The sequence below is a fragment of the Apteryx mantelli genome, chromosome 2 (genome assembly GCF_036417845.1).
Source record: "Apteryx mantelli isolate bAptMan1 chromosome 2, bAptMan1.hap1, whole genome shotgun sequence".
In the NCBI taxonomy this organism is placed as follows: Eukaryota; Metazoa; Chordata; class Aves; order Apterygiformes; family Apterygidae; genus Apteryx; species Apteryx mantelli.
Genome location: NC_089979.1, coordinates 100989623 through 101050642, shown reverse-complemented (window position 1 = coordinate 101050642; position 61020 = coordinate 100989623). Strand labels below are relative to the sequence as shown.

The 61020-nt window shown below is 39.5% G+C and overlaps 1 protein-coding gene across 1 annotated transcript; it reads left to right on the top strand.

Annotated features, from left to right (window-relative positions):
• Positions 1-652: 652 nt before the first annotated feature.
• On the top strand, positions 653-35048 carry INO80C (INO80 complex subunit C). Its single transcript, XM_013952824.2, has 5 exons — positions 653-923; positions 21580-21690; positions 25353-25464; positions 27214-27281; positions 32142-35048. Exons 1-5 carry the CDS (start codon positions 789-791, stop codon positions 32271-32273), a joined length of 558 nt encoding a protein of 185 aa, XP_013808278.1. The 5' UTR covers positions 653-788; the 3' UTR covers positions 32274-35048.
• Positions 35049-61020: the final 25972 nt, after the last annotated feature.

Here is a 61020-nt window from a genome sequence, read left to right as displayed (position 1 = left end):
ACTTTATTTCACTTTGGGCAGACTTAAGACAATAACTGCCTGCTAAGATGCAGCCTTGCACTCCAATGCACAAGTTACGCTTGGGCCAGGTTATTCCCCTACCCCAGAACTATAGCTTGCATTAAATCAGGCCTTACACCACCTTTTACTTCAAGATTAAAACACTTCCCAAGCTACTGCACACGGCAGCACTCTAAAGTCTTTGCAATACGTGGGGAACAACTATAGCTTCCTTTCCAACACCGCACACTTAATACTTCCTATGGTTAGCCAACATACAGCTAGCCACATTTTGCAGCCTCCCACTCATAGGGGCCTTCAGCTGAGGTTACAGCAAAGCGAGATACACACTGATGAACTCCCCTCGTGGACCCACTCTCCCTCCACAGCCGCTCCTGAGATAGCACAGACAGCCACGGAGCAGGGAGCAGAGAAAGCAGGCTGCTTCCTGTGAGAGTCACCCCAGCAGCCCCATGCACTCACAGCAGAAACCCCCACAACACACGGCCAAACCACCATAACCTCCCCCCCTTCAAGGCACCCCTAGGGCCTGCCCGCCGCCCGCCCGCGCTCCCTCCTAACGCCCGCGTGGGGGTGGGTCACCGCGCTGCCTACTGCGCATGCCCACTAACGACCCACGGAGGAGCAACGAGACACCCGGCAGCTCCCACGGCGCCACTGCGCACGCGCGGCAGCAGCTTGGGCCCGGGGAGGGGGGGGAAGGGCCCTATCTCCTTGTGCCGCCCCGCCGGCATCCTCAGCCCAGGCACAAAGGGGCCGTGGAGGAGATGGCGAGTCTGATCCCCGCAGCGGCCTCTTCTCCTGCCGGCGCCCCATCCCGTAGCAAGAAGCGCCCAGCGAGCCCTGGCACCGGCAGCGGCCCCACCAAGAAAAAGAAAGTGATGGCGCTGGGCGGCTCTCAGGTAATGGGCTCGGGGAGGCTGGCGCGTATGCGCGGCGGAGCTGTTTCCCCCTCCCCCCGCCGGCGCCGAGTGCCGCGCGCATGCTCGCAGGGAGCGCGCGTGCGCCTGGGGAGGGCGGTTGGGGGCATTAACGGCCCCGTATTTCCCCCCCCCCCCAGTGCCGTGTACTGTCCGGCCTGGTCCCCGACTAGGCTAGAAGCTGTCGTTGCGGAAGCTGCGTGTGCGGGCTCGCCGCTCGGGTACTTGCTCCTGAATCTCGGTCGGCGGACTTACCTTGTGTTTGGCCTGATAGTTTCTTTCGAGGCATTGTGAACGTTTTGTTTCAGGTCTCTTTTTCCATTCTCCTGTAGAGCGGTGGCTGTGTACATAGTTAAAATTATAACATACTTCTCATGCATGCTCCAGGCTTAAGAAGCAAAGCTTACCTTAGATTCAATAAAAGCTGTGTTTAAAATCACTAACAGCTGGTCTTATATGTGTTGACACTTTCTCATCAAACTATATTTGAGTTACCCTTTTCTATGCCTGCTTTTAGTAACTGTATTTGTAACTTATGTTAAATTATGGCGTACCTGAATCCTGTATGTACGCCTACATACACAGACCTCTTAATTTGTACATGATGATGGTTATGATTCAGGGTAGTTGGTCTGTCACAGAGGAGGAACTAGCACAGCTCATCAGCTGGTAGGGCTGTTCTGTGCTGCTCAGATATTACTTTGCATTATGGCCTGCTTCACTTCAGCTAGGTGGACATAAGAGTTAAATGGGAAATGAAGATGAAACCTTGGAGCTTGATTTTTGGGGAACAGGGTCAGGGAGAAGGGGAATTAATGTGAATTTATTCTTACCTCCTACCTCCAGTAGCACTAGCTAGCGCAGCCTTCCTTTCTGCGTTGTGCAACATAACCACGCAGTTTCACAGACCTCATCCCAAACTATGATGACATCTGCCCGTTGATCATGATGTAGCAGCTCATACTCCAAAACTAAGTCCTTAGCAGAGGGGCCAGTGTATCGTATAGCAGAGGTTCCTGAAGTGCTTGTATGACATCTGTATAGACTTTAGATGTGGTATGTTTTGGACTACTTTTAAAAGGATTTTGGTAGCTGAAGTCGTCAAAATTGAATGCTGGAAAAAGTGATTATGTTTTTTTTTCCCCTAGAAATGTTTCTTTTCCACAATTTTTCATGAACTGTAATGGTAGCATAGCTGCATAGTAGGCACTACTGCCAATTAGGCTGCTATTTTCATGTGAGCCATCAGATCTAGAGGAATGTTTCTGCATTTTTCAGCAGACCTTCTTTCTAGACAATGAAAAGCCACTGTGCTCCTGCCAGGGTGCAGACACAGACCCTTCCTCATTCAGAATGATGCTCTTGTAACTCTTGTGTTCTTCACCCTGTGGCGTTTACATAGTTGCTTTTCCTTTTCTGGTGGGCTTATCCCTAGGAGAAGGAAAATGAACCATGGTGATTAATGTAGCTAACAAACTGCACTGCAACAGTGAAAAATTACTGCCTGGCATGATAGCCTTTGACAACTATTTTCAAGGTCTGTTAGGGATAACAGTCTGGATTTCCAGCATGGAATGGACTACTGTATATGTATATATATGTGAGATAGATATATATAGATACACACACACACACATTATATATATATAAAATATACTTCTCCAAACCTTTAAACCGCCAAAACTGTTTTCTGCAATTCATATCAAACTTAAGTCCATGGACAACTTTCAGTATTATTAGACAATTCATGATTTCTTATCATTTTGGTAGTGTGTGGTAAGCAGTTTTTGCATTTCTTCACACAAGTGTTTTCAGTGGAGAAAGAAGCATTCTCAACGTATACATATACATTCTCAACATTAATCAGCATATACATCCATTGTTTTCAGCAGTGCAATTAAAAAAAAAAAAAGGCAGCTCAGAAAATATGTAACCAGAAGACTGGGAGAAGAAACAGCTCATTGATCTAGGTATCACACTCAGTGGCGCTGACTAGCTCTGGAGAAAGCCAGTTTAAACATAAATGAAATGGAGGCTTTGTATTTTTTGAGTTAGAAATATTAATCATTGGGCATGTTCTTCTGCAGTACTTCTTTCAATCTGTAATCTCCAAAAGTCCTTATATAGGCCTTAGCTAATTGCTGAGTAATATACATCTTCTGAATAAGGTAGCCTGTGACACAATGAAATACTGAAATAATTCTAGTCTGCCAACCTATTCAGAATATAGCCAGTCAACAAGGACTTACTGCTCTATTTTATAGTTTATCTAATCTTTAAATGGCTCAGCCAATCAGGAACTAGTTCATCCATAAACTTTTTAATACTTTTTCTGAATATATTATGTACTGACCATCCAATCATTGTGAGAACTTTTTTAAACTCCAGATTAGTAGCACTCTCCATCTGGCAGTCTGATAGGTACATGTACCTTTTATATGTGCCACTTTCAGCACAGGTTTCAAGGTAACACTTGTTACTCTTTTTACTCTTCACTTTCCTAATTAACTTCTTTGATCTTATTTTTTACAGCCTTTCATAAGCCAAATATATCATGCCATAGCTCAAGCATGGAATAGTTTCTGTTTTAAAGAAACTGACATTGTGAAACAGATGAAGAAATAGCTAGTGATTTCTTTGGTTAATTAGCAAGCTAAGGGGAGGGAAGAGGACCTCTTCCAAGAGGTTTACAATTATTTGCAGGTTCAACTGAAGGTTTGGGACCTAGTCTTCTAACATACTGTACCTAGCATACTTTTGGCCATTACATTAACTGATAACTGCTGAGAAGCTCCTCCAAAGTATACTTCATATTGTGCCAACTTTGAACTTTCCCGGATCTGTGATTCCATCACCATGAAATTAAACAAAAAGTTCTTTTGTAACATCCACAAATCACAGTATCCTGTTTTTCTTTTGCATGATTTATTTCACAAATAGCTATTATAGTCCTTGTACTGAAAGGAAGGCTGGTCTGGTAGAACTATAGATTTCAAAGAATCACTAAAAATTTGGGCTTTTTGTATAACAAATTCACTTCAGTGTAGCGATGTAATCGACTAGTTTAAGCCACTGTGTGTATCCTACAAGGCACTCCCAGTATCACACAAGAGACAGATTTTTTTTTAAACCCAATTTTGATTATATTTCAGCAACACATGGTCTAGCAAGTGAACTGCAACTTTAAGATACATTTCAAAAGCATAAAAAAAAAAAAATGTTCTTCATATTTTGTATGAGTTACTGACCCAAAGGTATTGAGTCATGTTTATTTTGGAAGAATATGCCACATACTGCTTGTCAGTCATGTCTACACAAGGAGACACACACTTTTTGGATATAATGCCTGTATTTACCAAATCTAAAAGTGCATTTACAGGAAAGCATGATTGCAGATTGATTACATCACTTTTATTAGCCTTGCACAATTATTCCTCCCATGCTGTTGTGCCACTGAAAAATACTTAAGTCTTGCTGCAGCAAAGGATTTTTAATGTTTAGGATTATTACATATATTATATGGTGACAATGGTGACTTTAACGTGACAAAAACTATGCTGTTTTGTGGATGATACAGCACCATTCAGTTAGCTGTCCTTGCCAGTAGCTGTTTCCCAATAGCTGGTGTGCTGCTTCATCTCCAATCACTGGCAAAAGTAATGTAGGCATGAGTGCAGACCTGTCTCCAGGTCTCATCTTTTTAATTACTATCACATAACCTGGGATAGAATAAGTTGTAGACACAGATCTTAAAATGCCACTAGTTCCTCTACCTTAGTGTTCATATCTTTATTTTTATGAATTGTTACAGCAACAGGAAGCTTTTAAAAAAGTGTATTCTACATCAGGTGTAATTGATAGAACAAAATGCTTGCCCACTAGAGCTAGCAAGCTCAAAAGACAAAATTTGCAGTTTAGATAAGAGAATGATTTGAAAAAAGAAAGTCTGTGATTTTGTCAGAGCACGATTAAAGAGGGAAAAAGTGCTGAATATTATGGTAAGTGCATCTCTTCTTATGTTATTTGTGAAGCAACTTCACACATGAGAGATGAAGTATGAATAAATACCTCATTTGGGGAATGACATCATGGTTTGTCTTACATCGGAATTGATGGAAAACCCAGTAAACTGCAAAAATATAGGGTAAATGCTTTGTTTCCTCTTTCTCCATTCTTGCTGCAGCAGCAGGTCTTGATACAATTTAGAAAATAAAGACTGAATTTCCTCCTCTGCCAATTTTCAATGGTATTTAAGAGTTATTTACTTAAACTATTAAATATATTGATTTTATCTCTAATGGTGAATATTGCAGCAGTACTACTGGTAAACTTCATTTTATATAACTAGCTCCCAGGTGCATAATTGACACTATTTTTTTATTTTTTTACGTTTTATGCTCAAAAGCAGAAGTTATGCAATAGTATTAGAAAATACAAAGGTCAAAATGGTTTAAAGTTATCATCCTCTTAAGAAAGGTCCTCTCACCTGGACCATTCAAATAAAAGGAGCAACTCCAAGATAAGCTTAGAACTTTTTTTTTTTTAATATAACTGAACAAAGATGTTTTACAGTATAATCTGAAGATCATCAGATTAAGGATCTGCTAGACGGCTGTATGCTCAATAACATGACTTTTAAAAATATATATGTATTAAAAATGGTTACTGTTATGTATTCAGAAGCTGTCCACAAAAGACAGAGAGAGCTTACCCTAGCACATAAATGGCATGGAATTGGACTCTAAACCATCACTAAATTTAATCAATTTTTCCGTTCTGCTATTTTCCCAAGCCTTTCACTGTAAGTAGGAAACCATCAAATCAATTTTAAAGTAACTTTGTTTTAAAGAGTCCATTTGATCTGACTCTAATTTCCTGAAAAATGAGGTTAGAAGGAGTTTAACTACAGAATCGGTAAGTACCACTGCAACTACTTAACTGAACTACTGCTTTCACCATGTTTTGGGACAAGCACTTCCTATAGTATGCCATACTATAATAACTTTCTACTCTGAAGTTAATTTTTAGCTGCTCATGAATTCAGACCTTGTTTACAGACTTATTCTAATTAGTATAACACTAAACTTACTCTAATTAATATAACAGTATTCTGTATAAGACTTGCCAGGACACAAAAGCATAATTTTTATTTGCAGTTGGAAATTTAAAAAGCAAATTTTTTTTATGAAAAAGTTGTCGTGTCATTATGCTCTAAACTACTCTTCTACTTTTCTTTTTAAATGTCTCAGCCTTAAGATTATGATAATAACTGAAAATATATGAATTTAACCAGTGAAGCAGTGCCAATCTGAAGCTACTGCTCACCTGAAGCAATATCTTTAAAAGATGTAACATGCTCCCAGGGGATGTTAACTCAAATCTAAATCTATTTAAATGATTGTTTCATTGGATAAAGCATGGATATGACATGGCACAGTAGATTGCTAGTTACTGTTAAGAATTGCTGAGGTGAGCTGTTCTCAAATTCAGCCACTTCCACACTTGTTCATATCACTACCTACAAGTCTTGGCTCTAAAAAGTCTTTAATTCAGCAGTTTAAAGCAACTTGCCGTGTCTTAACTACAGTTTAAAAGGTAGTAGTTAAACTGGGATAGTTAACATAGATGGTTAGCGTATTCTGACATCACACTGCATGTCACGAGGCCACAGAGAAATCCCCCAAATTTGTGATTCTCCATGCAAAGCACTCAAAGGGTCAGTACTTAGATCTCCTAATCCTTTTAAACACACATGAACACAAAGATACCTTCTGAAACAAAGCAGACAGTGAACAGCTGAAGTGTTAAGTACGTCCTCCTCCAGAAGGTTTTTTTTGGACCTTTCCAAAAACCCATTTATTTCCAAGCAGTCTGCTAATGAGAACCAGGATCATTCTGAGATACCAAGTTTTGTGAGTTGCATATTTGAAGTCAAATCTGTTAAAGAACCAGGATCCCTCCAGTCCCTGGTGAGGAAAAAGGGATAATTAGAAAACAATTATCAGATTTTATAGGGAAATCTGGCTAAAGTTATAAAATGAGTCCTTTAAGTTAAAACATTTTGTAAAAGAGGGAATTGTTTTTATATAGCAGTCTAGATTAAAAGGAAGACTGTCAAAACTGAGGACTAAGAATTGACTTTGCCTGACATTTATCACATGCTGAAGGCTTTAGATGATCTGTAATCACAAAAGTATGTGAATTTCCAAATCAGTTGATACCAGTCTCTGAGAACTACCAGCTCCCCAACCAAATGCAATTAGATTTGAGATTTAGAGTAAACACAGATGTGTTATGTTGCAGAGAGAAAGGCAAAAGCATATGTGTATTGACTTTTACTATGGGTGACAGTATGCTGGTGTCATGTTTTTTAGCCTTCTCCCCTTATCCTAGTAGAGAATTTTGATTTTTCCTTTAGCTAATGGAGGGTCTTACTATGATTGCACTTAATTTCAGCATTCATAATAAACACACAAGAAACTTAAGAGAGAGAATAAAAATGGTTGGTTGCTTTTATCATAAGGAGATAAAATAGGATGAACTAAGTTTTGGAAAAGAAACAATGATCTAAAACATTTTATACATCTGCTTTAGCAAGATGTTTTGTCTGAGAGGTAGTACTTCTAAGATGCAATGTCAGAATCCAGTTAGCTCATTAAAAGGTTCAGGTTAATGAAAGAAAACTTGGAATAACTTAACTGTATAGCTATTGCAGATTTTTTATAACTGTCAGACTGTTTTACACATTTTTGTGAAGTATAATGCTTGAGTTAGATAATATTTCAGTCCTTGCTTTAGCAAGGTGTTAGTAATTATATAAATATGTTAATTTTGGATTAGAAAGGCTAATAGAAATGTTAATTTGGTAGCCTACAAGGGTTTTGAACACATTTGTTTAGCATTCCAAGGAAACAGAATAGAGATATTGGCTATTTATTTTGGCTCGAACCGGCAGCAAGCCGGGAAAGTTGTGACATCAAGCACTGTGAAATACACCCAGCCCTCACAGCAGAATTCACATCCATCAACAGCATGTCTTGTCTCACTGTAAAGCACATCTACAGTGTCAAGAGACACAGTTAACCAATCTAGTAGTTTATCACAATGAAAGGTAAGAGTCCTACTCTCCTCCTATCTCCCTTGCTCTTCCCCCCCTCCACAACTCTCAGCTGCGTGCTTCTGTTGCCCGCGTTATTGCCCCCAGCTTTGCTATTCACCAGACCTACCCAGCTGCTGATAGAATTCATCAGTCAGAAAACTCACTTACCAAACCTGAGCACTCTGGCAGAAAACCACAGTCTCCTGCTTCTAGTCTTCCTGGTGCTAGAGCTAGAACAAGGAAGGACCAGGACCATGTGGCAGGCAGAAAACCACTTTTCCACTGCAAATGAGCTATTTCATCAGCTTGGATACTCTTAAACCGCAGGTTTCATTATTTTATCTTAACAAGCTAAATGAAAACTTCAGCAGTTCACAATTTGATTCATTAGCAGATCCAATATCCTGGTCCAGGGAAGATAGGGATGGTAACAGCTTCAGTTGTCGTATTTTAATCCACTACTGTTTGTGTGCCAGTCTCTGAATACCTTAGAACTGAATCTGCAAAACCCAGCAAGCTCTGTGAGATGCCACCAAAATAAGCCAGTAGGAAATCCTAAGGCCTGGTCATAATTCTGCTTCTCCCCACAGACTTAGGTATCTCCTTCCACTTGGGATTCAGAACCATAAACATCTGCCTTTCTGAAAACAACTATTAAATCCTTTCTTTCAAAAACAGAACAGAAGTCTCACTTATGACACTGGTACTTGTTCCCCAGCTGAAGTTAGTTCAGTTCCTGCCTCTGCCTGAGGGGATTCAAACCTACTTTTTCCACAAGCACACCCTAACTGCTAGGCTGGAAGCCAGTCTAGTGGGGTAGGAGAGGAATGTGGAAACATTTTCTTCTCTACAGTTGAGGACCAAAGTTGATCTGTTTGTTCCAAAGAGAATGACTGTGTAGTCTAGTATTGAACACACTTGTCAGAACAGGAGAGTGAAGTTTCTTCCCTTGCGCCAAGGTCTGTTTATATGCTTTGTCTAATGATATTTTAATGCAAAATACGTAGTTATACAAAGAGGGATTCAAAATCCTTTCCTTCTGAAACTCTAGCCAAAATGCTGTATAGTCATGCCATCTAATAATATGTACTTATGTTGTAATAAAAATGGATCACTGTTAAGTCAAGAAACAAATTTGAAATGGATAGAAGGAAATTATTTTCTGAGTAATATATGATTAAACTGTAGCAGAGAGTTCCACAGAGTCTGTCATTCTGGGAGGAGGCAATATGTGTAGTTACATGGTTTGTAATCATCTTGCTTCAGGGCATCACTGCTAGCTGCACTCAGGAAGAAGTTTTGCCCTTGCTCATTATAAGCCCATGCTGTGGATGAGAAGCATTTTGGGGAATTAAAAAAAAAAATCTGTTGTAAAGCACTACAAGCCCTTGGTAGGATTTACCATATGAAGAGAGACTTCCAGTAGCAGATCTGCCTTTTTGCTATTTATTAAATGGAGAAAAAAATGATTTATATATTATACTTCCTTAATTTTCATTAAACAGACAAAATATTGGGCTTCTGTGTGCTTTTCTGATGCCATTTAAAAACAGATACTTTAACAGCTACTTCATTTTGTAAACATCTACAGGCGTAGAGGTGGATCCTTCTACACAGGGCAATTATAAGTAAGGTATGTTTTTTCACTTTTCAGCCTCTACCATGATGGTATGCTTGTAGCATTACTAGCTTTGTGTTCATAAGGATGATATATGTTTATCACATGACAGCCACCTTTTCTGCTTCCTCACATTCACACTTTTCTGAGTTAGTGAGAGAAGGGCAGAAGAGACAGAGATCTATGACAGTTTCTGCATAAATTAGACAAGCTTTACAGGTATGGATAGCGTCATTTACGAAACTAAGCAGTATAGCTGGAAAAATCAATTAGCTGTCAAGCATACAAGTCTTTCTTCAAATCTGAAAACAAAGTGGCAACTTTCAAAGCTAACTACAGTTTGAGAACAACTGTTTAGCATTTAGTTAGATATGTATCAATTAGACCATCTTTGAAAGAAAGGGTAGCGGCATCCCTGAAGTAGAGAGGCTGTTAATCAGGGATGGGAGAGAGTATTATCAAAGTATGTATCATCCAGGAGCAAGGAGAGAGTTAAAAGCCTGTAGAAAACAGTGAAAGAATGGATTATGTGCCATAAAACCAGTCTTTCTGTTGTCAGTGGTGGTTTGGTATGCAGTCCATCCAGAAGCTTATCTTAATTGTCCAGGTACACGGGTGCATTTAATAAAAGATCACTCCTCTGCCTACAAACTCTGTTTCATTTATGCCCTTAAACCATCAGGACTACAGCAAAATAATGCTGAACATGCAGAAATTAGGACAGTAAATAACATGAGTTGTTTGACTGATTATGGCCAAAAGAACTTTTTGTTAATAAAAACAGTATTTTCTATTGTATAGGATATTGACTTCTAGATAGGGAAAGGGAAGGTTGCCAAGAGAATTGTGGAATATTCATCCTCAGAGATTTTCAGTACCTGTCTGGACAAAGCTCTGAGCAGCCAGGTCTAAATTCAGTGTTGACCCTGCTTCGAGCAGAAGGTTGGATTAGAGACATCTTGAGGTCCCTTCTAACCTCAGTGAATCTGTGATTCAGTGTTACTGGGTCTCAGTTCAGACATCTGATTTTTGCGCCTAAAAGACAGATGCATTCTCTCCCTAGATGGGCAGTAGTACACTTCTTTAGGAGGCATTTCAGGGTACCTAAATTAGGTACTTTTCCCTACAGTGTATTAATGAAGTCCAAAACTTGATGACAACATTTAGACATTATTAATTCTCCCTTTACTGTAACAATGTTTACATGTTTTACTAGAACTGCTTTTCCTCATGGAGAACAGCACAATATTCTTACAGCAAAAGTAATTCTTAAAATGAACAAACTGGAATAGGAGAAAACCATTATGCCATGACATACTCGCCTCTTAAGCCTAGTCTAAAGTTGTCAGCTGGGAAAGTTCTTATTCTGTTTTGGTTGCTCTTCTTAAGTTGATTCTCTTCATTTGCCTGGTCCAGAAGTAGTAATGCTCATTTGAGTCTTAAATTCACAATCTCAAATTTTATCCTTAGGTCAGGAAAAGAATAAAGAAACGTGTTTCTGTTAAACCTAATTTGTTTCAGCCAGAATTGCCTTTTGTCTGCCCTTTTTATCCTCCTTCTTTCCATCTGTCCAAAAGGCTTTTTTTGGTTTGCTAAATAATTTATTGTGGAAATCTTCTTAAAATATCCCATTAGACCCCTCACAAAATATTAAATCCATTAAATACTATGTTTCTCTCTCATCTCTAATCACAGATGTGATACCTTCACTCATGGATGTCAAAACTTCACTAATTCTAATGCAGTGGAAAAGTCAAGTCTTTTAACAGTTCTATTTTAAGTCCAGCAAAAAATGCCAGTCAGGATACAAGTTTATATACAAAACATTGAACTGTCTGGCTGTTTTCAGAATGTGCAGCAGTTCCTCAGCTTCAATATACAATATCAAGGTGAAATGTATTGCCATAGAGCTTATACAGTTGAGTAAGCAACCACGTATTTGTATGATTATTTCTGCAGAAATATTTCAGAAATTTGCCTTGAAATTAGCATTACTATACAACCTTTTCCCCCTAAGCGATCTCAATATAGTCTACAGTAGATACTTATATTACCTTATCTTCACCTAAATTAGAATCTGCCTTCTGTCTGTTTTGATATAGTCAACAGGTTTTTTTTCATTAAAGGTAGGTATCTATAGGATAATGCACCTACAATTTTGCCGAGTACAGGAGACCCGGCGTGCTATTAAAGGCAAGAATGGTTGGTGTTGAGTTTGCTAGGTGAAGGAAAGTTGATATAGTTTTCAGGGCATGTGCAGCAAGATTTTTTGTCCCATAATATGGGACAAATAATAAGGGTGACATTTCTAGTCTGAAGGTTTTTAAAAACTAAGATGTAGTTTCCTTTTCGTCCTCTTTTAGCGATCTTTGGAACATCTGATACAATTATTGCTCTTTGATATGGTATACCTTCGATAAGCACTTTTTGAAGTTTTGGTTATTAGTAGAAAAATATTTTTATTTTGAATTGCTTTAAAAGTGAAATATTCCATATGTCGTTGTGCCTAACATTTGCCTTTTTGACATGTTGGTTTGGTATGATAGTCTTAAGCACCTGTATACAAATGAAGAAATCGTCTTCTGAGAATCTTTAGACTGTAATGCTAAGCTTTTGCATTAAGATTGGTTACAATTTCTAATGCATTATGACAGCAGTAGGTATAGCTAGTGGAAATGTAATAGAAATAGAATGTGAATTTTTATCTGCTTAAAGTGACAGTTAAGACAGACAATAGGAAGGGCCAAAGTGTGCAAAAGTAAAATTTTCTTATCCTTACCAGTTTAGCAGTTTACCACAACATCAGGATCTAAAATTAGATTCTTCTAGTTCAGGTATCTGTATTTTTCCTAAGGATAGACTAGAAACTTTGTAAGACAGATATACCTATCATTACTACAAACTAATTAATTGCCTTTCCTTTAAGAGCATACTCAAACTTTGGTTCCTCTAGAAATGGATAATGTTTGGCAGAATAAACTAAAATCAGGAAACTGAGCATTTTTTGCAGAACGGATTTGCTTTCTCATCAGCCACAGGAGTCAGTATCTTTTTGCTTTCCTTATATCTGGTTCAGTCACATGTAGATGAATGGACTTAGATTCTTCTCCTGCCTTGGCTAAAGCCTGTTGTTTGGTAGTGGGATTTTGGTATTGCTCCCTGAACAGTATTACAATATTTACAGCACATGAGCATATTTTAATTCTCCATTCTTTTTCCTGCAATCCTTTGACCTTGACTGTTACATATCAGATGATGTATTTTAACCTTTAGGAAGCAGTCTACCCAAAATCCTTGACTGAACTGAATTTTTCTGTTTGGAGAAAGCTACAGGCAGTTTTTATAAAATTTCAGTTCTGATTTACTCCTTGAATAGTCTTTTTTGCTACTATGCTTCCATTCATTTTCAGTCATAAAACCCATCAATTTATAAGATTTTTTTCTCGTGAGAAATCAAATTCCTCTGTTAATGGGCTCAGTTTTACCCTTAGTATGAACTAACATGTGCTCTTTCATTCCATATATACTGAAATTTTTTGCTCCAGAGCTGCTTCAGCATGCCATTCATCTCCTGAATTTGAGTTACAATTTTCTTAATAAAGAAAACTGTCAAACGTTATAAACAAGGAGTAGTCCCAATCCACCAAATGAAATCTAAAAGTGAGAGATCCTTTGCAATTATTTAAGCCAAAGGGAGCTTTGTGGCAATGCAAATTAAACCAGGCCTTTCTGAGATAGTGTGAAGCTGTTCACAGTTGTGTCCCAATTACATTTTATTTGAGGCTTTTCCCCATAGAAAATAGTATTTTTGTTTCCCCTTAAAATATCTGTAACTTATAAAACTTGGTCTATCATAGTGATTGAAAGTTTTTAAATGGAAAAATATGTTTGGCATCTGAAATCTCTTGAGAAGAGATCAAAGCTTTTATTAAAGATTGTTAGTCTGTTTCTGTATTTGAAATTTTAATAAGTTTGAAGAGAACAAAGTAAAGTAGAGTTTTGCTGGATTTGTTTTCTTTTTAAAGTGAGCTGTACCTGTGGAAAAGGGATTTCTTGTGTAATGAAATTGCTAGGTCTTTTTCCTCCAGGTTTTCAAGAAATGTTTGAGAGGTGGGAATGTAATTAAAATCTTACCCTCCCTTTGGCTGCATTTTTAATTTTGAATTCAAACCCTCATGCAGTATAATAGAGCTTTGCTTTAGGGTGCTTTATACCTCTATCAAAGTAACTAAAGTAATTAGTATTTTATACATTCTGGTAAGTACTTTGTCACTGAAAGCACCAGTGCAGGTGAATGATATTGGTTTGAAGCTCAGGCAGTGACGGGACCCTAAATGAGAATGTCGCCCTTTAATCAAGTCTTGAAGTCTATGGTATTGAAATGCCCTGCAGAGAACATAGCAAAGCCATCCATCACCTTGTGACAGTCCAGTCTTTTAGTGCATGAGTAAAATTTTGTTCAGCCTTTCTAAGGCAGTTAGAATATAAGATGTTTTCAGTCATCTCAAAACATCAGTATAAAAGTTTGAAAGGATAACGTACAGACTGCTTTCTGGAGAATGTATATGCCTTGATTACCTTTATTTATTTAGAGTGTAGTTTAAATATTTTCCATGGCCTGCTTCAAATCCCCCCCCTCTTTTTTTTAATATACCCAACAGACTGGATTATTTCTAAGTTTTAGTCATATGTTTGGAGTTAATTAGCGTAGCTGATTAATTCTGGATGCTCAGTGGATCTGTACAGTTAGTTAGAAGGGAACTGGTATCTTAGAAAGGGCAAACTTTTTGTTATTCATCTTCAAAATTTTTGCAAAAAGATACTTGAATATCAGTGATGAAATTAAAACTTTTCTATACAGGTAAGTAAGCTTTCACCTGCTCCCCACATAAGAGTCTTTCTTCAGATTACTGGTACTTGTTGAAATAGTGTTACTAAGTCGTACCTGTTGACAGCTAAACAATTAGCCAGGTACTAATATAAAACCGTGGCAGCCTCCTTTTAACTCTCACTCAGCAAAGTACTTTGACACATGAGCTGCCAGATTTACTCACCATTCCTCCTCTGGGTAATGGTTAGAAGCAGCTGAAGTAATTTAGTCAAATGTACTTAGAATTATAAACTATTACTATAATAATTTAAAAAATCTCACTTCAAGTTTTATGTTGTTATGTTTGCTTTTAACTGCCCTTCCTTAGCAGCAGCATTTGAGGAAACTGTCATAATTTAAACAAAAATTATTTTTGTTGTCAGGCATTTGGGTTTTACCTTTTATGTCAATGGAGGCAAAAACCTGCCCCTTGAACCTTGTCTTTTCTGTTAGAGGCTGAGTTGGCAACGATGAAACCCCTGTGACTTAAATGGATTTACTCCCAATTTACCCTGTATGCATTGCTGAACATATTGCCCACTCTACCAGCTGGTCGAATCCAAGAACGTTGTTCTGCACTGTGTTTAATATCTGTTTTCGACTGGCTACTACTCAGTTTCTTTGTGTTTAGTAAATTGAGGTTTTTCAGTACCCTCTGGAACAAAATTTGCTGTGGATATGCAAGATTTATTTATTTTTTTCCTTCCTGGCATTTAAACAGTTTCAAGCTGAGATCTTTTTTCTCCTTCCCCAAAATAAGCAGATGAAAACTTTTCATCGTTTTGAAGGGAGAACATTCCTAAAACACTACCATGTACCAGCGTGCTGAAAGAGAAAGGACTGGGGAAATTTATCAGGCTTCAGTTTAGTGTGTGCAAAGAAGGAGGGAAAACCTTTTCCCACCGAATCCAAGAACGAGTAAAATGTAACCAGATGGGGAAGACATGATTATACATGTTACTGAGTAACGCCTTCCAGCAAGCCTTTCCATCACGGAAGTGGAGAGAGTTAATCTCGATGGTCAAGAGAGAATGCGATGTCTTCAGCCCTACTGAGTCTTCAGTGAATTTGCTTTTGGAAATGCATTATTCTCATAATGCTGGTGATGGGAAATTTTTAGCTATCATTTTAAGTTGAGAGTAAACACATCTAATTCTGACACTTTTCTCTGTGAATTGTTCCCAGCAGCGTAAAGAGCTTCACTTTTGTCTGACAGACCGCATGTGCTCAAGTTTTTAATGGCTCGTGTCATCATGCAAAGTTAAATGAATTAAATATTCAGAATGTGCCTGTGCCAGGTTTGTTATATAGTGAGAGCAAATATATTAATCAAAATAGCCTAATATATGTTCTAGGATGAGCAGTATTAGCTGAGACTCTGTTAAATAGCTGACATTCAAAGTCTATTCCCAATTTGGTAAAGTCTGCTCCTATCATTGCTGCTGTCATCTAGTGACATCTGTAGTATGTTTCTGTACACAATTTTCACTCACTGTAATTGGCTGCTAGTAAAAATATGGGTTTAACCCATCCATTGCAGACATTACCATTTTGTTCCCTGGTTACATGCCACAGCTTCATTGGGATGTCACAGAATTTGAAACAAAGCTAAAAGTTGAGTAAGTTGCTACAGGCTGAATATTGTTGCTTTAAAAGTAACCTATCAGAGGGAAATTAGACAAATACCAATATTGAGGCCAAGTTAAAACAAATGTGTCAATAAAATTAAGAATTTCATTGTGGTATTATTATGATTATGGAAATCAGCTGCCAAAAGTAAGTAAAATACTTTATTTAATTTACCTTCACATACAGTGTTTGGAGACAAATGAGCTCCTCAACAAACCACATTTTGTTCTCGGGGCAAAATTTTCACCAAGTTCAAGGGCTTGATTCAGAAGCAGATTCTCACCTCTCACTTTTCAGTAGTGCCCTAGTCATCACTTTAAGGCAGAGCCAGAGTATTAGAAGTATTGAGCACTGATAAAATGGATTTCAAAGCAAAACAAAAACAAAAAACTACACAGATGATGATCTTCATCTACATTTGCACTATTAAATATAGTGTTAAAACTGACCAACCATCATGCCAGAATTGCACAAAAAAAATCTTTAAAATTTGGCTTTTAAGTTTTAGAAAGTACTTTTTATACTTGGTAAAATCCTAATAATCTATCATAATGAAGCAAGATCATAAAATGTAATACAAAAGTAGATAGGAAATGATTCCTCGGCACAAATCAGTTATTGTGGTATGCAGCTTTCATCCTTGGAAAAAACAAGAATGACAATTCAGACAAGCAATTTCATAATAAACTAATTCCACACGGTATTTAGTCCCATCACAGACACCCATCCCAAACCCCACAATGCTGATTCCACCTGGAAATAGCCAAAACAAAGAATTCAGCTTCCATGTTCTACAAGTTTTTGCTTGTCCTCTCCTTAAATAAAACCAGACAGATGGAGAAATCTTTGAGAATGATGTGAAAACCAATACATCTGCGGTAGGGAATTTGGAACAAAATATATTGAAAAATTAATACATCTACCAAAACCTAAGATTGAAACTAATATGTGAATAGGCAGCCTCCCAATGTGAGTTTTCTCCCAGTACAGACAGCATATACAGTAGAGTCCAAACTAGACTCATTCCTGGGGTTTTGGCTTTATTCAAAAGAAACCAATGTTAAGGTAGCAAGCTTAGCTCAGGTCTCTTCCCCAGACTTGGCCACTCTTATGGCTAATCTCTTAGCACTCCTGAGTGTTTGCCGTAGGCCTTCCCTTGCTCGAGAATTTTCGCTGCCTTTTAACTAAGTGGAGTACTGAGCCCTCTTCCTTACTGCGCAACAACAGTCCAGTCCTGGGCTGGAAAGGAGAGGGCTGCATCCTACTCAGCTGGGATGCACTGAAGCACTTGATAGATGGTGTTACAAAAAGAAATGTGAAATCTATTCATAGTGGAAGGCTGAAGGGTAGATGTTGCTAACCTGTCACATTGTGGTTGTAGTTAAAATTCAGCTAAAGTGCATAAACACAATTAATAAAAGGAATAAAATGGCACAAGTGATCCTATAAGAAGCCTTTGACTGCTGTTCTACACCCTGTACAACATGCAATTCCAGCCGAGGTTGCTCCGCACCTGGCTAGGGAGTGTACTGCAAGGAGGAGGGCAGAGGAAGGTAAAATAAGAAGTGGTGGCAGCATGGATTTTATCATTCATTGGAGTAAGACTATTGTAAGCATGTTCATCTATACTAGAATTGCATCTTCATTTGGCTGTGTAGATGTACCCTACATATGAATACAGACTGTTTGGTGACTACTGCAGCACAAATTCCCTGTAACCCTACATACGCAAACCACGGTTTAAAAGCCACAATGTAGTTATAAAGTGCACATTAAAAGCTTCTTCATTCTCTCTCCTTAAAGTGTGTATGGAGCTCCCCATCAAGGACGTTTACATTACAAAATCAGTTAAAAAGAAGCTTTAAAGAAGCTATCAAGAGTTTTAGCCTATGGTTGCACTTTTAAGTCTTATGGCAAAGCATTTGGTTTATTTTAGGAGACTGTGGGTTGAGGGAGTTAGCTAAGTGGCTGGCTGGATAGTGAAAATGTGAATTTAGCAGGAAGGGGAAGTTACCCCACACATGACTTAGGGTTACAGCACACACTGAACAGTATATGTTCCCTGGTAACATACACTTCCTCACTGTGCTGATGAGACTATGATCTCTTAATAGGACTACAAAGGGGAGCTGAATTCATTCCTGTTTTTTCACACTAGCACAAGACAGTGAAGAATGAACTATCTTACAAACTAATGACCAAGCAAACAAACACATTTGAGCAACATTGCTCAACTGATGTTAAAAGTTTATTACCTTTACTGTGCAGTAATTGTCTGCTGGGGAATTATCTTTCAGGCTCTAAATAATGTTTTGTATTTATCACTGTATTTCTCACTTTCAAGATGGATTTTACAGTACAAAGGTAGATCTACACTGGTTAAAATTCATTTGGCATCACTCCCCATCCCTTTAAGAACTTAAAAAAATATATATCAAACCTAAAACATTAAATGATGTTTCTTATGTTTTAGATCCTGCATTTTAAAATATATATTGGACAGATTTGTAGAATTGTTGAGAAACTTGCAGTTTGGGGTTGAAAAACTCCTAAAGATATCAACTCCGAATTCTGCACTGTAAGATCATTTCAAAGCTCTGTACTTACAGGAGTTCACTCCTCTGTGCAGTAGCAAATTTTTCTGGAAGTAGGGCTTCTACAAAACTCTCTAATGTTTTTCCAGAAAGAAAAGAACGCTAGCTGAATATCTCTCTTCCATAGTGCTGTTGCTATAAATCAAGAGTTTTCATACAAGCAGTGCTGATTGAAGTGAAACCAGCATGCCTCTCCAGTATGTTTTTATCTCAGTTTCCAGCATTTAGCTGGGATCATAGTTCTCAGTTTTATTTGCTTCCCAGTCTGTCACAGGGCTCCCAAATTGTGATACCAATTGCACACCACTATGGTATGCAAGCTGCTTTAGTCTTGCACACCAGCCTTCTCCTTGGAGAAGACAACCTCCTCTCTCAAATTGTCCGCAACAGACCCAGAAGCTACTACTGTCACTACGTCTCAGTGGGACGGGAGGTTTGATGGGTGTTCATGTTGCCTGGAAATGCAGCAGCTCCTGCTCTTGCTGCCTCTGCCACTGTGAGAGTGATACCAGCACAAACAAAATTAAGAACTTCTGGCCTGTAACGTGAGTTATCCCAACTCTCAGTAGCACTAATACCTGTAATTCCTTAGGGGTTAGTCAGGAAAAGAAACTACATGTAGAATTTACATTCATGGCTTGTCCTGCCAGGAACAGTTCCTCGCTTTCCCTCCCAATGTGCCAGCAAGATTAGCACTGAATCCATACAGAAAAACTCACTGAAGACAGGGAGTATAATACCTAAAGGTATCCAGCTGCAGAAATTAAGGATTGTATGTATAAGGAAGCTTTTTCCCCTTTACTGTTTAACCACTTTTATTTGCACTGTCTCAATACGCTGGCTACTGTTTAAGCCATTGTTCAAATACTACTCAGAAACTGTTTCAGAAACAACAGAATATTTAGAAGTCCTTTGAAGGGGCAAAAGTGATAAAGTAATTAATTGAGGACTGAATTTAAAACCAATCAAATGGTACCAAGTAAAAGGAGCGAGTGCTTTGAAAAATAACTGCTGAGTGCTGAGTCCTTCAGTTACAGACTTCACATTACTATGAAGAGTATCAAAGAGATAATTTATTCATCAGAAATAATCTTGTATCTCAAGCCTTGACTTTCTCAAGATTAATGTTTGCTGCTGAAATCTGAAGTGTTGGACATGCATGCACAAGAATATGGTCCTGGGCATAGGTTGAAACGCAGCTACTGATTCTATAAAGCCACTTTATTCAGGGTTGCATAAAATAATATTTTCTCTATGCAGTGTCACATAATGCATATGTTTTTAAACATCCATCTGCATTTCTTTTCTGTTTTTGACAGTCAGCATTTTAGTCCTGTCTTTCGCATGGGAAGAATTAAGTTTAAGCTGCAGACTTCAATGCTGCTTCCAGTGATGTTATTATGACAGTATTCCCAGTAGTGTGGGCTTATAGAGGACTGTATTTGGTTTTCAAAATAGATCATCCTCATTAATACATTTTAATTTAATAAGATATCAGAAATGTGACAATTTTATTTGAATGATTCTTTATACCATACTTGGAATATTTAAGACCTCTATCTTTGCTTTGTTAAAAACAGTCATTGTTGAATAACTGATGTATTTTCCCAAAGTAGTATTCAACTTGCATAGTTCATAATCCTGTAATTACTTATGCGTAGTTAAGAATTCAAACACTTCCCTTGTAATCACACAGGGAAGGATATGCTGGATCACAGCCTTTACTATATATTCTTGATTTCTAGGAGCACTCCCATAATTCACTAATACCTTTATTTCTCTTACTTAAAAGAGTATATACTAACAAGGAAGGTTTTGCACTGCAGGTTGTTCACAGAAAAAAGAAAAAAAAAACCCTTTTTTTCAGAGTATTATCTGTCTGAAGGCAAAAGTACGAAAACATTTTAACCACCCATTCAGTAAATATTGATTTAGTTTTTACCCAGGCTTTTTGTTCTTCAAGAAAAAAGCATCAAGGCATGAAATCCTATTGATTGAACTGCTGAACTCAATGGCAAAATTCTCATTGGCTTTAATATAAGTCAGGATTTCACTAGGAACATTTGTGTATGTAGAGTGGGCTAGTTCTGGTAGCGTGGATACGTACAGGGCACTGTCAAAATAAAAAACAACACAGAATCAGCCATGCTGCTATCAGAAATTGGCTACACTGTCACACAACATTTTTAGCTTTCCAGTCACACATGCACGTGCTCCCACTGCTTTTCCCCCTAAATAAATAAACTGTAAAGAAAAGCATAGAAAATACAAACCAGTACCCCTGCAAGGTCTGTATGTAAAAAAACATATAATACATTTTATATATAATAATAAATAGTACATATTTTCCCCTCAATCCTCCCTCAGGCATGACTGAAGTCCAGGATGGAGAATAAACTGATTACTCAGTTATTCTTTAGAACTTTGAAATAAACTTTATAAATTTTATACTATTTATTTTTTTTGATTCTTTAATACTGAACTTTCTGAAACAAATCCAATATACCTCTCTGCCTATTTCTGGATTCATATGCTCTCTTGCACTTTAGAGAGATGGCTTTCATCAACAGTGAAATAAAACCTATGCTGTTTTTATTCAGTGAGTTTTGGCCACTGTGTTCCCCTCTTCCCTTTATGCATCAGTTGTAAACTGCTTGACAGATAATTCTGTTTCATGCTTCCCCACTGCTGGCATGTAACTTCTTTAAAGGTTTAAGAGAGAGAGAAAGGCCAAGCAGGCAACAGATGATAGGTAATAAAGCAAAGGGGTCAGTCTCCTGTTGAACTTGCTCAGATTAACAAGCAGTAAGACTGTGTTCTTTCTTCAGAGTACAGGTGGAGAGACCATGAATGAAAATAAATTTCTGAACACAGATTCCAGCACAGGATCAGTGGAAGCAACCATCAAGCCATTACCATTTAAAGATCTAAACTTCATCGTAAGTATATTATTGTAACAATTTGATATTATAAACTCTTCAAATAAAACCTTAACTAGGATTCTATTTAATCATATTGCTGATGTAAATATTAAGAAAGTCAGCTTAACAGCCAAATAGAAGGTCAGCAGTTTTTAAGAAAATCAGCTCAAGTCCATGCCACATTATGGTCCAAAGTGCACATTATAGTATAACATGAAAATGGCACTGGACCAGAGGCAGAACTGTAATACTACATTCTGGAACAGAGCCAGCAAACCCGCTAAATCAAAGTATGTGCAGAAGCTTTATGGTGTGATATATCACAAACTACCATAGCTAGAAAGGAACAATTTATACTACTGTAAACGTAGGAATCCCATCTCCTAGCTCTTAGCCAAGGCAGGCTGCAAAATAATTGAACTAAAAATCAGCCACATAGTCATTAGCAACTGGCATTTTGCTCCTCTCCCAGTCCCTGAAACTCTGACAGACCTTTGGTGCCTGTTCTTTCAGTAATTGCTAGATTTAGCAGCAAATGCTCTGTACTCTTCAGAAGTCTTGCCTTCTAGTGTTCAGAAGTCATGTAAACTCTGACAGCTGACGAAATACAGGCTGCTAAAACAATGTGAGGTTTAAACTAGGGGAGAAGGTGAGGGAAGACTAGAGCTAATAATGCAATCGTTGTTGGGTTTGTCTTTAATATTTTTTTATCTTCCCTGTTAGGACCAACTCCCTGACACACTGTACAAATGCTTTCCAGACCAGTAAACTCCTCAGACTGCTAGCCCTAAGTCAGTACTTAGAAAGAAGCATTTTATCCCAGATTTAATTTTGTATGAATAAGATACAGTATCCCACAGCACATTGTGTGGCTTTATATAGCTCACTAAGCAAGAGTTTGGCAGGGGTATAAAATTCATCTCCGACTTGCAAGTTGTTCTGTGTCTGCTTTGCAGACTGCTTCTGTCATAAGAGGAGCAGTCAAACTATTGTATACTTTGCTCACTCTAATTCTCCAGTGAGCACCAGCCTCTTTGGGGAAGAGGGCTTAGGGAAAAGCTCATTTGTGCCCAGATGCAGTCCATGTCACTTCTGTATAGGATTTAAATAAATAGCCATTAGGCCTTATGCTCATTTCTGAGGGACATCACCATTGCCAAAGAGGCAATACTGTCTGCCTACTTGAAATAACAATGAATGTACAGAGCCTTTGACAACTGTTCCAGTAATAATAGGTAGTTATAATAAAAACTTGACAATAAATTGTCCTCCCCAATACAATAACTAATCTGAGAAAAAATGTATTGAAATTTAACTAGCTTTTTGTCTGCATGAACTGCTAGAAACAATTGTGATGACTTTTGCAACCTTCCAGCCTAATTTGCCTTAAAAGGAAGAAATTAAATTAAATCATGCATATCTCTTAAAAATATACCTGAGTTTAAAACTGTTAGCTCCTTGCAGAGGATAGATTTTTTTGGACCTACTTTAAAAACAGAGAAGAAGGAAGAAATCACCTTTTTCTAAGCAGTATTACCTGACTGGAAGTCACATCCCTTGGGGGGGGTGGAGTACCTTCTGACAACCATGCAGAGCAAGGAATAGCGCTACCCAGAGCTTTCCCTGAGCCTCCCCAGTGCAGAGGTTGTTTGGTTAATTTGCACTTGGCAGTTGTTGCCCTTTGATTGTAGGTATGTGAGCAAAGACTCAGCCCCGTTCCTTGGGGGCATAAGTGCATATAAACCCCATGTTTGGCAATCCTGGACTGAAGAAATACTGCAGCAAAGTATTCCTTCTACCTGCTAAATGGAGACATCTTAACTAAATAAAGGAGCAAAGCACATGCTATCAAGGCCTCTAATAAACATTTCCTGTCAATAAAATTTCAACTTTGGAACCCTTGTGGAAAGATGCCACCAAACTGAGAGGGGCCTCCTGCTGCTTAGTCTCAGCAAACAGCTCCAAAGTCAGGGTCTGCCTTTAGCAGTATAGCTACTTGCATCCCCTGCCTTTAGAAAACACACAGCACTGAATTGAGCTGTGGAGTGCTCCAAACATAATGTAAACAGTCTAATCTGTGTATTCTCACCTGTTTTGCTTCTTTAAAACAATTGAAAGTAATTTCCAGGTACTTAATCAGCACATCTCATTTTGTTTTCATGTAACTTCAAATGTTTGTTAGAGTCACACATTTAAGTAAAATATAGCAGGAAATACAGTAGTTACCAATTTTGATCTTGCTTCCTTTTTTATTTGCCTCTCCCATTCCCCTAAACAGACACGCAGACCCTCATGTAGATTTTTCTGTAAATAATCATTTCTAGTTTACTGTACAGAGGACAATATCAACTTTTTCTCATTATCGAAAACAAGAATCAAACTGGTAGCAAAACTTTGTGTTTGATTCACGGCTTACTGAAGTCGAGTAGACTTCCTCTCAGCTTCATTTGGCTTCAGATCAAGCCATAAGTGCCAGTTTATGAGAAAACAGATTACTGAAAAAAAAAAAATCATGCAATGTTGTGGGGGAAAATTCATGTAATGGACTTGGATTAGAAATGTGGTAGTACATCTGTTTTCATCCCATATTCCTTACAATGATCTCTAGATTACTTGGGTGTTACTCACAGAGCAAGGATTTTGATGTAATTTCTATATTGGATATTCATTGCCAAAAAGGTTAAGATATGATCAGCTCATGAGCATCCTTCTGAATATGATATATTACATTACTTCTGTGGAGAAAAATCTTTCTCATTGAATCCTTCTTCCTATCATTATCAACTATTTTACATGCTAATTTATAAAACAATCACAGCAGAAGTGTGCAGAATTTTGCCAAGTTTTGATAGGACTGATGTGGCAGGTAGTAATTATTAACAGAGATAACAACAACTCTCCAGTTGTAAGAACATTTTCTTTTCTGACGTAAAGCTGAAAATCTGCGTCCTTTGATCATTTAGAAGTAGTACAGTATGTGGTGCATCTTCTGCCTCTGGAGGGACATAAATAAATTACTCCATAGCAATCACATTTTATAACTGAAATTACTATTATAGTATCTGTAGAAAGCTTTCTGTTAGTGTAGCTTTCAAAATGCAAAACTGTCTTGCCAGCCAACATTCTCTTATTCTTTTTTTTATTATTCTGTCTTCTATCATTTGGAAAAAAAACAAAATTTCCAGAAAACTTCTGATAGTACTCATTACATCTTGCAAGATCAGCTGTGTTTTCTACAGCCATAGATAACTTGAAAGAGAGAGAGCTGCACCTGTAATTTTCTATATGCCATAAAAAGGAGGGAGAGAATTTAGCCATGTAATCGCAATTTTAGACACAACTTCATAGCAATAAGTTCTAATATGATGGAAAGTACATACAGAATCCTGTAATCTCAGACTAAACCTAACCACATTGATTTTCTATTTCCATGTAAAAAGCAGATTTTCATTTCCTTCAGTTAATCCAAAACATAGTAGCTCTGACACAGTTCAAAAGCTTTGTTTTTCTTGCAAGATTAAAGTGTACAGTATGTTAGTCTACTGACTAAGTAAGTGGGGATAACAAATGGTTCATGACAAGATGAGATGTATCAGAAAGACTATGAAATAAAAGTGTCAAATTCTGAAATAGCAATCTTTATTTATTTTTTTCTCTAAACATCGTGCTTTTAATTCTAGCACTCCAGCATTGGTGGAGCAGCAGCTGGCAAGAAGAACAGAACTTGGAAGAACCTAAAACAAATTCTTGCTTCTGAAAGGGCATTGCCATGGCAACTAAATGATCCTAGCTGTAAGCTGCTTAGACACTTTGCATTTATTTATAAATAATAAAATCCACACAAATAACTTTCCTTAAAACAAAACTAAATTATTTTATCAGTGTATGCAGTATCCTACTTTAACAGAATCCAGTAATACATTTAAGATGAGTTCAACTACAGTCACCAGCACTAAATTGAAAGTAAAGGGAAGCAAATAATTTTGAGTGTTGTAAGAAAGTTCAAATACATTTGGGGAGAGAATTTAATGAAGGAAGTATATTTATCAGAAACAAGTCATAAATTGCTTATTCCCATCAAGTTTTTGTCACCTCAGCACTGCTGAGGAGCCTCCTCCTCTGCATATAGCTCTCACGTCTCCTGACAGGTAAGTCTGTACTGTGGTGGCTGTTGCTTGATTAGCTGTATTTGAACTGTTTTCAAGGGAGATTCAGTTAGCCACATACTTGCAGTAGCTCAGCCCTCAGCCCAAACTTCCTATCCAGCTCCTTATCTGAGATTCTTGGGAGATTTTAAATCTGCATCACATATTTAGTTCAGCATAGCTGAAACTGCACTCCTGATTTACAGCTAACTTGTGTACATCTATAGGAGTGGAGTTACAGCAGTGTTTCTAGTCTAGATATATCCAAGTCTACTCATAAAGTGGGATACTATTCAACATAGCTAGAGGCAGAATCCAATCCCTGGATTTTACTTAAGCAATTGGAGGCATCTTAGAGTTGAGCACATGCATATACTTTTTGTCAGACTTGGTGCTTTATCCAAAAATAACTGCCATTTTTGTGTTTTAGACACCACTATTATAGAAAAATGTGGATTACTGTGTGCTCCTGCCTATTGTAACCGGCAGTCTGCTGATGTTGCTATTTCCATTACATTCTATTTGCAACAGTAAATTTGCAATCTATTTTTTAAGAGGGTGGAAAAACAAATTCAATTGCATATTTAAAAACAGCTGTCTGTGGCATTTGTTTCTTTTGAATTGATGGATTATGATTTAAATACTTGATAGGGATGGAGCATTTCAGTTTATTGCAACATCTGAATCAGGTGCAAGGGAGATCAGGAAGGAGGAAATAAATGAGGCAGGTACAAAATATTTTTGTGAACATTAAAAAATGGGTATTTAACTACTGAAACATACCACTTGTATCTTAAAAAAACAAATGAGAGTAGTTGCTATTTGTATCTAAAGGACATGAAAGAATAGCAATTGCCATCATTTAATTTTAACATTCAGATAATATTCTAGGTCACTGACTAGGCTTAAAGTGGTACATGCTTAAAGATTTATCTGATTTAAAAGATTATTTTGCTTTCCTGGATTACAGTATTTCAGAGCTGCAGTCTTGAGCAATGTCTTGTGGTCTTAACATTCAGCATATGCTAATGGCTATTCTTTGCAAATAACTCTGACTGCAAGGGAAATTGTCATTAAGACTTGCAGGAAATCAGTGCATTTATAGTGCCGTTCAAATAGCTCTCTTGAAATTTTCCTTTTAGGGAGAGCAGTTCTGCTTGCTGAACTCTTATTAGTGAGGTGAGCAGAATCAGCCTATTAGTTACAATGCCAGCAGGCTAAATGTTTTCAGAGGTAATTCTGCTTCATGTTTATTACCTTAGTGCTGCTAGTTAATAGACACCTCAGGAGGTAAAGGCAGCGTTTTAAAGAAGTATTTGTTACCTCCTTACGTTATGGTTTTGCTTTTTAAAATATATATATGACAAACTGAACTTATCCCTTTGTTTCTCTCTAGATTTTAATATTGATGCTCCTCCCTCCTTTAAGCCTGCCAAGAAATATTCAGACATTTCAGGACTTCCAGTAAGTATTTTATTTTTCTCAAAGTTGGCATCTCACTTCCCACAACAAAATAAAGGTGGTGCTTGCCTTGTAAAAGATGTACTTGCTGAGGCTCCAGTTCAGCCTTATGCTTAACAGTAGTCCAGTGATTCAGGGCCAAAACCTTAATACTATCCTTATATCACAAAGCCCTCAGGATCTTAATAGATGCTAGGACAGATTAAATACCTTTTCCTGCCAGGTGGCTTGTCTTACACCACTTTCCCAGCTGTCAGGTCTGTGTAGTTCTCTATCATTCTTGATTCTCTAGTGTTACAGTGGGAGCTGGTAGCCTATAGTTTCCATCACTTCTAACTTTGCCAAACTTTAACCACAGAGACTGAAACTTTCCATGCTGAGCATTTGCCTGAGGATGATTTTTTTCATTACATCTTTTAGGGAAAGTTTCAAAAAGATGGTTCATCAATTTCCAAGGATGAGATTAGGCAAAACTATATTGATTGGCCCACATTAAGAAAAATTCTTATAGTCATTGCTCTCAAACTTTCCCTCAAACAAATCAGTCTGAGCCAGACATTTGGCATGAATATTTAAGAATCTCAAATACCCCAATGCTTCAGAGCAGGAACTTGGGATTTTGGCAGATGCATAGCCTGTGTGTCACAGATGGACTCTTTTATATGGTTTTGTTAAAAAAAAAAAATTAAAAATAGCTTAGTCTTTGAAAGATCTTGGTTTGCACATGCTCAAAAAAGTATCGGTAGTTATAGTTTGGCACCTGAATTCTGCAAAGATTCTGTTGGCACAAAACATGAGTAAAGTCATTGAATTCTGCCCATCAAAAATTTTGTTGCTGCTGCTGTCACTGTTCCTATGTGGCATAAAGAATTTCACTTAAAACAAAGGTTAGTAACAGCATATCTTCTCACTTTATGGATGCTTACTTTCAAACCCCAGTGATTTATTTTGCAGAAGTATATGCATTTATTACAATTGAAATGAATGGGAATGTTGTATTTTGGACTATAAAAAGGGTTAAGTAGTGTTTATACTAAATAACTACAATAATGAAAATTTTGTTACTTAAAATTCCCCCAAGCAGAATTTCTGGGTCCCTCCTCCCAGTTTATCTATCTGTTTCTCATCCGTAGGGCACTATCCTACCTCACAGGGATGGTACCATCTCCTAGAGATATCTGTAAATGTACCTGCTGTTATGTTGATACAGTTTAACACACAAAAAAGCTCATCAGAAAATTAACAATTCTATCTTCAAAGTGAAATTTGAGCAATGTGCATCAAATAGGAGTATTCAATATATGGCATCTGTTGGGGTAGAGAGGATTAAACATCTCACTATGTGAGCACCATGTATTCCATGCACTGAACAAGGTGAAAGTCCTTGTTGAGAAAACTATGGGTAAGCACTTAGTTAAGGACTGCCTTATAGTGGATACACAGTGCAAGGAATCAGGGGATGGCTATAGAGGCAACGGTAATCCTGCACATCCTAACATTTGAATTCTTGATTTGACAACATGTATTTTCTTTGACTTCCTTATTTTTGAAGTAATACATTAACATAAGGCATCTGGGAGATGGCATGTTTCCAGCCTGTGCTTCTCAGCATGATTTAGAAATGGAATGGGTTGCTCAGACCCAGGCTGGTAACCCATAGTGTTGAAGAGGGAATGGGAAAGCAGTACCTCCCTCACAGATGAGCTGGGAGACAGAAAATGCGGGAGATGATATAGTTCACAAATCCAGTGAAAATAATTCCCTCCAGCCAGACAGACTCACAGTATTGTACTCCTAAGAGTATTGTTTCATTATAGCAACATCTCATTTTCAGGCAAGGAGCAGGGGTCAGTTGAATAACGCAATCTGCATTCAGTATAAGGATGCAATGGCTGGCAGAACAAGGGGTAGGTGGACAAGTGAAATAATAACAAGTAGATTTTAGCAAAATGTCAAAAAATTCATGAAATAATACTCATCTTCATCCATTCCCTATCCTCCTCTCTTAGAGTTGTTTTGCAAGCATTAATAACATTCACAATAGGTGTTACTAGAGTTGCAGCAACATCTCTGACCTCTGAAGGGTTTACGTGGGGCAGGAGGCATAAGGGTGTAAGTGCTTTTCATTGCCCCCTCTCCAAGGAACCAATCTTGTACAGAGCTGGCCTTCAACATATATCAAAACTGGTCAGTCATTGCACCTATAACAAGATGACAGTACACAGCAAAACGTAAGTGAAGATTGTGTCTGCACCAGCTAAGGATCGGTTTAGCCATAGGAAATACAGTGTTCCTGCCAGCTCCTCAGTTCTTCTTTACCAGCTCCTCCTTTGCATCAGTGATTTATATAGTTACTGTTCTAGCTCAGTATAAATAATGTCGTTTCTCTGAAGGTTCCATTCAGCACTACTTCTGTTTCTTATTTTTGTCTTTCCACTTTCAGCTTTTTTTTTTAAATCTTCCTACTTCTAAATGCACCTTGGGACAAGTTTCCTATTTTACCTGGCCTGCAAGGTTTCTTCAGACTACAATAAAAATACCATGTTGAAAAAAATCTTTTTTGTTAAGATAACTGAGACGGCCTGTCCTTTAAATTGCTACACCAGAAATGTTTCATAAGAAGCACTAAGTTTATTTTCAAGGTCATTTCCTATAGGAATATGCATGGGGTAAAATAATGTTTTTAGAAATCTAATAAGAAAAAAATCCGTGTATTTTCTATGTGGAATCTGAAAGCATCTGTGTAAAAATATATTTTCTATGAGAATGCTGGATTCCCCATGGAAAAAAAATAAAATAAATTCCTTAGCATTACTCATTTAGGGAAGAATTAAGTAATCTATCTTGTTAAAAAAAAAAAAGAGAGAGAGAGAGAGAGAGAAGTTTATTAAAACACTCATCAGTATATCTGCAGTTATAGTAACTACCACAATTAAATTCTATTGATCTTCTTCGCTTTCTGTGTGGTAAAACAAATGGAATTAAATTCACCAGTGGTTTGTAAGGCAGCTTAGAACTCAAAAGCTATTATTTATGTACTTGTATTACTTGTATTATATACTTGTAATACTATGTATTAATTATGTACAATTGACATTGTAAAATAAAAGTATTATTTCCAAACTTGCAAGATGAGTATTTAGATATGCTGACATGCAAAACAAAGTAATTTAATCTAACGAAGATTAAAACAAACTTCAAATGTTTAAATTTCTCTTCCTTTCCTGAAAATAGATCAGCCTTGATACCGCAGGAACATATTGAGATAACTAACTTATTGTATTTGAAGAGCATGTATCTGTGGCCTTTGACTTAGTTTATAAATATGAGAAACTTTGCATTACTTCACTTTTCTGTTTTAATTATTGCCAAAGTAGCAGTAAAGTTTTCAGACTGAAATCATAGCATAAATTACTAAATCTCACTATATATTAGTTATGATATGTTAGTGCATACAAACATCTAATGGTACTGCCTGATAAGTAGTATGAGATGATTGGTAAAGAAATGCCACAGCTCTTTTAACCTAGACTGGTGCACAACAGAAATTGTAGGTATTGTCTGGCTAGTTGATTACAGAATCATGAAAAGCAGTCTACTTGTTTAGGTTTTTCTTAGACATATGAGGCCAGAGTATAAAATAAAGTGTGAAATAAAAATATTTTTATACCTGGTGTAGCTGTAAAGTGGTGGCTGGACTGTTTGTTGGCCACATTAAATTAACATTCCAGCATTTCTTTGTAAAGAAACAAGCTACAAATACTCAAAATTTTCTGCTATATCTTACCAGGCCAGGCAATTAACTGGATTGAAATACGACAAAAATCTTCTCTAAATTGTTTTACTATGGACAACAAATCCTTCCAATATAAAAATGGTAGAGGTCTCAACACTTTAAGACTACAGATGGAGGGAATGCTGCAGTTTTCCCTGGCCTTTTCTTTTTTAGTAGAGGCGTCTTAAGGGATCTAAACTGCCTGCGCCTTGCAGCCTACCACCATCTCCTGTTAAGGAAACATAAATAAGCCCCTTTTAGAGCACTGGCAGGCATCTGGAATATAATACTAAAAGTGTCACAACTGTCTACTGGAGGCTAAAGGTGGAGAGGCGGATACCCTGGAGGCTGCCTTCTTCCAGCCCAGCTCCTGGGTTGCAGCCCTAGCTAGTCCAAGCTCAAGGTTTCTGTGGCAACAGGGAAGGGGGGAGAATGGAATGAACTTTCCCCTCTCCCAGGCACCCAAGAGCCAAATACAGCAGAGGATATAAGCACAGCCCAGGGTTAGCTGGCCAGGCTACTATCCTGAAAGCAGAAATTTGAAGCACAGCAAAAGATTGAGTTCAAATTTCTTATCAGTTCAGTCACAGAACCATAAGCTGAGACTCCTTTGCTTTAATAACCACTTTAAAGTAAATGAAAAGCTAAGTTGTATGCAGGAAGGGAAAAATCAGTCCAAAGCCATCAGAGCACCCATAATTCAGCCTCTTTGTGGATAATTTATTGGCAGCAGTCTGACTCTTTGGAGAGCTGCCTTGTGAGAGACTGCACAAGACACAGAGTTGCTAGGGTGAGTTTAGAGAGTTGTGGAATTTCTTTTGCACTGCATTTTGTATGAAGCTGTTTTAGCCCTCTGTTATGTTTAATGCATTTCAAATGTAATTTTATAGGCATCTATTAACTTCTCATAAGCTCTGACACAAGAGGAGAAAGAAAAAAAGTACTAACTTATGGTCACATGGTAGAACAGCAGTGCTGTTACTGGGAAAAGAAATACAAAATTCATTGGTGTTGTAATTAGATACTTCTTTAGTGTTCTGTTTTGAGATTTTCTTTGAATAGTGTCTTTGCCATTGTTTCTTTTTCAGGCAAATTATACAGATCCCCAGAGCAAGCTGAGATTTAGTACTATTGAAGAATTTGCCTATATTCGGATGCTCCCTTCAGACGTGGTTACAGGATATCTTGCTCTAAGGAAAGCAACAAGTATTGTTTCCTGAAGGGACCAAATGCTGTTGTATATCACTTGCGAACAGTGCTAATTCTCAGAATCATGATGGAAACTGACTGCAAGATTGAGATTCCTTAAAAATATTCATTTATATTTACATCTGGAAGTAGCTGATGATACATGGATTTGAAAGAACATATGGTTTTGATAAATACTGATATTTGTTAGTTTGCCAACTTGTAAGTAATTTGATTTAGTCAACAAAATAACTTAAATGTTAAGGATATAGGCCTGCATCCTAATGCCTGAGTTACATTAATTTCTATAGGGCCAGGATTTCACACCCACCCTGTATATTTTACATACTACTGTGGTTCAGAAGAGGAAAAAGTCATCTGAATAAAGGAAAAGGTACCAAGATACGCCAGCTTCTAAATCTGCCATGCAAATATGCTTGCTGCTTGGCTATGGAGAAGTTTGTCCCACCTGTAAAATGAAGCTAAAATACAAAGTGCTACTATTGTGGCGACTGTTGATGGTGTTAAGCATTATTTCATACAGATATTTAAATTGCAAGAGTTGTCAGCATAAATAAAGTTGGACTCAAATGTGTTTGAGTAAGCTATCCTAATGAATGTGCATAAAGGGATCAAATCAAAAGGTAGCTCTAATGTGATACTTTGTAACTTTTAAGTAAGTGCTTCATTTCATAATCTGAATTTTCTTCTACCTCTGCTTTCTTGTACTAATTTCCAGGACTTCTAAAAAAGCATTCTAAAAAGACAGGAATTCTGCTATGCAATGATGTTCTATCACCCAGATGGTCTTCAGCAAGGCAAGACCTCTTAAGTCTGTGCACCATGAGGTACCTGAAGAGTAACCAACAGTAACTGAATATTGTTGTCCTTTAGAGGAAGCAGAAGGAAGGAGAGTTTAGATCCCTATCTGGGGAGTTGAGAAATACTTGCTAACTTGCTGAATGATTTCTGAAAATTGAGCTTGGGAGGAAGTAGGCAAAGTTTTTCTGCCATTCTTTCTTTTTGTCTTCTTCCTTACGACAGCTCACTGATTTGTTTTCTTCCCACTCTGTGTCTTTGTCCCAGCCTTAGCTACCTGTCAAGTTTTGATTTCTTCATCTGGATACCAAATGCAGTATCAGCCATTCCTAGCCTCCAGCCACAGTCTGTGCCAGTTCGCTCCCATACTCCATAAAGTATCCTTTAGCTGTAGCAGTTATCCCACTTATCTCTCTGAGTCAACGGGTGTTGGCCAGAAAGACTGCTAGGCAAGTTTCCACTTGTTGTAGGAATGCTGTCTTCCTGCATGCAAAACTACCAAGCGCTTAATAGAAGATTTGTCCCATAGCTTTTTAATTACTAGATTGTCCTGGTTACTGAGGAGCTGAGCCACTGAGCACTAGTGAACACAGCAGTCCTCGTCTCATCCCAGCTCTGTCATGGACATTGTCATCTTGTACAAATCACATCATCTGTCTGAGTGCACAAGAAGCACACAGTTGCGACTAGTTAATGTCTAAGCTACATCTTGAATGTACATTTCTATAGAAATGGTAGTTAGTACAGATTTCTTCTCATTGAAAGAAGGAATATGCAGAGCACTCTTAATGCTAGTTTAATTTCAACTCCAAAACAGAAAAAAAACTCTTAACAATGGGACACATTGTTTACTCAATGTATCTGGGACTCATTCCTCAGTTTTTGTGATCTAATATTTATAAAAAAAAGTAATTTTAAAAGTCTTTAAAACAGGCTTACAATAGATCCTTCAAAGCCCTGGATACCAGATAATGCTACAACTGTATCACAAAACAAAAAATCAGACAGAATAGCTCTCCTCATGCCAGTAAGCATCCAAGCCGCATTCACTTTGCATCTGAGTTTTAGAATGGATGTTTTTAACTTACTTTACGTACTGAAAACATGCTTATAACATAAGCTTAACTTTGATATGAAAAGAAAACACGTAGAACTGCTGTAAGATTTTTTTTTTTTTTTGCTTTAAATAAGTAGACAGCAGCACAGAAAATTGGACTTTACCATCTTGTTCTCTCCCACAAATATTTTTACCATTCTTTCGGAATGACTATTTAGGAGCACAGGCTCCTTCACTGTCAAAAGTGTTCATACAGGTTCTATGCCCTCCTGCATTGTATGTTGTTACTTTTCTCAGCTAATTTCTACTGTACAGTATTTATCCATTCAGTTTTCAGAACCCAAGTGTCTTACTGAATAAATGGAAAGCGGAAAAGTAAACACAGCTTAGAATTGGCAAAAATATTAATGGATACTCTCTCAATGCTTTCTATCCATACAGTTGCTGCTAGATTCCCTTTTCCTTCCTTGCTTGCTTTTTCCTTTGTTGCTGGCTTTTTTTTTTTTTCTTAGTCTGTAGTGCCTCACTTGGAAATCAACCACTAGAATCGTTCAACATTACATTGAACAACACCAGTTTACTGTGTGGAACAATCAAAATGTATTTGCTTTAGCAGGAAGCTGAGGATAGAAAAGATCTAGTAACCAACACATACAACTGTCATTCAGTCTGATTCGGTTCTTTTTGGAAATCGCATGTGGACCTGCTGTTCTCATCAATGGCTTCTATGAGAGGAGAACTGAGCATTACCTACTTTCGCTGCATATAAGTCAAAAATATGGATAAATGAGGAGCTAGTCTGTGCCACAGACCAGTTTTAAAGTACGTTTTATTGCCAGCTTTAAAAAAGGTGAAATTTGTGAAGTATGTTTATATTTAAAAGTGCTTATTGAAGGTTATATAAACATAAATAAAAGAAGTTGAATTTAAACTGCAAAGATGACAAAAGAAAGGCATTTGAAAAGAGAAGCAGTGACAAATACCATTTAAGACTTGGGAAGAATGGATTTTGACTAATACTACTGTTACATACATAAAACAGATTGCTTTTTAAGGACTTTTGTTAATGTACAACCATAACTATCTGTCAAGTATTACCTGAGTGTACTACTTCATACAGACCATGGCTTCAGCCTCACATACATTTATACTAATATATTCTATTATAATCCCCCACTGTTAGGCCAGTAATGGCACAAAGGATGCCAGTTGCTAAGCTCCCACAGAATTCCCACTGACATTAGTGGAAGGGAGAGCAGGATCCTGAATCTCCAGGGCTCTTTCCTTGACTCTTCACCACTGTTTTGTACAGCAGTTTTTGTTTTCCATGGAAACCTTCCTGTCACAGCCTTTCCCTCTGCCCTGTCCATACTAGGAATGGCCCCTTCTGGAGAGCAGCAAAATTCAGTTCAGAGAGGCCTTGAGCCATCTCAGAGCCTTCTTCACTGGCCTGTATTTCCTTGCCTTCTCCCACTGTAGTGGTCTAGATCTTTATGGATGCACTACATACAGGCCTTCACAGAGGACAGAAGTAGCAGGCACATATGTCTTGATCTCCTTTGACAGAGATCTGTAAATGTCAAAACTACCCTGTGCACAAGGAAGCAAAGGAAAAGGGAGGGGTTTTTACTAGTGAAGAATATTAAACTAAAAATGAACTAGCGTAGGGTTAAAAAGCCTTTGTATATCCATTCTATTAAGAGAAAGGCTCCAACTCCCCACATGATTAAAATGTTTTTCCTGAAAGTCAGTCATCTTTAATAAATTAAGACAACAATTTATTATTAGAAAACCTACCAAGAGGTTTTTAAGGCCTCTTACAATCTCTAAGAGTGTTTGTGGTTTACATACTGCAAGGAAGGAGACATTCACAGATTTAATAGATTCTGGGGGGGAAAAAAATAACTTAGTGCTCTTTTTAGAAAGAATAGTCAAGCGATATCAGTATTACTACCAAACACTTCAGTCACACTAAGATGATACCATTAACATTAGAATTCATAGAAATGCCTTATTTTTCTCATTTATGTGTTCCTGATTATAAACCACTGTTGTCTATCTGCTGAGGGGTGGACAGGCTGTAATAAAGTAATTCATTTTTATGTAAGAAAAAACATTCTTGTTTAAGTCCACTTGGTATCTATAAGTATTGCTTGACTTGGTTTTCTATTATCTGAGAAGCTTAATAAATCCAGTCGTTTCAGATGATTATACTATTGTAAATCACAGTCTACAGACTGCAATAGCAGTAATCTCTTAGGAGACATAATACTAACTAATAAACGGTGTTTAAGCTACTGGTAAGTATTGCTTGTGTAATTGTTTATGGTTTATGACCTGTAAGATCACATTTTAAGTGTAGAACATCACTTTCCCTGATGCAGTACCCTAAAATCAATAATCTCTACATAAAAGTTGTAGTACTAGTGGACTAGATAATAAATTGGTTTTGGGCTGGGTGTTTTTTGTTTGTTGCTTGCAAGCATGTTCTCTTCAGGGCAAAACTTTCTGTCAGCTGCTTGTGTGCTAACTGCTGTGACTGTAACTCTGGTTAAAGCCAACGTAGTCCCTGGACCAGACTCAGTTTTTCTGTTGCACTATATCTGAAGTCTTCGCCAATGTCCCACATCTGGGATGCAAAAATTACTATTCCTTCAAGTGAATAAATTGTTTATAAGCTGCTAACTATGCACAGCTCATGTGAACAATGTCCCCTTTCTCTGCAAGTCTTGAATCCAAAGCATGGTTTGCCTAAAGGGAGAAAAGGTACCCTTCATGTACGTACTTCTGTTTAAACATTGGAGGACATGACACATACAGGAAGCAAGTTCTGAGCATAAAATTTGGGAATTCCTGAAGACAGCTTCCTACCCAATAAGGGGAAGAAGGTATTTTCTGCCTAATGAAATTGGCCTCACACGAAATTGGTATCTGTGCACATTCAGTGTCTCAATATATATCTGATAATTTTACAGCTGTAAGTCTCTCATACGTAGAGTTTGCAAGCCTAGTCTGCTTTGTCAATACTTGGCAGATTTTGGGCACTAGGTTAACCAGGGATAATGGGGAATGTCTGAATTTTGGCTGTGATCCCATTCATGTCCTGAGAGCCAGCATTTATAAGACAGCTTCTTTTGGTTCTCTACTCCCAGGCAGTGGAGATGCCTCTAAAGAGGACATCCTACAAAAATACATTGCCTAATATTGTGCTTCAATTCATTAGTTTCATGAGTATCATGATTCAATGCATCAAGAAGACACAGGGGACAGAAATAAGGTTTGTTTGTTTTTTTTTAGTATATTGCTCTATTTACCCAAATTCTCATCTTCCAGCCTAGATAACCCAGGTGCTGGTAATCCTTGTGTGCTCACAGAAGGGAGTGAAGGAGAGACCCCATCCACATACATGAGCGCTCCTGCAGTCTGAACTCCACCTGAACAACTAGAGCAGTTAATGACTTGAACCCTTTAGGCCATGGCTGCTTACAGGAACAGCCAAGGGCTGGCTGTACGGTGTGCACCTCTCCTTCCCATGCCTACAACTACATCCTTCACCAGGTGGCTAAGCAAACATGGTGGGGGTGAATATGTGCAGGCAATCTCATGGTGGAAGGCTGCTTTTCAGCTCCTGACCAAAACGCAGACACCTTCCCTCATGTGGAAAAAGCCAACAGTCCCTAGTAGAGTGTCTGGATATCAGTTCTTGCTTTGGGGGCAACCAGGGCAGAGTGTGGGGTCTGATAACAGCCTCAATAAAGGGGAAATCAGGAACCTCAACAAGAGCTCGACTCGGACTAAGGACAGGCTTTGGGATTTCAGAAGCAATTGTCATGAAAATATAAGGCTGTGCCAAAGAGAAATCATTTGCAAAACATTCTGTGGGTGATTCTTAATCCTCTGAAACACAAATGTGACGCTACAGTGGTTTTATATCTGGAGTAAAGAGCATAACTAGAGCATAACTCAGGACTTCAAATTGTGCCTTCCTGAAAGGTAAGTCACAGCTGATGATGTAGATTCAATGGCTGCCACCATTCTCATGAGCACAAGTGGTAGCAGTTAATAGGCACAAGCCTTGTTCCCCTCATATTAAATGGGCTTTCGTAACTGAAGCTGATGGCAAAGTACAATCAGCCAAACATTTTTGGCCTCTAAAAACCAAGAATTTGTTTGTTTGTCATGCTTCATCTATCACACCAGGCTGTGCAAAACAAGAGGGCTAAAGGAGTAAGTACCAGCAACTCCTTTACAGTATTACATAAGCCCTTCCCATAAGCTTTACACATTAAGAATTATTACCACCATTTTAGTGGAATATGAAATATTCCATGTAAATACCCTGATTTAGCCCCATGCTTCCAGAACACTTAGGAAATGGCATGTCAAACCCCACTGGTTTCAGTGAAACCCTGTCTGCAAACAGCTTATTTCACCAGCTGTCTCCACATTCTTACAATTTCTCTAATAATGAGTTGAAAGTCAAATTCTCCATGAACCTTGACTTTCCCTCTGAAGGATCACACTGGGATGGGGAATGCAAAATTCATTTTTCCTGTAAATTTCCTGAGTACAGCTCCACTGGGACATGCAGACCTCTCCGGGAGCCCTCACCCATAAGACTGTTTATACTTTTTATATAAAATAATCATAAGCCACATGGGTGATAGTTGTAAAAAACACTGAAAGCCTGGTCTTCCACTTCTCACACATGTACTCTTTTCACTGCACTGAACAGAATCTCTTTTAATCCCTCTAACTCTACAAATCTTGACAAGGAGGAGTGGGGGCTGCACCCCGTGTGAAACAGCTCTACAGCCCTGCTAGGTCAGAGGCTCTCCTGAGAGTGGGAGATGTGGCTTTGAACCTGTCAGGTGAAAGAGGAGACTGAGCCCATATCAAATGGCAGGAGGAAGCATCTTAATGCTGAAGCTGTTGGATAAGGAGAGTAGAAGCTGCAGCAGCATCCCTGCACTGGCTGTATTTCAGGTGAAGGCAGCCCTACAGTGGCCTTTCGCAGAGGGCAGTCTGGAAGAGGTGAGCACGCACAGGGATGAGTGCTCTGTCAACACTGACATGCCTCCAGGCACGTTCAGAAGCAGAGCTTCAGACGTCTGGGTAACCCTCCAGGAGTTCAGAGCCTAGGGATTCTGTCAGCAGCCGTGTGGGGATATGGAGGACTGCGGAGTTGGACACACATGGTCTAAACTCAGCCTGGATCCCTTCTGGCCATCTGCTCCTCTCTGAAGACTTCAGGGAGTCTTACTAACAGAGTGGATTTTGACTCAACACCCAAAATATCTGACCCAGCTCACACAATACAGACTTGCCCTTGCCACTGAAAGCTTCCTGCTACTGCTGCCAGTATTGGAGCTGAATTGGTGATAGCATGTGCACATATTGTTAGAGGAGAGGAAAGAAAAAAAAAACCAAAAAAACAACTGTGGACAGGAGCCCTCTTCTCATTCTTCCAGAAATTCTTCACCTTTAAACCACATCTTTATTACCTTCATGACCTAATTAATTAACATCAACCTCCAGGCTCACATCACAAACTCAAACCAATACACTGGACAAACCGCTCATCAAATGTAACAGTTTAAAAATCCTGGCCTACTACATATATTTCTAAGGAGATTTCAGAAAACATAACCAGAATCCAGCAGTAACAGGTATCCTCAAATTCCTCCTTTGTACCTCCCATCCCATCAACATACATAAACATATAGATTTGTCAAACACCATTGCAGGATGCATAAGAATTACAGATGAAATTTCTTGACCCCATAAAATGAATGTTTCAAGTAACAGCTCTTCTTCAGGTCATACAGAAACAGAGGCTATATTTGATTTTGTCCTAAATACCACACAGAAATTTGATCAAGTAGTAATTACAATTGAGCCACTAAGAAATAATCTCCCAGGCATAGTTAAGTAACACCACCTTCCCTGGAGGCAGATTCCTTCCTACCTCCTACTTCCCCCCACCAACCAATTCAAAAAAAGGCAACAACCAACCAATCAAAACCAACCAAACAAAAACCTCAAACCACTAAAGCCCTGTGATATTAATCTTAAAAACGAGGTGTGAAAAATAAACAAGCATGTTAGTCAAAAAGAAGGTGTTCATTTAAAAGCATTAAAATTCACCTGCAGATCTGCCTAAGCTACTTACTGAAACCAGAAAAGAAGCACTAAAAGAAGAAAAACCCTAAGTGGAAAAACACAAAGGAAAGCTGAAGGCACGACAGGATATCTACTGGTACCTGCTGCCAAAGAAGGAGCCTTCTGCAAATGATAATTGAAACCCCAGGGTGGGCCAAAACCAGAAGCATCCACTACAGCAGGCCCTCCGTCAAAAGGGCCATTGGAATGAAGCTCTAAAGGGGATGAGTTTACCAGAAAATCACAAATGGCTCGCCACAGATTGAGACAGCCATCCTAATATGCAAAGTGTTTCCCATCAGCAAGCATATTTCTGTTTCCCGAACTGTATGGCTACCCAAGACTAAGCAGTTCCCATCTGAGAAACTTAAAACAATTAAGTAAATGAAAAAAAGACACACATATACCACCAGCCCTTCTAGGCTCTGCTCAGGCAGGGACAAGGTCGGCATGTCCTCTGTTCGTAACACTTTCTCTTTCCTGCCAACTCGTGTAGATTAGGGATATTTGCCACACAAACTATAACAATGTTCAAACCCTTAAAGTAAATACAAGCACTGGAAAGATTTTTGCCAGGAATTTAGAGTGTGTTAGTATTAATTCAGGTAACAAATTCTCATCTAGATGAGTCCATATACAGGACAATGTGGCGGGTAGGCACCAACCCTCACACACTGGCCTCAGACTCCTGGAAGAGCCAGCACCAAGAGCAGGGCCGGGCACAGCACGACCATTACCATTACCATCACAGGGTGCCAGCTTTCACCTGAAGATTTCTTTATTTTTATTGGCTCAGACTTTATAGATAGATAGATAGATAGATGTGCATGTGTATGTATGTGTGTTTATATATACATACATATATATACACACTCACAGAGAACACCCAATACACATACCCATTTTAAACAGTACTTTATGTTATAAAAATAGCACAACTGGAAAAAACATTGTACACGCACACATGTCGGCGTGCACCTCACAAATAATTTCTGGGAGTTAAGCAAAAGCTAAAGGATAAACTCTAATTACACTTGCTAAAATGTAAAACCTAAAGTCGCTAATGGGCTACAAAGAGCTATTCAATAGACTGTCTCTTAAAAAAATTATTGCTGGGATGTTGAACTGGTTTATGGCCATCTCTAATATCTGGGGAAGCGTGAAATGGGTCTGATGTTTTTGAAGTTTCATGGGGTTTTGAGAAATCCAGACATCTGCATTTTAATCTTTGGAAAATCCTGAGATCAGCAAGACTATCGTCTGCAGAATTTAACCACAAGTTGGACCCACCTCCTAGCAAGTCTAGAAGTCTTATGATTGCTGTAAAAAAACCTTTTTTTTAATACATACACACAAATAATGATGGGGTTTGGGCTGCAAAACATTCATCTTCAAATGACAGCAAGAAAACGATAACTCATGCTTTCTCAATAACCAAGTCATTGGATGTGTCTCAATGACTAATTTAAATAACTACAGTTTTTCACCTGCTTCTCTGTCTCCAATATTTATATTGTAGTGCTGTGTGTCAGCCCATAGATTAAAGAAAAAAAAAGTGGTAAACACTAAGGCAAGAATGCACAGAATTATACCCTCTATCAGCTGCTGAACACGAACCTGAGATGAAGAAACTCCTATCCCTTTTACAGTCCTATTTTTCCAGCTACTTTCATTGAGGGGATATTTTTTAAATGGTTGGTATTTGATTCAGTCGAGAGCTGCAGCGTGTACACCAATGCTTTTTGCTGATGGGTGTGCTTTCTAAAGTCTCACATCTCCTTCTCCTTCCTTCCACATTTGCAAGTCAGTAAAGATCTAAATGTGGGCCCAAACCTTCATGATATTTGGGACTGAGTTAAGTGGGACATTGAAATAACTCTAAGGCTGTGAGCAGGGATCTCCATCTAAGAATGCAGTAATATAGTGACTTCCCTCTTACTACAAAAGCAAATAATTATGCTAAATGTTCAGATTTACACACCCCTTTGTACACGCTAATCTACACCACCTTAACTGCTTTATACGTTTCTAGTATTTATTTTGGCTTCCTAGGTTCTCTGTTTATCAAGCCTTATTTTTCCATGACACAGGCACCTAACCCGAACTTCTCCAGAAGCTGATATGACACAATCCCCCTTAGGCAAACACAGTAAAGCACAGGTGCACACCTTGTGGGATATCTGCTGTAATTAGAGTCACTGCTTTTAAAGGGTGAAAATGTGTGGATTGTGCCATGCAATGCACCCATGCTGTGGCAGCAGTACTGCACGGCTCCATAAATAAAAGAGAAAAACGTTAAAGCAATTTACGTCACTTCTTTCCAACAGTGACATTCATTCCAGGTATTTAGAACAAAGACGATAGTGTATTTTATCCCTTTTTTTTCCATCTTCTGCTTTTAGACTGGGCAAATTAACACTGTTTTCTTACCAGAAATCTCTGGAGATGCCATGGTTTAAGAATGTTTTTCTGAACATTCAAGCTGGAAAAGAAGTCAGCCAGCTACTGAGCTTTGGAAGAAGGAGGAAGGCAATGGCACCTCCATTCATATGCCTTGGAAACAAGTTATCCCGTTACGAGCCACACTTGGTGAAGAGGGGACAGGCAGAAGAACCGCAAAATCCACTCCTTTCAACCCAGAGGCAGCACAGTCCATTAAAGCCACTATTACAGTGCACAGCAGAGCCTCGATACTGCATGAAAAGACTTGCAAACTTCTTTAACCTGCCTTGTCGTTATCTATCCTCACCTACATGCTGCCACCTACATATTTCTGTAGAAATTATCCATTTTATATTTACCATTGTATTTCTAATCCTCTTCTCTCCTGGTGGCCAAGGCTTGGTGGAGCAAAGCTTTAGTTCATTCCATAGAGCAGGGGAACAGAGCTAAGAAAATAACTTTCTGTATTTTGCAACAGGCTGTCTTGCCAAAGCTGCCTCAAGCCAAGCAGCTGGGCAGTTCAGGGGCAGAATCAGCGGGGGAAAACATCTCTCTGTACTTCCCAGGACACACAGATGCTTGACTTGATAGCTGCCAGACAAATACATTTCTGGGGAAAAATTGCCCCCCTTCCCTCCCGCTTCCCTGTCTCTCTCCTGCTGTCAACTACAGGAAAGAGCAAACCGCTGTCATTAGCTCACATGAGCAAAGCCCAAACGTGAGCTGGTCACAGTGTGGGCTCTCAGCAGCACTATCCGATTTCCGCTCCAGGCTGTGATGCACGGTGACATTCCTCCCTGACTGGGGACTCCAGGAAGTGAGCTGTTTTCCTTGGACACGGACACACTGACACAGACACAGGTGGTGCCATCTATTGAAACACAGGGTCAAACCTCCCGCAAATAGTCCTTCCACATTCCCCAGTTATCTTCTTAGGAGACAGGAAATGGGAAAGCAGGCTCCTGGCTGCAGTTAAATTAGATTAAAGTTAATTCTTTCAGTACTTGCGTGGCTCCTTGGTATTTCTTGAGAAATTAGTACAGGCCCCAACAATGGGAAGAGGCAAAATCTCAACTCTATACAACACTTGGGGAAAATTCAGGCCCAGACTTGGAATCCCCTTCGGGGCTGTCACCCATTTCCACTACAGAGGAGAGATGGTCAAAATCTCCTTTTCAGCTGACCCTAAACTGCAAAACATTTGGGTCTAGCACAGAACTAGGCAGGTATGTTTTCTTTTGCAATAGAAAGTTACTTCCAAAGCAGCTGGCTACAAGATTTGCTCTTTGGAATGAGGGACAACTGCCATCTCAAGATACATATAGTTTGGGTTTTAAACTTCTCTTCCTCAGCAATTTTTTTATCCTTTGTTATTTTTGGTGTAGCACCCATTTTAGTGCGTTCACTGCCATCTCTTGTTCCAATGCTATTTTGCTTCACTAGTAGAAAAGTTCAATGTTTTAAGTATATTTATTTGAAGGCAAAGAAGAAAACAAGCCAATCTTTCTCTCAACAATAGAGGCTCTTTCCTCTTCTTGGCAGTCCATATATGTTTCTCTGCAGCTAATCCTATTATTCTGAATAAAACTAGCTGGAGAGCCCATCTCCGTCAGGCGTGAAGAAGACAACCCCTCACTGACTTGACCACTATGGCAGAAGCTGCTCCCAACACAGACTCTGCAATGCTCAGTGGTCGCTTCCCTTCTGTCTCTGTGGTGGACTCGAACCGTCGCTGGCTAACGTGAGCAATGATTCCCCACTTGGAGCTCACTCACACTCACCCCCTCTCTCCTTTTCATCACGAGTCTGGCAGCAAAGAGGCTTCTCACACAATCCTCTGGCCAAACCCTGCCTGCAGTACAGTTGTGTCATGGTGCTCTCATCCCACATAGCTCAGTGGCTGTGCTGGCTTCTGCTTTTTGGAGCCACTTAAATTTTCCACTCCCTTGACAGAATATATTTTTTAGTAGCAATAATGAATTTGTGATTGTGAGCAAGACTATGTGTGAGGAGCAGAAAGGCCAGCATTACACAACTGGTTCACATCTCTGCTAAAGATTACACTGCAGCTCTATTCTGAAGTTAAAGCAAATTCACTACTAAGTCCAATTCCTGAAGTATTCAGTAAGAATAATTTATCATATCTGATGCTTATTCTGACCACAAATGGCCACAAACACTTTACAGCCTTTTCTTATAACCACGTAGTGAAGAGGTTCAGTGAAAACAATTTTGCCTGTGGGTTGCTGAATAGTACCAATACCTCAAAGTGTTTTTGTTCAGGATTCAAATACACTGTGACAAGGCACCCATATTAAACAGTATGGTTTTTGTCCCCTGATCAGATTCCTACAAAGGTCAGGACTAGCTGCAAAAATCAAAAAGGCATTGAAAGGGGATATAGGGGTACTAAATGAGAGAGGTAAGCTTAAAAAATTCAGGAATCTTCTCTCCTCTTGCAAAAGAAAATGCATTACATTAGGCTGTATATGTGTAGTTTGGACTTTAAAAGAACTGTGTTCTTTCTATACATGCAGACAGTCTTATCTAGATGGTATTTCACTCAGCACATGCACTCATAGTCTCTCCATGTGCATATATACCCTTTGAATTCTTATTACAAAAGATGCAGATAGGTCTCGGATCGGCTCGCTTAACTGCTTTCACGTCTAAATGCCAACTTGAGGGTTCACAGCAATGCTTGCTTCCATATAGCACATATCTCTCCTATGATTTACCAGTTATATGAATGGCTAGAGATAAGTCTCAAAACTGGCTGGAAAATCAATTAGGTGGCCTAGGATGCACATACAAGTTTCTCCTGAGGTTTCCACCCTTGGTGTTTACTATGGAAGAAGATGGGTAGAGTGCTGTAGGGACAGGAGACGCATCACGCGCATTTAGGCAAAGGACCTCTCTTTTGCTCCTCCAGAACCGCAACCCCTTATTCCTTTTTTTCTCTATACCTTGGTACTCAGGCTGATGCATTTTGAAAAACAAGTCTTAAGATGTATCCACACGGTAGCAAGATTAATGCACAAATTCGGCCAATATCAATGTCACAATGAGCTGCATTATAAATTTTGTCAGACATGACCGTCATCTGTCCCTGAAACGCTATCAACACACACTGCTGGTGGTCTGTGGGTTGTGGCTTGAGAAATCCTTATATTCGATTCTGGAAGATAAGCTGTGACTTCTCATGCTAGAGACAGCCTAGGATATTTAAACACGCAACTTCCATTACTGTAATTAGTATGTCTAAATCCATCAGTCAACTTGAGGAAAAAGAAAAAAAAAAAGTCAGCCTGTATTTTGAATGATAAAGCTTGCACTCTACATTTATGGCTGGTGAATGTGCCATTTCTTGACCTTGATGTAATATAAATACTTGGCTTTCACATAGAAATAACGCAGGTTTGAAAATAACTGAGAAGTTCTGCAGCATGTACTCAAACAGCTAACACTGCAGTATGGGCTAAAATTTTTTTATAACTTCACTAACTTATTTATCATCCCCCTAGAAACCTAGTACTTCTGTTGATGGTCTTTAAGTGATAGTTGGCTCAGTTTACTGTCTATAGTAATAATGTGTTAACCTCAGTGAGTACTGATAATATTTAAAAGTAAATGTTTCATTTATTTAAACTTAAGCATACTTTAAAAATATGTACATTGGGCTCTTCTCCTAGCTAGTATTAATTTTATATTTTTTTATAATGAAAACATATTTACACTTATAGTACATATTTTTCTCAAAACACACACTGCTGCAGAACACCAGCAATAAGAATGATAAATGAAACCCATCAGAAAGCAAAGGAAAAAAAAGAGTATATAAGCAAGTACTGAAAAATGTAACCATGCCAAACCTCTACTTACGTAAGCAGCTGTTTGAGAGCACTTCATACACTGAAAAGAGATTGAATAACAAAAGCTGAACCCCGGCTGCCTCTGTTACTTATGCAGGTAAATTTCTGAGCAGGCCGAGGGGACTGAAATACTCTGTTATATAAATGCAAGTACAAGCTTAAAGGTCCCACGTGGCTTTTAAACTCTCCATCACAACCTCTACAACATGCCAAAAGGTTTCTCAAATAAATGATATGCTCATCCTAGAACACTGTATCATGCCAACTTAGGTTTTTTAATTGAGGATTTGGTTTAAAAACAAAAACAAGAAACAAAAAACCCTCTTCTGTGTACCAGGTTATTGATTACTTAAATTCAACTTCTTTAAAAAATGGTGAAAGAAAGAAACTAAGAGAGCACATTATCTGTGCAACAAATTCAATAGCAATTCAAAGTGCAATATGAATGAAACTACTGGCAAAATGCATTTACTGTGCACCAAATCAGAAAATATGTTATCATTTGCTGAAACCAGCCTAAATAAATATCTGTCAAAGAATAAGACAATTTACAAGGAGACCTTTCTGTGTCTAATGGGGCTATGTGTTTAACACTTTTTTTTCTTTAAATTGGTATTTGAACTGGGTCACATACATTCCTTTTAAGATGACATTTTATAACCTATATATAGAAACTCATCCTGTCTGCCACATCTTGTTTCAATTAAAATTTGATCTTGAAATGGGACAGAAGAATGGAAAGGAGTGGGCATGATAGTACATGCTACTGATGGTCTACTAAAAGTTTATGTTGCTCTTTGTATGGAAGAGAAGGTTTGGAGGAAAATACCAACACAGAAACACTGCCTTGAAAACCCCAAAAGTCTCATATTACCATAAGAGTAGAGCAGTCCCAGACAGTTTTTCCTGTGCCATCTCTATGCGGTGCTTCCAAGCCGCCACCTGTTTTGAATCTGGTCCTGCAGTTCCCTCTTCTTCTGACTTTTTGTGTCTTGTTTCTCACCCCACATACACAGATTTTTTGGAGTGAAAGACCATTGTCTAGTTCAGAACAAACTTTCTAATTTCAAACTTTTATTTGAGCAAAGGTCTTTGTGGATTTCTATTTCAAACATGCTTCTAGGAAGTAGGGGTTTTCTTCCGAGAGCAGCAGAAGGCAGGAATCCTGGCTAGGTTTTGATTTTAAACACAAAAACAAAAACCTTCTGCATCCTTTCCTTCTACCTCAGTAACTGCAGTTCATCAGTAGTTACTCTTCTTCAGTACTTCTACTGCACGGTATTTACTGTTGTCCCTTACTTTAGGCTGTATAGGGTGCAGCTCAGGCTTTAAAACAGCTGTGTCCTTTGAGAAAGGCAGAGCTCTGACTAGGGGTCAGCTGGAAACTCTGATCAACCTCAATTTTCACAAAACTAGACAATACCTTAATACCTAGGGACCCCCTGCCTCCAGTCAAGTGAGACTGAAGTTAGCCAGCTGGTCCAAAACCCACCAGGGAAAGAGGTGGAAAGAGAGATTCTGTAACTGCATAAAATAGATACAGTGAAATGTCACTGCTTGTGCCTCAGTCCAGCACTTATGGTGGCTTCAATGGAAGCGAAGTGACGCAGAAGCATTGCCACAGGCTGCCAAAATACAAGTTTGATCTTGAAACCCATGCAGAAAGCTGCACATTATCACAACAGCTGACAGCAGGTACTCACAACAGTCAAAAGACAGAAAACAACATTCATACCCGGCCTGGAGAATGGAAAGACCTTGGGCATCTCCACCCTCACATCTGGGCATCTCCGTCCCCCCACTGTCCTGGGCCATGCACCACCCCGCACCTCTCTCCTCCCCAACCTCTGTCTCCTCAGCTTGTCTCACCCCTAAAATTCACAGCAGTCCCCAACCACTCTCCTTGCTCCCACTTCCCCTGCGCACGTCTCTCCCATCCCCACTGACCTCAGCAATTGCACTGCGCCGACCCCTGCCATGGTCTCTACCCTCCTGCCTTTTGACCCTGCCAGCCATATTCCCTACACACACACGCACAAGACACACACACACACACTTCCTTCCTCCATTCTTCTGTCTCTAAAGCTAGTCAATTTTCATGTTTTTATGTTAATTGCTTTTGAATAACAGCCTTTCTGGAAAACAAAAGATTTCCCAGAGCATTGGTTTCCTTGGAAATGTTCCCATGGCCAACTAAAAGCTGAAATAATAACAATAATAGGAAAATTTCCACATAAGTGTATAAGATGTTTGTCAACAACTGGAGAAGTTGGGGTTTTTTGTTTTGTTTTGGGATTGCTTTTTTTAAATTTCTTTTTAAAACAAAAAACAAACAAACATTTTCAGGCTGGTTTTCCCCTCTAGCCTCTCCCCACAGCTGCCAGGAACCAACATAAAGAGGCACAGAGAAGAGTCCCACTTCAGTCTGCTTAAAAACAGCAAGAGGCAGTGAGCACTACTGAGCGCACCCTCAGTCCTAGTGGGGAAGAGCTGCCTGGAAAGGCTGCCCACCTTGGCTTGTAGCTCTCTGGTGGTAAGAAGTGCAGGAAACAATGGCCCTTTCCAAACCGGAAAAATTTGCAAGAAAGCTGCAGCTAACCACAAGAAACTAAAACACACAGCCAGAAACACAAGGCTCATGACAAAAGTGGAAAAGCTGACACCTTTGATTTACAGACTGTTAAAGGTCACCATACTGACATATAACACTATGGGATGAAACCGCAGTTTTAAACACAAAGTAGGTAGGTGTTTCAGCAAATAAATGCAGAATTCACTCTTTTTCATATATTTGTTTGCGAGGTGGTGGTTAACTTGGGCTAGATTCAAAGGGGTCATGATGCTCAGCCTCTTGCATGAACCAACTCGCCTGCATAGCAGCACTGCCCTTCTCTTGGTTGTCCGCGGCTGTTCGCTTTGGAGTACTGTCCTTTTAAAGTCTAGCTTAATCTGGCTCTCAACCTTCTGATTTTTTGCAGCTTTCTAATGTCCCCTTCCAGCTTTAGAAAGAGAGGGTCACATAAGGGCATTTGGACGCTAGCACAAACTAGGCCAACGGTGATTTCACAGCCAGTCTGACAGGGTGAAGGATTCATAATCCTGCTGCCGTTCCTTTTTGTATTTTGCTCTGATGGCCACAGACTTGAAGTTCTCTGTTATTTCTCCTCAGCTTTTTCTTTTTTCCCTCTGTTACGCTCCAGTTCCATGGGTTTCTTAAAAAAAAAAAAGACAGACATACATGTGTAAAGGAAGACATACATTGCACGCTCATCTATCTCATTTCAGCTTAGGGTTTTTCCTCACAGCAAGCACAGAAGGTTTCTAGCTTCTAAAACATCATGAAGTACCACAATCTCATGTGTTGAGCTGGCAGAAAGAGAGAAAAAACACATCAAGACCCAGCTAGCTTCCCCCCATGACTGGCATGCTCGGGGCCTTGGCAAGGAAAGCCACAGCTGAACCATCTTCTGCAAGCACAGAAATGGTCCCACGCTGGCACTGGCACTGGCTGGGCCATCCACAGGAATGCCTGCACATAGGGCTGCCAGCAAAGAGGGCACAAAGGCTAGGAGGTTTTGCTTGCAGAGCCCACCTTCATGCCAAGGACACCGCAGTATGTGTAGGGTGGAGAAAGGTAAAGCAGTGAGATTTGGTGCTTACAAACCTTCTCCTTCTGACAGAGCTAAAGGGCTCTGCAAAGATTTCCTGGCACAGTCCCACACAAAGGAGAGCTGAGAGATAACTCTTCTACACAGCTTTTCTCATGACCAAGTGCTTTTAAGTCAAAGAGGACATTAAAATGGCAGAAGGAAGGAATTCAAAATAAACTCATGGGGGAAGGTGGGGAAGAGGAAAGAAGGAGTAGTTGCCAGTTAGAAAAAAGCAAGCCCCAGCAGACAGCAACCCCTTATAAAATGGGCCCTGAAAGGCTGCAGGTGCTCATTGCCTCCAGATTTAAAGAAACAGCCCATGGGGAGGCTGTTGGAGTTTGCACAGGGCTTTCAGGCTAGTTGGGAGCCTGGGCTATCAACTCAAGCCCAGAAAACAAAAGATGTGTTTTCATTCCTTTTGAGACTTGTTTTCTGCAGTCAGAGGTAGCCTCAATCTGTCTGCTACCTAAAATTTTCAGGAGCTGTGTGAAACTGCCTATGTAGATTGCACCTGCAGCGGTAAGGCAACCTTCCCCATGAGCCAGATGGAAAACATAGTTCCTAAAAATAGGGACCTGCACAGACAATATGTTGAGACAGACCTAGTTATTGGAAAGGAGCTTAGTATTAAGATGCTGCTTGCACTGTGTTAAAAAGGAAACAAAAAACTTGCCATGAGCCTGCAATGCTTGTACGATACCCACTGCTTGTACATGCACACTACGTTGAGCCACTGCAAGGACGGTAAGACAGAAAAGGACCTGAGCATTTACCAACAGCAGATGCTTGAAACTGTATTATGTCAGTTCAGGCTACTGCTCACTCCCAATATGTGGAGCTCAGTATCTAAAATCTGCCCCTCAAAGCCCCTTTCCTCAATAAAAAAACTTCTTGCCCAGATCTACCGACATACGTAGACTGCTCATTTCAGTAGAAACTGGGCACTGATGGACCTAGGAACTGCAGATGTGTCTGTCCTAGGGCACTGGCATGATCACAGTGTGTTGCTGCAGATGTGGCAATGCCGGTGCATCAGACCGAGATGTCAGAGTTCCTTGTACTAGTGTTGCAGCAGTCACCAGGGTTCATATTCCCCAAAGCATTTAGCCTCTTAGCACACACTGCAATCACAGAGGTTAGCTTCCTAACTAACTACTCTGTAGTGGCTTTCTCCTAGCAAACAGGGTACTTCAACGTATATCTAATTTCAAGCTTCTGCATACCACGAAGAAAGGAAGTATATCTCTAAGGTATGCAAATAGATAAGAGAAAACTGGAGAGAGGAGTCAAGTGAGAAAGACAAACATCTGTGAGCTACATCTGCTGGGCAAAAAAATACTTGTTCATTCAGAGATAGGAAAACAAACAGAAATTCTCACCCTGATGTGTATCCACACACTGTTCTTCTATGCTGCACATACTCAGGTGAAAATATTTAAAATGCATCTCACTGCCTGTCTGCAGATTTAACAAAGCATAAAGGCACTGTGCTCTGGAGTTGTGGAGCAGGGACAAATTAATATCAGATACTGAAATGGGTGAAGTAGCCACTTTGGCTTGGCAAACCATGACGAAGAGCTGCAGAACAACAAACAGCTGTGCGTAAGCACTGCTGTGGAGTGCAGGCTGCCCCTCGGCTCCGGCAGGAGCCAGTGCCAAGCAAGCACAGAGGGACAAACTGCTCCTGCGGTGGATCTGCACCCTGACAACGTACACTTCCTGCAAGGAGGAAAAAACGTGAGAAGTGGTGATCAGGCCTCAAGATGTATAGAGATCTAAAGAAGAAAGGGACTTAAATGTAATGAACTTCGTCACTGTAGGATTTTGCTCTTAATCTCCCTCGCTTGCCAGGAGAAGCTATCACCATCTCAAGCTATTTCAGCTGGGGCTGTCTAGATGCTGTCAGCATAACTGTTTGAAGTTCCTACAATTGAGGGATAAGCAGCTTGTTTTGCAGAAGAGCTGGCACTTCAAAATTTTTAAAAAACAAATTTGGGCATCAAGCAATGAAGTCTTTAAAACCTGCCACTGATGCAGATTTTGTAACAAAGAATGACTGCTTTTCCCTCTGACTGAAGAAAGGTAAAGAAGTGGATCTCCCCCCTCGCAGGGTGCTGAAAGTAGCCACAAGCTGAACCTGTGATTTTATACTCAGTTTAAACAAGAAACTAAATGTAAATGTAAAAATACAGCAAGGTGTTGAATTAAAAAAAAAAAAGAATGAATTGGCAACACTTTCTACTCATTACCATTAAATATGACAACAAATAATGCACAGATCTCTGACATTGCATTGCTGAATCATCTTAGCAGGGTAACGCCTTCTTCTTACCTTTGTGGTTTTTTTCCTTTCTATTTGTTACCCCTGTTCACTGCACTGTATACCCAGGTGTAAGCTCTCCACTGTATTGACCACACCTGGCAATTATGAGCCCTAGCATGCTTGAGGGTCTCTGTAAACACAAAAAGGGAGCGTGTTGATCCTTCATGCAGTTTATTTTGTTGGTGACAAGTTTGGTGGGGTTTATTATTAACTGTTTGTTACAAACTGCTTGAAGAGTGCCACAGTGCATATAGAAACATGGTCATACTCTCTTACGCATTCCCAAACGCAGTAATTGCACAGTGTTGTAAGCAGTGTTCACTATATTCAGTTAATTTTCATATCTAAACTAGGACTCAATCTTTTATTGATCTGGAAAAAACCCAGACCCTTCCAATTACCTATGTGAATCATGTTCTGCCTGTGTGCTATGTATGTATGCTGGTTTTTAATTTACTGCATTTTCACTTAGTATCACCAGCCTTGACATATTGCAAAAAGGAAAACTGAGGCAGGAGGTTTGGGAACTGTTTTTATCTCATGGAAAAAAAAAAAAACCACTAAACTGCATCAGATACTGTACTGAACAACAGACTAATAAATTCTAATATTGCATATGCTATATAGTAAAAGTTAACAATCCCTTATTCTTTAGATTAAGTGTCTTTTCTTGCAAAGCACACCCTGAAGGACTCAGTAACAATATTTTTATCATCGAGCTAGGTACTTATATGGTTCCCATCACTGCAGTATGCGGTTTTATTGCAGCTGTGAAATACGGAGCCATAGAACTCATAATAATACAGAATCAAAACCGCGAAAAGAATGTTTGTCCATTTTCTGTACAAGCCGATGAAGGAAATGAAACAAGAATCCCAATAAGTCACAAGCTCTTTTTAAGATGCCAAATCACTCAAAGTATATCCACCTTCTAACTTATCAATAGCAAATTGCTATTGCTAAGATTGAGTTTGAGCATCTAACAATTCTGAAACTTTCTAAAAAAAGCATCCATCATCTGGAAGAAAGCCACCACTTTTCTTAAGAGACTGTGATGTTATTCGTGTGAGTTACAGAGAAGGAAAGACAGGTGTGATTCTCATTTCTTCTCTTATGAAACCTCCAAAACAGAATATTTGTCCCCTTGTCCAGCATTCAGTTGGTCTGAACAACTCCTGACTTAGCTTCCATAAGAAAACAAAAGAGAAAAAGATGTGAATTGCTCACAAGAAAGGCAAATACACACGTATCTCCTATGTTATGACCTGCGTCTCGGAATAAAATGGTGTTATCTCCTCAGGGAGGACTCAGTTCATTTTGACCCCATAGTCATTAGCAGCCTCACAAAGTAAATGCAAGCCATGGTTTTGGACACTCTGCTGCACTCTTTGCAGAGATATGATTGATGGCACAAGGCAGTTTACTGTGGAAGAATAGAGCTTGTGAGAAAAGAAGGCTTTCACATGTCTTTCTTTTCTTCTTGTGAACAGAGCTTACTTTTAGTAAGGATCAAACACGCCCAGCTATTTTCCTCTTGGACAGATGCAAGAGCAGGTTTTTTACTTCTGAGGCAAAGTCCAGGCAGGTGAGCAGAGTCAATCAGTCCTTGCAAAGGGCTGATGTGCAGGACCGCTGGCGGCATGCAGCAGAGCAGACAGTGACCTGCCACCAAGAGTGGAGGCACACAGGGGTGCACTCTTACCGAGAGCTGAGGCCAGACTGAATGGGAGGTAAAGCCGACTTTGGTTCTTGGCACGAAATGCTTTGGGAACATGGAGGTATAGAGAGAAGTATGTGTAACAGGGAAGAGAGGTTGGGTGAAGTACAGATGAGATATAAAATCAGCCCAGGAACACTCTGATTGCCTAGAGGACAACAGCTGTCATGCACATGGAGATGCATTAAGACTTTCCCCCAGGAACAACCCTTAAAACAGGAAGGCTGTCTGCTGACAATACAGTTTTACCACCAGTTCAGTGGAAGCATAGAAAGCATTGAGTGTTCCCCCTCCAATTTCATCCTACTCAGCTACAGACCAGTCCCACAACCAACATTATGTTGTCTGGGATCTGCCTTGGCTTTTGTGAGAGTCCCATATAAACTCCTAGTCTGCAACATGAGAAATCTAGACAGCAAGACAAGGTGGAGAGCCACCCATGAGCGAAAACGTAAGATCTCAGCACAGCTTTTCTGTGTCTGGTACTACCAAACATCAATGGCTTCAGGCCATCCTTGGATGCTGTTGGCACCCATGTTGACGAATCCTGCTCAAGCATTAAGCCGGGCAGGAGACAGGGAAGGTGGAAGAGCAGTCGCAGCACCCGAAATTCAAGCATTCAGGGATGGGGAGAGCTGCCTGTCAAAAGAGGTCCAGACCCACCGCGGCTGCCACAGTTCCTTAACCAGGAAACAAGGCCCCACCACTGCTCCAGTGCTTTGGAGTATTAAAATGGCTGTTTTCAAGGTGGCAATCCCCAGAGATTGCAGAGTCTCTCGATTCCTTCACCATTAACTCTCACTGTTCCTCTGCTCGCCTTTCAGCCCTTGCTGCAACTGTCCAGCTGCCCGCAAAGGCCACCTGCTCCAACTCTGGGGCTGGGGACTGCATGGCATCATGGGCTCTGGAGCAGGTAAAATGTGGGACATTGCTATGCCTCCAAATGAAAGACCATTTTGGAAGTGGTGATGCAAGTAGGGGATTGCAAAAACTCTCTCTCCTGTCCGTTGCTGGGACTGGTAGCTGTTTCAGCCAGCCTGACTAGGAAAAGTCTTTTTGAGACTTCAGGTGTCGGTCCAGTGATAGAGAGCAAGTGACACTAGGAGAAGTACCTACAACTTCCAGGGCATGAATCAGAACTAAGAAATCCAGTAGAAGCCCTGGGTCTCTCTTTTTGTGATCTGCTGCCAGCTTGCTGGAGAATTCAGGGATAAAAAAGATCAAAATATTTCATCTAAGCCTGTGTGTCTTTTACTGCAAACACCTTCTGTTCTGGCCTATACAGTTGCTTTCACAGCTGGAAAGAGAATATTTCTTGCCTCCAATGAAAAGAAAAAAAAATGGCTGGACTCTTTTCAGTGTGTTTTGGGGAATTTCAGGAAGCCACACGAAACTAAGACGTTCTCTATCACACCTCTGGCATCTCTCCACCGCTCCCTGGGTGTCACTGTGAATTAAGTTACAGCAGCTACACTTAACAATTCTTTGCTGAACATAACAAAGGTAAACCTACAGAAAACCTCTGACTTTGGTAGCAATTAATGGAGACGTCTTGATCATGAAACCACGTTACCTCAGGGCTGGCCCGAGGCATTCGGCAGTTATATGTCTGCATCAGGTTCTGAATGTTGAAGTGACCCTCAAAGAGACTTTCTCTTTTCTGCTGTCTAGCTCAAAGGCTGAAGGGGAAGCTCTGAAAGGAAGCTAAAACCTTTTGGAATAGGTCCAGCAGAGTTCAGATCACCTTTCACAGCAGGAGACAGCAGGCTCAGACCCCATACAGCAAGTAGACACAGGAAATAGGGAATGGAAAGTTGATGCCCATTCTCTAAAATATTCAACTATCAAAAATTTCCCATAGTAATCTTCCATCAGAGCAGCTGATCCCTCTAGGAACCTGAATGACCAGAACATTCCTTCAGGCTAGCTTCCCCGTACTTGCTCTCCTGATATGTAGCCCATTCCCCTAGTCTGCCTTCCTTCATCATACAGGATGCAGTGGCCAAAAAAGAGTTTTCATACATATATATATATATATATATATATATATATATACTTTTTAATGGCAGCCTCACCAAATAGCAACAATTCTCCTTGTGCCATAAACTACCTGAAGCCCAGGAGTAGTCTGGGTGAGAACATGCACAGGATCCCTTTGCAAGGCCTAAAAACTGCATAAAGGCTCAGAAGAAGTGACATAGTTTATACCTTGGTGAAGGCAGGACTGGGGAGTGATGTGGATGGTCGCTGCTCTCTTCCCATGTGAGAGTGAAGATGCAAACAGAGAAGGCTTCCCTGCACACACAGATGTTAGATACAGTGGTCTCACCATATGTTAAGTGAGGGCAGGTCAAGCACCTTACATTTTTCCCCACTTTATTCCCCCTGCCATTTTTAAAAAAAGAAGTGGTAAATATACTGGGGCTGATCCAGATCTTATACAAGTACCTCTTAGACTTCATTGACGTGTGTTTCTATTTATACTGGAAGAAGAAAAACAGAATTGGTTTCTACCCATAGCTGCACTACAAAGAGTAGAAGAAAAAGGATTGTGAGCACTGTAAGACAAAGTTGTCATAGCAGCATAATTACATTTGAGTCTACTTTGTACGAGAGCAGACTGCCAGAACCTCATTCTGGTGGGAGAATCACTGTCATGAGAAAAATGGAACCTTGTACTGTTATTTCTAAATTGTATTAGACGGCAAACAGCAAACTGGTCCTGCATCTCCCTGCAAATGAACCTCCTTGCACAAAACAAACCAGACCGTTTTCATTTGTTATGAATTCAGAAAGAGATAGCATGAAACACTTCCTCACAGCGTTGGAGGAAAGTATATCAAAATGTAAGCTACAGTGTATAACAACCTATTAATTATAAATGTGAACAATGTTTTCTGGAGGTTACATTTTCACCGAATTAAAATTTAAACAATGATGAAATGTTAGGCTATCTTCCTGTTGAATAAGTAATTACAATATTCTTGTAAATACAGGTTCTTCAACTATCAGCTGCATCAATTGTACAAAAAAGTGGTGTATCCAGAAAAAGACAAACCAAAACAAAATACACTTTAATTGTTTATCCTAATATATGCAAAAAGGTTAGCTGCTCAGCAAAGGTTTTCCTGGCATACCTCAAAGCAACATTTCTTGTGGATGCTAGCTCTGGCAATTCTGCATACTGCTTTCCTAGCTGGAAAACTATCCTAAGCAGAGATACTTACCCATTGCCTCATGGCAGTATTCACACCATATTTACTGGGTTTAATAGTGGTTAGGAGTCTAACTTTCCTCTGCAAACCTGGAATTAAAAACTTGACACCTGTGGTGAGTTGGTGTCAGGGTGGAGATAGCAGCCAGCTTTTCCCCTTTTCTCTGAGAGTTTCACACCCTCCTGCGTCAGTGAGCAACTGTGAGTCAGCAGGACAGAACAATATCTTCTGGCTGCTGTCAAGGCAGCTCCTTTCAACAGCTATACATAAGTTTAGGTTTTGTATGACTAACTTGTAAATTGGTTTTTATAAAGAAAAGATTATAAGCAATGCAAAAAAAAAAAAAAAAAAAGATGAAAGCTTGACTGTGTTCCCCCACGCTCCACACTTCATAGGATCACTAACCAGAATTAGGCAGCTATGCAATTCAGTAACAACCTGGAGCAGTCACAGGATAAGGTACAATGTCACAGACGATGTTTTAGCTTGAAGGTTACAGAAGTAAAATGGGGGAGACATTTGGAAATAGTGCCAGCAGGAAAGAGTAGAGAATATACTTGCTCTATTATAGCTACCCAAAACTTTCATCCAGAGTAAAATAAAACTCCTAAGTAGTTTGTTTTTTTTTTTTTTTTTTTTTTTTGCATTTGACACTATCATTTCTTTTCCAGAATTTAAGGACTTTTGGTGTCTGAAAACAACAGCAACTATCATATCTTAAAATAACATTTGTGAATCATAAATGTTCATTCATCTCCATAAGACTTTCACTCTGAAGCTTCACTGTGAACACCTGAGTGTCAACATTGTTAAATACTTTGTGGCCAGTTGAAGCACACATTCAAGAAATGGGAAGTTTTCCTACCAATCTTTGTTACTCTACTGATGGCTGTAGGTACATTCATGAAAGGTCAATATTGCCTGAGCCAGATTTTATTTTGGTGGTATGAGTAAGCACAAGATAAAGCAAAAAAGCCCTGTTAGTTATCTCTTGAATTTTACAGGTCTGGGAAAATACTCTGTCATAGACTGATTTCCTGTGAGATCCTGACACACTTTCCACTCTCTGCAGATGAACACTCATGTTATGGTATGTCTGATGGGCTTATGCTTTGTCTATTCATGTAATTGTGTGATTGTTAAGGTAATTTACCTCTAAGTTAATCTTCTTCTTCTTCTTCTTCTTCCTGGGAGTGTAAATTAAAAGCCAAGTCTTAGCTCCCTTCTTTCTGTTTTTTTCTTTACAAAGTGTAGAGCGGTAGCTTTCTGATTTTTAGGTCAGATGTTGCCTCCACTGCAGTTGTGCTGGACTGGAGCAGGGCTATAATCAGATGACAACACTGGCAAGACTCAGTTCAGAGCCGCTCTGCTCCTCTTTCAGAAATGCTGCAAGGACGAGCTCCTCCCAAGGGCTGATGGACATCTCTGGGGCTTTCAGGCACTGATGGCAAGAGGGAACCTGGTGCCTGGCATCTGCCAACCAGCACGGCCCCAGAAAGCACTGGGGGATGGCAGGGAGGTGGCAGCACCTCATTAGACCTGTATGCCAGAAACGTGCTCCTCCTAGAATGAAGTGAGGACGTTTCTCCATCGGGTGGGTGAAAGCAGCCAGCTCCCTGGTCTGGCAGCTGCAACTGGTACTGGCCATCACAGGAGGTGCCAGGACCTGGCCACCTTGCAGCTGTGGGGCTGCGTGCCGCTATTGGCCTCATACCCAAAAGACTAGAGAAAAGTCTTTCTCTGGTTGCAGCAAAAGCCACAGCATGGCCTCAAGATCCTAATTCAGATCACGGCCTCTCTGTTCATATTCACAGCTACCCTGAGAACCTTGCATCCAAGTGTGCAACTATTATTAGGTGTTCCACAGAGATCTGACTCTTCTCACCAAGCTGCTGCTGGAGAGTCCTCCCCCATCCCAGGGATGAGACAGAGCTGCTGCACCGTCCTATTTTCTCACCTAGCCTAGATCTACTTCTAGCTCCAAGGACATAGCTCAACCTGTGTTTCTTCAGGTTCACTTTGTCCTTTTCTTCACTGATCTCATTCCTGCCCCTGCACTGTGTTCTGTCAGTAATAGTATTTCTGTAGCCTGGCAAATCAGATTAAGAAACTGGTTCAGCTGGGAGAAAAACACATGATGTTTTCCTGGTTATTTTTCAGTGGGATCAGTTTCCCAACTTGGTTCCCCAGATGGCCCCAGAAACACTTCTGCTAGAATGAGAGAGGGGCTACTCCAGGACCAGGAACAAGCAGCTGAAGGCCAAATACGGTTCATTTTGAGGCAGATCAGCCCCCTGAACCCTGGTTCATCACAAGACGGCCATGTATGCACCAGTGACAGCACAGTGGAGGGAGTGGGAATGTAAATGTGGGGGAAGAGGGCCTGGCCAGCAGCCTCAACTTGGAGTGACTAAGTCAAACCAACTTCAGTTACGAAGGGAAAAGAACAAAAGAGAGAACTTCCCATTGCTTTCATTTACTGTTTTCCAGAAAAAATCACTGAAAAAGACTGGGTAGAGGGAAACCCTCCAATGAACACGTGAGCTTATAAATCTTTTGGTTTTGCTGTTGCTTGTCAGACCTGATAAAGATCCCAAGGCTTGTTTACTTTTTCCATTTATGCCATCTGTTGTTATAGAAAATGCTATATCTTCATACAGCAATGGTCTCTGTCCAAAAGTAACTGTTCATCTTTTGACTAGTCTAATGATAGCGGTTAACAGACAGATCATGGACAGAGAGACAAAGCACCATGCACCTTTAGCTAAATGGCACTACCTCAGTGCTATCGATAGCCTGGGAACAGCACAGAATCCAAGGCACAGAAACACCAGGGAACAAACACAGCAGTTTCTGAAGCGCAGTTCATTAGCACATCTCAAACATGGCAAAATGAACTCAGAAATGACCATACATCTAGAGCTTTCTTAGAGCCCCAGGGAAAACTGGTCCTTATTTGTAGCAGTCTGAACTGGCTCTTAAAATAGCTAAAATATGTCCAATTTACCAAATGATCTTTGTTAATGTAGCTAATTCTCCTGATTCTTGCAGCCTTTTCCAATTCAAACAAATACACTCCAGCATTTGCCTCCAATAAAAATAGACAGTGCTGCTTCTACATCTGCAATGCAAGCTGATTTGCCCTTAAAATAAAGCAACACCCTATCTATTAAATACAGTAATAACTCTTTGCCTGCTTGATACATACATCAGTGGCTATAACCTAGAGGGTCTGAGGTCTGAACCAAAGCAGACTGAAGATGATCTTTTAACAGCTTGTGTAGGTTGTGCTATTTGTTGGTATGCCTGCCTATGCAGAGCAGGTATCAGATGCACAAAAAACTGTGCCATGTTCCACAGAAGACAAAACCATGCAACAACCAGGCAGATTTTGGGTGAGTTGTTGTGACAGTGTGCTCCTTTCCCCCCACTGATGTGCTCTCTCCCCCTCAACCTGACCTCCCTGTAAACAGCACGTATGTAGGGGCTGGTTGAGCATGCACCAACTAAGGCCCGTCTAGT

Bases quoted from the DNA above. Each gene is read 5' to 3' on its own strand.
- INO80C (XM_013952824.2), top strand. From the start codon at position 789: ATGGCGAGTCTGATCCCCGCAGCGGCCTCTTCTCCTGCCGGCGCCCCA. The intron at 924-21,579 runs GTAATGGGCTCG...TTCTTTCTTCAG, and splicing joins TGGCGCTGGGCGGCTCTCAG to AGTACAGGTGGAGAGACCAT. The intron at 21,691-25,352 runs GTAAGTATATTA...TTTTAATTCTAG, and splicing joins TTAAAGATCTAAACTTCATC to CACTCCAGCATTGGTGGAGC.